General features: G+C 56.8%; 2 protein-coding genes across 2 annotated transcripts; both read left to right on the plus strand.

The window, feature by feature from the left end:
• The first annotated feature begins 5,052 nt into the window (after window positions 1–5,052).
• CCDC6 (coiled-coil domain containing 6) lies at window positions 5,053–50,627 on the plus strand. The gene is made up of 9 exons (XM_074297047.1): window positions 5,053–5,545; window positions 24,920–25,069; window positions 28,994–29,122; window positions 33,588–33,691; window positions 34,315–34,475; window positions 36,041–36,197; window positions 37,388–37,488; window positions 44,705–44,829; window positions 46,145–50,627. Exons 1-9 carry the CDS (start codon window positions 5,201–5,203, stop codon window positions 46,334–46,336), a joined length of 1,464 nt encoding a protein of 487 aa, XP_074153148.1. The 5' UTR covers window positions 5,053–5,200; the 3' UTR covers window positions 46,337–50,627.
• LOC141557487 (uncharacterized) lies at window positions 42,440–44,695 on the plus strand. The gene is made up of 5 exons (XM_074293223.1): window positions 42,440–42,457; window positions 42,722–42,944; window positions 43,003–43,274; window positions 43,354–43,447; window positions 43,484–44,695. Exons 1-5 carry the CDS (start codon window positions 42,440–42,442, stop codon window positions 44,263–44,265), a joined length of 1,389 nt encoding a protein of 462 aa, XP_074149324.1. The 3' UTR covers window positions 44,266–44,695.
• Window positions 50,628–68,651: the final 18,024 nt, after the last annotated feature.

Genomic DNA, 68,651 nt, shown 5'->3' on the forward strand with positions numbered 1-68,651 from the left:
TTCTCTATGTTGAAGAAATCCACTTCCATCAGAATGCATCCTCATACAGTATCATTGTTGAAGTGTATAATGATCTTCTGGTTCTGCTCATTTCACTCAGCATCAGTTGATTTAAGTCTCTCCAGGCCTCTCTGTATTCCTCCTGCTGGTCATTTCTTACCGAGCAATAATATTCCATAACCTTCATATACCACAATTTACCCAACCATTCTCCAACTGATGGACATCCATTCAACTTCCAGTTTCTGCCCCTACAAGGAGAGGGAGCTGGCAGTGTCCAGGGCGTCCTGTTTAAGACTCGAGTGCCTGGTTGAGGCCTCTGAGAGAGACCCCGGAATCCCGCAGGATGAGCCCGCTCCTTAGGAGAGTGGTAACCCTACAAAAGCCGCACGGCTGGGATCATATCCAGCACCAGAGGCCGGGCCCGGGGCCCCCAGCGCTCCCGGTTACCCCGTTTCCTTCCGAGCGGCCGGGCTCGCCCCCTTCCCCTTCCCCGGGCTGCTCCCCCTCTCCCCTCCCCTCCCCCCGCTCGGGTGGGAGCGGTAGGTGAGCCGCACCCGGTGGTTCATTTATGGCTGTTACAATTACTGAGCCTCGCAGCTGCCCCGTTATTTAGTCTTTATTCCCGTTTTCCTGAGGAGGCGCCGGCCCTGGGGTCATGGAGTGGATCAGTAGCAGACCCGGACCGGCCGGCAGCCGCTCCTTACACCGGGGCGCAGCGGGGCCGCCGGGATCCTCGGGGGGAGGGACACCCCAAGGGCCTCCTCCTTCCTCGGGGCCCCGGGAAAGCCAAGGAGGTTCTGGGGAGAGCGCCCTCTTACGGCCCGGGCTCTCAGGGGCCTCTGTTAGCGACCCCCGAGTGGGGAGAAACGGCCTGTGGCAAAGGGGGTCGCGTGGGCAAGGAGCAGAGAGTGCGGCCCGCCTCGGCAACCCCAGTGAAAGCCCCATGGGGGGGTCTCCTGGGGCCCATCCCCCCTCCCCCCCAGCAGGGAAACCACAGCGGGACCGGAGCTGGTCCCCTCCCAGCTCCCCAGGTCTCAGCTGGGATTACCCCCTGGAAAAGCCGGGCCCGACCCCGGGGACTTCCCGCCGGAGCGCCGGGCCCCGTCCCCCCAACCCCTCCCCCCCCCCCCGGGCCCGCCGCGGGCCGCGCTTCCAGCTGCGGATGCCGGGCCGCCCGGTGTGAGAGGGCCGCCCGGCTGTTCTGTCGGGAGAGAAAGAGAGGGGGAGAGACACAGAAAGGCCGAGACAGAGAGAACCTGAGAGAAAGGAAGAGGAAGGGAGAGACAGCGAGGGGCGGGGGGAGCGGGAGGGAGGCAGCGCCGGGAGCCGGCTCAGGCTCAGCCACAATGAGGCCGGCCGGAGGGGGCGCTCCGCTCGGCGGCGCTGGAGCCCCCCAGGGGCAAGGAACCTCTGGCTCCCCTCCTGGGCCGGGGCAGCGTCCCTCCGGCCCGGGCCGCCGCTGGGCTCCAGAACCCCCCAAGCTAACGAGCCCGGCTCCCGGGTCCCAGAGCCAAGCCGCGCGGGGAATGACCGGCGCTGGTTCCGAGCCCCAGGGGGCAGGCCCAGCGAGGGAAGGGGGGGAGGGGGCGGAGGAGGGCGGCGGACCCGCCCCCGGCACAGGTGCTGCTGAGCTGGCTGGCCCGCCCCGCCGCCGGGCCACGTGGGAGCTCGTAAATTCTCCGGCCCTGCCCCGTGAAAGGCCCGCGAGCGGGCGGGGGAGGGGCGGGGGGAAGGCTTCCTTTGCTATTGGCACTTCGGAGCTGTCTGCTGCGAGCCGCCATCTTGGTGCGAGGTGATGTCATTTAGAACATTCTCCGGGCTGTGGAGCTTATTGTTAGACCTCGTTTTCCGTCCTGCCGTGAACAGTGGGGCCTGAGGAGGGGCAGGGAGTCTGGGGGAGTGAGAGGTGCACCCCCCCTTAAATATGTAACAGAGAGAGAGACAGAGACAGAGAGAGAGAGAGATAGCAAAGGAGAGGGAGAGATAGAGACAGACAGAGACAGAGAGAGACAGAGAGAGAGAGACAGAGAGAGATAGCAAAGGAGAGGGAGAGATAGAGACAGACAGAGACAGAGAGAGACAGAGACACAGAGAGAGAGACAGAGAGAGATAGCAAAGGAGAGAGAGACAGAGAGAGAGAGATAGCAAAGGAGAGGGAGAGATAAGAGACAGAGACCGAGCTAGAGACGCGCACAGCAACCAGGGAGAAGGAAACGAGACGGAGACAGAGCCTAAGGAGAACACCCAGAGGAGGAGAAAAGACAAGGCGGGTCAGGCAGGCAGCGGAGACGGTCTGAACCTGCCTGGGTGACGCTCCTGCCCCTACGGCTGCCAGAACGGAGGACACCTGGGAGCCGGGTCTGGGGCCGCATTTGGGAGGCAGAGCTCCTTTGGGAGGAAACCTCCTAACCTGTGTCTAGTCCCTCCTCCCTCCTGGTAGAATAGAAGCTTCTTGAGGGCAGGGATATTCTTTTTTTAATCTTAGCCTCCCTAATGCTTACTTTTTACATAATAGCTTAGAGCCCTAACTCTAGAGTGGGAGGGGACTTTAGAAGCCATTGAGTCCAATCCCCTTTTTCACAGATGAGGAAGCTGAGGCTCAGTGGGGTTAAGTGACTTGCCCAGAATCACACAACCAGAAAACATCTGTGGCGGAATTAGAACTCGGGTATTCTGACCCCAAATCTAATTGGCTCCATCACATTGCACATTTACAGGCTAGGAACACGGTAGCAACTTGTTTGTTGAATTAGGTAACAGTTGGTTTTCCATCCAGGCCCGGAACTCCAAAGAGGAAAGATGGTTTTAGACAAGACAGGGCGACCTCAGGAGCGCTTCAGGGAGAAGACCGGAGGCAGCCGGGCAGGGGAGGCGGGTTCCGTGATCCGGCCGCCTCCCTACAGACTTGCGGAATGCCGGGCTCTCCTCTCTCCCCACCTAAAGCATATTCACACTGTGTATATTCTAATCTGCCTCTTTTCTCTGGTGGGCTTGCCCTTTGGATGAAAGGGTTTATTCACTATGTGTAACGACCTTTTGCGTAATCTACACTTGGCGGGAAGGAGGACAAAGTAAATGTGAATAATCTCGGGATAATCTATGTATTTTATATATAACATTGGACAGATATACACACACTACGTGTATGCTATAATGTAGGCCCTTTAGTTCAAATAAATCTCCCCAGACCGTGGCACGGGCTTCCACAAAGAGTCACCTCAGAAAGTATTTGTTGTTACATTGCACTCCCGGGGACAGCACAGTGCCCAGCAATGGATGGACAGGCGTTTTATTGTGTCAGGTGCTGCGTGCTTCTGGATTAAATGCACGCGCGCGTGTAATTCTGTAATCTGCACTCAAATAAAAGCTCCTTGAGGCTACGGCTGTTTCACTTCTGCCGGCCGGCGATCCTCCTTACTGTGCCTGCCTCCTCCGGTGAAACGGGCGTGTCCTCGGACAAGCCAATGGAGACAAAGCGGGGGTCAGACTCTGGGGCTCGGGATCAAGGACCAGGCCCGTGCTGGGTAGGATTGGTGCCTTCCAGAACGTTCCAAGCTTCAGATTATCAGGAGACAGCCAGATCTGCCCTAGTTGAGAACACTTCTTACCCATAATTCTGCTCTCTGCTCTAGTTAAACAAGGGCTGGGAACTCTCATGGTCTTTGTGTCCCCGGTCCGGAGCAGGCGCTTGGTTAGTGCTTCCTTAATAAAAAGCATCCCGTGTGTGACTTATTTTACGGTAGAATGGCAGCTCCTGGAAGCCAGCATGTTTCATTTGTCTTTGTTTCCAGTACTGGGGCGGAGGCTGGTGCGTTGTGACTGCCTAACGAGATGTTATCATGTACACACACAGGTACACACGCACGTGCACACAGGTACACACATGTATGCGCACACGCATACACATACACACGCACACACAGAGGTACACACGCGCATACATGTACACACACACACCACACACGCACACATACACAGAGGTACACACATGTACATGCACACACATAGGTACACACGCACACACATGCACACGCACGCGCACACACACGTACACTCACGCACACATGCGCACACACGTGTGCTTCCATAGACACACAGTGCCTATCCGAGTATGTGTGCATAACTAAACCTGTGCACATATAAAGGAACACTTATAGATGATGTGCACGCACACATACATTCACACAAATATCGCACGTACAGTACGTGCACACGTCGTTTATAAACACATGCGAGCTCTGTGCGCACGCGCACACACACACACACACACACACACACACACACACACACGGCCCCCATGTCCCAGGGCGCTTTAAACGAAACAGAGCGTTAGGACTCAGCAGTTTGAAGCTGCCCGCAGGGGACACAGCCGGCACAATGTGCACTTCCACACTCACGTGTGAACGTTTTCCGCACACGTACAAGCCCTCGCACACCCCTGCACACGTACAGGCCCCGAGATTTCTGGGACTGGCTCGGGCCACGTAGAAGATCACCGTGACACAAGTGGCCCCGTTCGCTCGTGGCCGGGGCAGTTTCTGCCTGTCTTTCCACAAAGGGCCGGCCGGCCGGTACACCATAAGTGCTTAATAAATGCTTCTTCGCTGGCTTGTGTTTGCCGTATTTCAGTAAGTCCCTACAGAGGTGCCGTAGTAGACCTCAATTACAGTGCAATACACTGGAGCTGGGGGTGCGGCGGCCAGTCCCGGGCTCGGCTCCTCCCCCTTTCTCTCCTCCCTCTCTCCCCCCTCCCCTCCTCTCCTCTCCCAGCTCCTAGTTCCCTTCCTTTCCTCCTCTCACTACTCTTCCCCTCCTCCTCCTCCTCCTCCTCCTCCTCCTCCTCCTCTCCCTTTTCCTTTCTCTTCCCCGCCCTTTCCGAGCAGGCGCGTGCGCACGCACGTTCGGCCCCGCCCCAGGCCCCGCCCCCGCCGTGCCGCGGGGGCGGGCCGGGCTCGGGAGGGGCGTGCCCGGGGGCGTGCCCCGCCCCGGGGGGCGTGCCCGCGGCCGCTGTAATTCTCGGCGAGCCCGGGCGAGGTCTCTGTTCGCAGGCCCCGCCGGTCCCGGGCCCCGCGCGCTCCGCTCCGCTCTTTCTCCTCGGCCGCCGCCGAGCGTGCGCCCGGTCCGGCCCGGCCCCGCTCCCGCGGCGCCTCCTCGTGCTCGCCGCCCGCTCCCGTCTCCGCCGCGCCCGCCGCGGGCCATGGCCGACAGCGCCAGCGAGAGCGACACGGACGGCGCGGGCGGCCCGGGGGGCGGCGGGCCCGGCGGGCCGGGGGGCGGCGGCGGCGGCGTGCAGCCGTCGTGCTCCCCGGGCGCGGGCGGCGGCGGCGGCGGCGGGGGCGCGGGCGGCGGGGCCGGGCCCGGCGGCGGCGGGAAGCCGGGCGGCATTGTCATCTCGCCGTTCCGCCTGGAGGAGCTCACCAACCGGCTGGCGTCGCTGCAGCAGGAGAACAAGGTGCTCAAGATCGAGCTGGAGACGTACAAGCTCAAGTGCAAGGCGCTGCAGGAGGAGAACCGGGACCTGCGCAAGGCCAGCGTCACCATCGTGAGTGGGGCCGCGGGGGGAGGGGCGCCCGGGGCCGGCGCCCCGGGAGGAGCCCGGCCGGAGCGCTGCGGCCCCGGCGGCTCGCGGGAAGGCGTGGTTCGGGTGCCCGGGCCGGGGGGGAGGGGCCTGGCTGGCGCGGGGCTGCCCAGGGGGGGGGGCGGGAAGCCCCGAAGCTCTCCGGCCCTGGGGATGCTGGAGAAGGGAGGGGGAGGGAGGCGCCCTGGTGCCACCCGGCGGGGGGCGCTCCCGGCCGGGCACAGCCCGTGCGGCCTCCCCGGCCTGGGCAGTGCCCCGAGCCCCTCACTCCGCGCCGGGAAAGCAGCCCCCGCCCCTTTAACGGGCTCTCCGGCCCTCCCCACAGCCTTCCAGCTGGCCGGCGGGGACGCGGCACGGACGGCCCCACGCGGGCCGGGGCCCCGGGCTGGGAGGGGGAACTGGAAAATCTGGCGGCGGAGCCCGGGCCGGGAGAGGGGCAGGGACTGCTCTGGCCCTGGCTTTTGGGGAGTGTGTGAGGGGGCGGCCGGCCGAGCTGTCAGAATCCAGACTTTGTACCCAGATGTCACCGGGCGAGGCGGGAGGGAGGAGGCGCTGCAGGGAGCTCCCGGGCGGCCCCTCCAGGCCCGGGAACTGCCCCGCGAGCCTCTCCCGCACCCGGTGCCAGGGGCACGGCCGGAGCCAGCGCCTCCCCGAGCGGGTGTGCCCTGGGCAGACACGTGTGTATGTGTGTGTCCGACACGTGTGTGCGCTTCCTGGCGGGGAAACTCCCCTGTGTGGCCCCGGGCGCGGGGGTCAGGAAGAGGTTACTGGGTCTGGCGGGGTCACCCCGCGCTCTGGGGCAGGGCCTTCCCCACCGGGGCTGCGCCTCCTCCAGCCTGGCCTTCAGGCCCGGGCCCCCTTAAAGGGGCGGCTGCCCGGACGAGGGGCCTCAGGTGCAGCCCTCGTCCCTCGCAGGGAAGCGTTTGGAGGCCCGGGCCAGGCTGGCAGCGGCTCTGGGCGGCTCGGGGCTGCTTCTGAAGCCCGGCCTCTGCTCCAGGGCTTGGGAGCTGCAGGAAGCCGAGAAGGCGCTCACTGGGAGATCTGGTTGGAGGCTTGGTCTGGGCCCAAGAAAGCCACCGTTTTTCCAACTTTTCCACACTTGGGAGAGTGGCAGGAGCCGTAGGGAACGGGAATGTGCCTGGGATGGGCTCCCGGCCCTGCGTGGAGGGGAGGAGCCGCCTAGGAAAGGCTCTGCGGGCTGATGGGAAGCAGGCCCCCAGTGCAGGCCCTGCCGGGGCAGGCCGGGGATGGAAAGAGGAAAGGCCGGGGCTCCTGCTTCCCAGAATGTTGTGGCCTTGGGAAACCAGGCTTCCGAATGGCTCCGGCAGAAGTTTCCTCCCCGCTGTGGTGGAGGCCTAGGGACTTTTGAGTTTCAGGGAGGTTGGGGGGAGGGCGGACATCTGACAGCCTCACGCGGGCTCGCTTCCCCGGCCAAGTGAGCTTTGGGGTCCTCCAGCGTGTTCTGTGATGCTGGAGGGGCCCTGGAGGCCGGCTGGGCCGGCTCCGTTAGAGATGAGAGCTTGAGCCGCCGCGGAGGAACGTGCAGCCCCACGGGCCGAAGCAGCAGATGCATCATTGAACTCAGGTGCTCCGCGGAGCTCTGCACGTGGGAGCCCAGCACACTCGGCGTCCCTTGATGGGAAAGCCCAGGAAATGATGCTCCCGGCCGGCTCGGACGGTTTTAGGGCTGGGGGGCCCTTAGAGGGCGTCGAGGAAACAGCCTTGTGTGGGGGGAGCCACTCAACCTCAGTCCCGGTGCCAGCGGGGGCCGCATCTCACTCCAATCTCACCCCCCCTCTTGTGAAAGACAAGTCTCAGTAGTTTCTCTGCTACTGGCTCCTCCCCCCTCCCCTTCCCACCCGAAAAAGAGGATGAGCAATAAAAGTAATAGGATCAGAGGGGCCTTCCAGGGTGCGGCTCAGCAGGGAGCTCCATCCTGCCCAAGGGCACACGTCAGGCGGGGTGGCAGGTGCCCACTGGAAGCCTCGCGGAGGCCGCCCGAGGAATCGTCCCTCAGCTGTGCTGCCGGTGAGGAGCCTTTCGGGCTTTAACCCCTCCTTGGAAGATGCCTTCGGGATTGTTTGCTCTCTCTTGTTCACCTAGATCAGCTGTGAGTCATTGCGGGTTTGAGGAGTGAAGAGTGTGAAGAGGGCTTCCCGGATTCCCATTACAGAGCACAGGGACGGCAGACTGAAAACCTGAGGCCCGTCAGGCCGCTGAGGACCTCCAGAGCCAGGGCTCTTCCCACCAGGCCCCCTGCCTCCCCCTCCTCGAACCTTTCTAGAAGGCCCCGGATTGAAGAGCAGGCCTCCTTCTGGCTGGCTCAGTTAAGCAAGTCAAGAGGTCGGGCCCTGTCATTGGGGTGTTTCCTGGGTCCAGTTCTGACCAGTGACCTTTGAAAGCACGCTTGCTCATAGGAGTCCGTGTTGTCAGAGTGCCGTGGGAGGAAGGTGAGAGAGATCTCGGGGGAGAAATCAGAAATCAGTCTCGTTTTATGAGTCTTTATTTGCCAGACTCCAGTGCACCCCAAACCTCAGGATGGCCAGTCTGATCCGAGACGGGTCCGGTGGCCCCATGACCTTGGCGCTCCTTGTTAGTTTTGGGGAGGAAGAGTTGGGGAGGTGTCCACTTGTGAGCTGTTTATCCAGGAAGGCAGACAGGGCTGAGAGTGAGCTCAATGGACATGCCTTTATTTGGGGGGGAACGATCCTCTGCCTTCACAACTCCTTTGGATACGTAAGGAAGAAGAAAGTAAATCGTAACATGAGCAACTGGTAGGTGATGGCCAAAGTTTCTGCCGTCAGACACCGTGTCTTGCTCAGAGCCGGGCTTCCAGGTTCTCTAACTTAACAGACATTTACCAAGTTCTTCCTTCATTCCTTTGTGGGAATATTGAAATGAGGGGAGGAGACAGGGCTTCAGGGCCTGTGTGTCCCCGGGGCCCAGCCTGGCTTAGCTAGCCTGGAGCCCAAGGCCCCTGGACCCATTTTAGGGAGTCTGTGAACTTGAAGAGAGGAACAAATGACCTGATTTTCTCTAATGTCTAACTGAAAACGAGCATTTCTTTAATTACAAATTAAAGAGAAACAAAAGAACTGTTCTTCTTCCGAGATGGGCTCTGTGCTTGCCCCGAGGAGTCCACGATACAAAAGCTGAGCACCCTGGCGAGCCGTGATTATTTCATTCTTGATATTTCTATTCCCAGGGCCCAGCTCTGGCTTCATAAATATTTTATTTGTTTATTTTTTAAATTGAAAGTCACTGGACAAGGATGAGAAAACAGAACGATGTAGGCCCTTCTGAGATGAGGGGGGAGAAGGCGGGGGAGAAGATGGGGAGGGAGCACCTGCTTGAGTTCTAGCTGCCGTGCTCCAGCTCCAGGGAGATGGCTGGAGGACGACGAGGAGGAGGAAAAGCCTGCTCCTGGAGGTGGGCGGCCCCGTTTCAGCAAGTGGAGATGGGGAGGAAGAAGGGTTTTAGGCCAGGCCAGCAGGAGGAGGCTGTAGGTGGGCTTGGAGGGCAGCCAGTGGTTGGCTTCGGATGGAACACAGGTCACGATGGGAAGTCGTGTGAATAAGGTGGCACAGGAGGGTTATTCTTAATGTGTGGATAGTATTTCATCGCTTGTAGTCTTTCACACGATCAGGAATCTCAGTTCCCTGCGGATAATTGACAGACTCCTTCAGCTTTTGCTTCTAATTCAAGAAAGAACAATTTAAAATTGGTTTTGAAATTTTTTTCAGCCTGCTTCTATTGTATAATATGTATAATACGTTGCATGTATCATGGGGCCTTTTTTGGTGAGTGGTACAGGCTCTCATGGAGAGAGCCGGTGATGGGACGCCCATTGCCCTGGCAGTCACCTCAGGCTGGGCTCCGATGCCGCTGATGACTACAGAACAGCTTCTTGTTAAAAAGCCTTCTTCCAGGCAGCCTTGCTCATCACGGGGCTCACAAGCTTCCTTCACAGACTAGTCCACTGAGGGGATGAGCTTTAGTTAGCCCGGGTCCCAGGAGCGCCTCCTTTTCTCCCTCGGCCCACTGAGTCCGTCTCCAGCTTAGGGCCTCCCCTGAGCGGCTCCTTGGGAGTTAGAAGAGAGATTCCTCCAGGCCTCGAAGGAGGGAGCATTTATTTAGTGTTTGGCCTCCCGAGTGGTCTTTGTCCCCTTGGAAGGGTGCTCTGTGGGGCCACAAGGGGTCTGCCACAGTTGTCCAAACTTGGTAACGCTTTCCATTGACCCCATGTGCCGGGGAAGGGGCGGAGGGGCTTTCCCAAATGTCTGCAGGCCCAATTTCCATTTGGTCAAAGAGAGCTGAATATTGAGTCAGAGAATACTGGCGGTGTGGGCGCTGCCACGCTCTGGGTGACAGAGCCAGTCGTTAGCCTGATTGTGCCCCCTTCTGTGACATGAAGGCTGCTCAGGCCCCTGATCGGGGTTCTCCAGCTGCTTTGGCCTGGAGCCCTCAGACAGCCTGGGGAAGCTGGGAGCCTGCCCCAGATACTGCTTTTAAATGCACACTGAGGATCACAAGGGAACCAAAGCTAGTGAAAAGTGGCCCCTTGCCCCCTCCTCCTGGCCCCCAGCTTAAGGGCCCCCCGCTTTAGGTCCGCTGCCCTCGAAGCCTCTCCTGAAAGGGTATGTCTTTTCAGAAGCCCCTTCCTACTCTCTTAAAATCTTTTATTTCATTTTATTTTTCCGTGGTTTTTACCATGGTTTTATCTATGTAGGAACTCCCAGGTTAGAAAAGCCCCTTCACTAGGGCAGATCGGCCCCTGGGCAGGTGTTACCTGGGACCCCTAGAGATTAAGTGACTTGTCCAGGAGCCCACAGCCCTGTCTCAGAGACTGGCATGGAACAGGCTCCTGGCTTCTGGGCCACTGCTCTTGCTAGAAAGGGGTGGTTCAGGGGCCAGGGCCCGTGGGATGTGGAACGGGGGGGCGGGGGGGGAAGCGCAGCTTCCCTTTCCAAGTATTGGCATCAGTGGTTCAGAAAGAAAGTGGTTGGTTTTGTCCTGCTTAGGCCCGGAGGGCAGAAGGCGGGCACTGGGTGGCACCTTGCCTGGGGGTAAAGGAGTGTTTCTTTATGAGGAGAGCTACTCTGGAGGGAAAGGGGAAGGGGATGTTTTGGGAGCTAACAGGCTCCCTGAGCGAGGAAAGCTGGAGGCACCCGCTCGGCTTGGAAAAGGCCTAGCCCCTGAAGCGCTCCAGCCCTGCAGGCTCTGTGGAGCGCCTCCTCCCCGAGGGATCAAGCTCCCCTTGCCCGGCACTGACAGGGGTCCTGGGCCGCCCAGCTCTCTGTGACCCCTCTGGGGGGGGTTCTTGGCAAAGGTCCTGCCCTTTCCCTCGCCAGCTCATTTTAAAGATGAGAAAACTGAGGCAGGCAGGGTGAAGGGGCTTGGCCTGGTCACCCAGCCAGCAGCCGGTCCTGGGTGGATCAGGGGAGATGAGCAGGATACACTGTATCCTTTTGGGGATTCCCTTCTCTCCCGGCTGGCCCTCCCCTGAGAGGTTACTTTGTAGCAGCACCTGGGGATACATCCCAGAAGCCCTTGGGCGCCAGTCCCTAGTTCTTTGCTGCCTCTCCTTGTTCTGTGGGTTTTCGAGGCAGGAGAGATGCTGGATACAGCATGAGAATATTGGGAGGCGGCTGCCCCCCCCCCCAGCCTTCTGTGCCCCGGGGTGTTGTTTGGGGCCCACCCCGGGGGCTTTCCAAACAGGGGGCCCTTTGGAGTGGCCGACTCGGGAGAGCTGCTGTAGGTCCCGCTGGAGTCCCCCTCATCTCGGCAGGTCCCGCCTGACGCCGGCCCCCAAACGCTGCCGAGTGATCGCTGTGGTCCCCGCCGGCAGCACCAAATAAGAGGCAGAGCCGCCCGGTTGAGATCCTAGGCAGGGCCCTGAAGTCTTCTCGTCTGCAAAGGGAGAGGCCGGGACCCCGGGCCCAGTAGGGGATCTGTCGGGTTTGGAGACGACTCGCCCCTCGGGAGTGGGACGGGCTCCACGCCTGCGGGGGGGCAGCAGGAGGTGTCCGGGTTCTGACTGGGGAGCGTGTGCGGGTGGGAGGAGGGGGGCATCGGGGACTGTGGCGCTTTTGTTTTCAGCCCATCACAGCGTAGGGGAGAGTGCCACCATTAAGTGTTGGGCAGGGTCAGCCTTTGAGGTTCCCCCACCGGAGCGGGGAGCGCTCTGGCTCGCCTCTTACCTTGTTCCTTCTGTCTCAGCCCCCGGCCGGCCCGGCCCGCCAGGTTACTGGCGGACTGTAAGCCCCGTGTCCTTGGCCCTCAGGGCGGGATGCCCCACGTTGTGCAGGCCCGGCTCATTCCCCATGGCCTGGAGTTGCTGGCTTTATAGTCCTGGATCTGTGGCTGGAGGGGAGCTTCCCGGGCCTCGGCTAAGAGGAGCCGCTCCCCTCTGTGGCTCCCACTCTGCCTTGGGCCGAGCAGAAGGGAGCCGTCCTGCTGCCTCCTCTTCTTTCATGACCGCTTCTCTCCTTGGACACCCCGGCCTCCTTCTGGCCTCAGTGCGTTTGCCTTTCTCTTCTGGCCTCCCCTACCCTGCCCCCTCCTCCTGTGCGGGGCCTTGGTGGCTCACTAGTGGGTAGGTTGTGGGCCAGAGAGGGTTTTGCCGCTGCAGGGCCCCGGGACCTTTTTGGCGCTGGAGGCTCAGAGCCCGGGCCCTCCAGCGGTGAGTCCGGCATTGGACTTGGACAGGAGGCCGGCCTGCCTCCTCGGAAGGGACCCAGCGACGGCTCCTGGGCAGGCCGACTCTCATACTTGTGCGAGAGGGCCATCCCTCAGCCGGGTGAGATTGGGCTGGCACAGACGGAGTGGAGCGCCCGGTGGGCCCCCCCCCCAAAGCATTGCTTGTGATGTTTTAATTTAACCAAAAGTAATGCTGAAGGCTGGTGGCTCCTGCGAGGGAGCGGCCATTTGTGCCCCTCTGGTGCCAATTGCCTTTGGGGATGGGCCCAGGGCACTAAATACTCAGCAGCTCCTGTGGGAGAAGCGAGCGGGCTCATAAATTTCCGGGAGAAAGTGCCCATGCAGCCTCGTTCCTTCTCTCCAAGGGAAGGAGGTGACGATGGATGTCATGTTTCCATGCCGCCCTGCCTCCCAAAGGCCCGTCCGGGTCGGCAGAAGTAATCTGCTTAAGAGGCACGAGGGCGTCCGGGGACACGGAGATCACACGCAGGGGAGCGACGCGCCGAGCGCCCGACTTCTCAGCCAGGCCCTGGCCCCGGCCGCTGGCTTTCTATAGAAGCAAAGGTCAGGAGGGAGGAGAGCCTGGGCCAGGGGGAGGGGGGATTTGTGGTGGGGAGAAGTGGGCGGCCCTCGGCTTCTCTCTGAGGGTTAGAGAGGGTCAGGACGTGGCTCCTTCTAGTTCCTCCACCTGAGGAGACTCGGGGTCGGCGTTGGGAGGTGAGGCCGCCAGCTTCCTAACAGAGCGGTGTGCAAGTGGTTAAGCTGGGATTTAAAACATCGCCACGACGTCCCGCCAAATTACAACTGTTAGTCCCTCGAGACTTCTTTTCTGTCGCCCCGAAGACGGGCCTTAATTTGTGCCCAGAGTCACGACAAGCTGTGCGCTCAGTAGCCTTTTGTTTTGGTGTTTGCTCCAGACTCCTGTTGCCGGTCTGTGGGGAGCTCCCAGGGGGGAGTTTGCTTCGTGGGCACCCGGACCCCGGGGCCCTTGGGAGCTGTGCCACCACAGGGCCAAGTGGGGGGAGGGACGAGGTGATTTGGCAGAGCCGGCCGGCCCTGAAGGCCGCTAGCCCGGGGTCAGGGCTGCCTCTGGCCCGCGCTGGCCGGATGGCCCTGCCTTCTCGCAGAGGGACTGGGGAGCATCTCTGCCCTTTGCCTTGCGCACAGTCAGCTCTTCCCCCCGTAGCTCTGACTGTCTTCCTTCCACGCCCTCTCCCTCCGTCTCTCAAAGATGCAGCTCGGGAGCCAGGCTCGACCTGACCAGGTGCTCTCGGGGTGGACTCCTCCTGTCAGGCCCGTCTCCCGCCTGGGCTCTCTCGGCCCAGACTCTCCTGTGGGTCCCATAAGCTCCGGGGTGCGGGAAGTTCCGCCAGCTCTCTGGGGCCTCCTTGGCGCGCCCACACGGATGCCTCCCCAAAGCGAGTGCTCCACAGCTGGGAGCCAGCCTCTGAGAAAAGCTGACCTTTCCCAAGCAGGGGCGGGACTGGGGGCACAGACGCTGTGGGCACACTTGCTGGGCCCGGCCCGCTCTAATTTCCCTCGCGCCTCTGGTCCATCTGATACCGGCCCCTCCTATCAGGTGGCTGTCGCCCCAGATGGGACAGCGCTGAGTCAGCAGTTCGCTGGAGTGGGGGGGCCTGGGGGAAAGGGAGCCGGTAACCCAAGCCCTCAGTGCCCGGGTTCCTTTCTCCGCCTGGCCCGGGGCCTGTGAGGCTCGCTCCTGATGCCCACGTGGCAGCTGCAGGCGGGGGCGTCTGTGGGGAGAGCCTGCTTTGGGGAGCCATCGGTCAGGAGGCAGGAGGGAGCTCCGAAGGTGGGCGGCCTCCTCGGGGCATGGGGAGGAGCTCGGCCCCAGAGGTCACCCAGGGCACGGAGCTGCAAACCCATCCCGGTCACAGCTCTGGCCGAGCTGCTCAGCCGTGCTACAGCCCAGAACCGGCGGGGAATCTTGGCCCAGGAGGAGGGCCCCTGAGCCCGTATGCTGCCTCGGGGGCCTGCTAGCCACCCGCACTTCAGTTTCCTCGTCTGTCAGGGGGGACGCTGAGGACACCCACCTTTCGGGGTGATGGGGAGGAGCAGCGTGAGGACGCTCGCCCTCCTGGCTTTTGCTCATCTGGGGCCCGGCTCCTTTCGGCCCCGGGGTAGAGCTGGCGGATTCTTGCGGTGCCAGGCGGCTCGCCCGGCAGGCCCCCGGCTCCCTGCCCCGCAGAGTGAGCACCCCTGTGAGCTGCGCGTGGGCGACGGGCCCACGTCTCCCCTTGGCTTGGAGATTCTGTTCCTTCCTTGCAGTGCATTTCTCCCTCCCCAGGACTGGGACAATCAGGAACAAAGTGACCGCCCCGGACGGAGCCACGTGCCCGCCCCAAGCTTCCATTCTGGCCTCAGAGCCCTGGAGAACCTCCAGCGACCCTGACCATAACGTGGGTCCCGTGACCCTCCCTCTGGCTCATTGTTCTCTCAGTCCTGAACGGGGCCTGCACCAAGCGCCCATTCTGGGGGAAACAGTCGTGCGCGGGTCGGATACTTCCACGTGGGGCAGCTGGAAGGCACTGGCCCTCCAGGGTCACTGTCCCCTCCCCCTAAACACACTCACACCCGTGCACACCCTCGGGTCCGTTCCCACACGTCAGACACACGCACATGCTCGCCTTCTCACCCTCACCAGGCCTGGCCCCGAGCGGGCACCCCCACTTTCCCTCCCCCGGGCTCCTCCCATGCCTGCTTTTGTCCTCCCAGAGCTTGGCCGTGGCCCATGGTGAGGGGGGGAAGGAGAGAAGGGGGAAAGTGATGTCATTTTCCACTCATGTCTGACTCTCTGTGACGGAGACACCGTGGGGCGTGGCCGTTTCCTCCTCCAGCCTATGTGGCAGATGAGGAAACGGAGGCAGACGAGGGAAGGGACTTGTCCAGGGTCACACAGCCAGGAGGCACTGGGGCCCAGAGCCGGGCTTGAAACACGGGAAACCGAGGCGGTCGTCGGCCTCCTGGGGGTCTCACGCCCCCCCAGGCAGGCGCTGGGCGCCACAGGCTCTTCTGCCGGGTGAGTTGGCTAAATGGCGCCCCTTCTTGTGCACATCCCTCTCGCCTCAGGAGCCGTGACGACAGATCCTTCACCGTGGGACGCTGAAGCTCCCGTGTCCTCCCGGCCAGGGGGTTATTTCTCTAACGAAGGTTTAAAAAAACCCGGCTGTAATTTAACCCTCAGCTTCACAACTGTGGCTGCTAAAGTGGACAGCTCGTTGGGGAGCTTGCCCGGCCTCCTTCTGTCCTTCCGGGTCTCACTGAAGCCCATTAAGGCCCGGGCGTGATTTGCTGAGAGCAGACACCGGACAAAACTCGGGTTCGAGAGCCTGGTCATGGCCTGTTAGCCGCAGGTTCTGCCCGTCCTAGTGACCCCAAAGCAGAGGAAAGTTACGGGGCCTGGCTGGGCCTGCCAGCACCGGCAGCTTCCGGGACCTGGTCCAGTTGGGCCCGGTGGAATCTTCCCTTGGCAAGGCCTCGTTCTGGTGGTGGGGCCGCAGTGAGGCACAAGACCTGGGCTGTGGGGGGCTTTAGAAGCCCCCTGACTGTTGGCCTCCCGCGAGCCCCGTGACCCCGGGCAGGGCGGCCCTTGCCGAGAGAGTCCGATTTGTCCAGATTGGGAATTTTTTTCCTTAGGAGTCCCAGAAAGCCGAGCAGCTGCGGCTCCTTTACTCACTTAGCAAACATTCACAAAGAGCATTTCCAGTCTCTGAGGTAACAGCTCTGGCCCCCGCTGGCCCGGCCCCGAGCCTCGACTGACCCATCGGTGACCTGGGAAACCTTCCCTACTCGGAGGGCCTTCTGCCCGTCACTTCTCCAGTGAAGACTGGGGAGGGGTCCAGCGTTCCCTCCCCCCCCCCGCCTCCTTCAGTCACTGCAGTGGGGGGGTGGGAGACCCACACCGTCCTTCAGGAAGCGAGGCTGCCCACGGGGGGATTCACGACGGGACCTTCCTCCCTGGCCCTGTCCGAGGCAGAGGGACGCTGCTCGTGCTTTCCCAGGCAGAGTGAGGCGGCCATCAGAGCGCAGCGGGGAGAGGGCACGGCCTTGTCCTGAGGCGCAGAGAAGGGTCCCTCCCCGCCGTGGTCTTCACGAGGAGTGAGAGGAGGAGCGCCAGTTCCTGCTCACCTCGTGGGGGCGTTTTCTCCTGGAGCTTTCAGTGTCCTCTCGGGGCAGCTCCCAGGCTCGGGCAGGGTTTGCTCAGGGTCCCGTCAGTCAGCCGCCGGCCCCCGCGCAGCTTCCACCCTAGGCGGGAACGCTGTGGAAACTGCCCGACGGGGACCGGGGGAGCTGAGGCGGTCGGGTAGGGCAGCGTTCATCTTGGAAGTCCTTCCTGGGCGCAGGCCTCTCCGGGGCCCTGTGGGGTGGGTGCCCCAGCCTTAGGGAGGCTCTGGCCGGCCCACGCAGTTGTGGAGGCCTCATGTCGTCCCTGCCCCGGGGCGGGCTGGGCGCGAGTGGGCTGAAGCCGCCTTGCAGAGGAGTTCTCGATGGAGGCCGGGGTGGTGGGAATGGAAACTTCTCACGGGCAGGGGCCCGGGCATCCGCCCACCAGTGTGCAGGGGCTCCTTCATCCGCGTCCTTGCTCTCCTCGGGGTGACGGAGTCGGCGCCGGCCCGTGCTGTGTGTAAGCGCGCTCTCGGAGGGCCTTGGAGCCCCGGCTCACGGGCGGGCGTTCACTTGGGGAGCCGCCTTCTGGCTGGCCGAGGTGATTGACCAATGGTGACTTGTGGTCTTTAAAAGCGTCCATGTGCTCAGTTCGAAGTGCTGGGCTCTGAGGGCCCCTCGGAAGGTGAGTTTTGACTCCACCGTTTGCCAGAAGGCACGTCTTGGATTTGGGGAGGATGTCGGCTCGTTGGCGTTCCCATGTCTAAAAGGCCGGCCTGGGGGAGGAACTTTCTGGTTAACACACAGCCTCCCTCCAGCCTCCCCAGGCAGCCTCCCTCTGGCCGGGTCCTCTCCCTCCGAGGAGTGCAGGCCGTGGGCCGCTTGCTTTTGCTGAGGATGGGCCAGAATGAAGGTCCTGTTTACCCTGGAGCTTCTGCATCCCACAGGCTGCGAGGGGCAGCACATGAGCAGAAGGGACACGCCTGAGGAGCCCCCGCTCCCCAGGGACCTTACATGGCGGGGGGTCCCCTGCAGGAATAGAGCGTGTAAACAAGCAAGCGGGAGCCAGAGCAATTAGTTCTAAGGAGTCCCTGGCTTCTCAGGCAGCGGGCCACCACTCTGGGGAGGGGTCCGCTGTTCAGAGGGAGCTCCTTGGGGGCAGGAGTCGGCTGTTTCCAGCGCGGGCACGGGGCCTGGCGCTCTTGGGGGAGTGGTCCCAGCAGTGGACGGTTCCCCGGGGAGCTGGGAGCGTGCTCCCGGAGGCCTCCTCGTTGGCCGGGCCACCGAGCCTGCCCTCGCCCACCGTCGCTTCGTTGGCTGTTTGCTGCCCCTCGCCGTCCCTCCGCCGCCCTCGCAGCTTCCTCGGAGACGAGGACGTAGTCTGGGTTAAAATTCACGGTTCCTTCTTCCTGAAATGATCCGGTTCGGGTAGTTCCTCAGCCTGCCCTTAGTTATCTCAGGGCCTGAGCGTCCTCATATGCAAAACGTGCTCTGGGTGGCCCCGGGTTCCCCCAGATCAGGGCAGTTTGGCTCTCTCTGGACCTCTTGCTGTTTATTCCAGCCCCAGTCTGCCCCTAGGGCCGCTGGGCAGCAGAAGGACCAGCGGCCTTCCGGCCTCCTCTCCGGCCTCCCCTTGTAATCTCGCAGCCCTGCTGGCATCCCTGGTCCCCAGCCTTTCCCTGGCTTGCCTTTTGTTTTTCACAGATTTAGTGTCCCCCCCCCCATGTTCTCCCCCCTCCCGTGTTCTCCCCCCCATGTTCTCCCCCCCTCCCGTGTTCTCCCCCCATGTTCTCCCCCCTCCCGTGTTCTCCCCCCCATGTTCTCCCCCCTCCCGTGTTCTCCCCCCCAAGGTTCTTCCCCCCATGTTCTCCCCCCTCCTGTGTTCTCCCCCCCATGTTCTCCCCCCTCCCGTGTTCTTCCCCCCCGTGTTCTCCCCCCCCAAGGTTCTTCCCCCCATGTTCTCCCCCCTCCCGTGTTCTCCCCCCCATGTTCTCCCCCCTCCCGTGTTCTCCCCCCCAAGGTTCTTCCCCCCCATGTTCTCCCCCCTCCTGTGTTCTCCCCCCCATGTTCTCCCCCCTCCCGTGTTCTTCCCCCCCGTGTTCTCCCCCCCCAAGGTTCTTCCCCCCCATGTTCTCCCCCCTCCCGTGTTCTCCCCCCCATGTTCTCCCCCCTCCCGTGTTCTCCCCCCCAAGGTTCTTCCCCCCCCCATGTTCTCCCCCCTCCCGTGTTCTCCCCCCCAAGGTTCTTCCCCCCCCCATGTTCTCCCCCCTCCTGTGTTCTCCCCCCCCATGTTCTCCCCCCTCCCATGTTCTCCCCCCCCCAAGGTTCTTCCCCCCCATGTTCTTCCCCCCCCTCCCGTGTTCTCCCCCCCCCAAGGTTCTTCCCCCCCATGTTCTCCCCCCCCTCCCGTGTTCTCCTCCCCCCACTTCGCTGTCCCGTTGCCTCGGCTCACGCAGGCTCCTGGGCCATGGGGCCACGTGCACTCTCTCGCTGACTGGCTGCTCACTCTGGGCCTCTGTTTCCTTCTGGATGAAACGAGGGCTTGGGGTTACCACTAAGAACCCCATTAGGGCTTCCGGGCTAATCCAGACGGGAAGTTGGCGGGCGTGTGGAGGTTCACTTAAGGAATGCATTTTGCAGGCCCAGGACGATGTCCCGGGACCCCCGCGTTGCGAAGGTGCGAGTCGTGCTTCGGGGTCTGTGAGACTGGGGAGGGGCTGCTTCTGTCCTGGGAATCCCCCGGTGGAGCTGCTCGAGGCTCCAGGCGAGGCCGGGCCCGGAGCGGAGGGCCAGCAGGCTGGGGCGTCGAGACCTGCAGATCACGGCTGCCCTTTTGGGACACTTGAAGCCTCTCCAGGCTGGCCGGAGTCACTCGACAAGGCTTTGAGCTCACCCCCCTTTGCACACTCCGGGGCTCCCCATTCCTGGAGTGGGGCCCCATCCTTCCATGGGGCTTCTTTCAGGTGTGGGAGGGGTGTGGGCTGGGGAGGATGGAGCAGGGTGGGAGGGGCGCCCGGGCAAGTCACGGACCTCTGGGGGGGGGGGTAGAGCCCCTTCTCCCTCCCCCTTGTGCTGGCTCTGTGTGGCCGGGTGGTTTGGCCCAGGAGGCCTCCTTGGGAGTGGTGCTGGCTCCTCAGTGCCCGGGGTTGCACAGTCGGACCCCCATGGAGGCGCACTCTGGTTCTCCGAAGAGCGAGCCGGAGGGACTGGGGCAGGTTCGTGGGGAGCCCCTGGCTCGTGGGGAGGCTTTGCTCCTGGACCAAGGCTGGCGCCCACCCCTGAACCCCATGGGGCATGGGGGCATGTTTAAAGCGGGGGGGGGCCAGCGGCAAAAACTTTAAAAGGAGAGGTGCTTAACCAGGATCCCTTAACTTCATTTTTTGGCAATTCTATTTTAATATAATTGCTTTCCTTTAAAATGCAGTTTTATTTGGTACACATCGAGAACATTCTGTACAAACGCTTAAGTGACCCGTGGTACAAAATGGGTGAAGGCCCCCCCACTTTGGAGTGTTTGGGGTCAGACACAATCCGTAGGAGCCCCTCAGAAAAGCAGGAGTGATTCGGGGGGCGCTGCTGTGCCCACCTGCCTCCGCTCCGAGCAGGAGGCCCGAGAGCTGCCAAGTAGAGACTGGGGGGGAAATAGGGAATTTCAGCTAGCAGTGACGATCCTCCTGACCCGTTCGGGGGCCAGTCCCACTGGCGTGAACTTGTTTCAGGGGCTCGCTGTCCGTGTCACGTCCAGCATGGGAAAATGGAGGCAGGAGGCGGTCTGGCGTTTGCCCTCGTGCTCTTTGGGCTGGGACCCAGGAGGTGCTACTGGGAGCTTGGGGAGAGGGATGCAGGTCCGGAAGAGCGAGCGTGGATAAAAGGAAGTCCTCCGGACGGCGGCCCCTGCTCACGGGCAGGTCTCCGGGTCCTGCGGATTCTTGCTCTCGTTTGTTCCTCGGATCCGTCCAGGACTTCTTCAGCAGGCGGCCAAGCCTGGCTAAGCTGGGCCCTCCCAGCCCCGTCCTCGGGGAGCTACGTTCTCGGGGAGCAGCCTCCGGCCCCTCCCCGTGTGGCCGTCGGGGCGGCATGCGGGGGCCTAATCGGACTAAGCCGTGGGCCCGGCCTGTATCGTGCCCTGCGGCCGAGGCTGGGAGCAGCGTGACTGACAGCCGGCCCCAGCCCCTCTGAGCAAAAGGTGGCGCGCCGTCACTGGGACGGTGCGGTCACTCAGCAGGCGGCCCCCGGCCTCCCTCCTCTGCCTCTTGCGACACTGTCGCACCTGGGGAGGGAGGACCCCGTCTGCAGAACTCCTGGGCACCCCCAGACTCCCAGCTGGCACAGGGGCAGCCAGGCGGCAGTTTGGAAAGACGTAGGGATCGCCACCGAGGCCCCGCTGCCCCGGCCCTGAGCTCCCAGTGGCTTTGTTCGGGAGAGCTCGTAAGGGGCAGCTACCCGCTGGGACCGGAGCCTCGGCTTCCCGACACCTTTGGCGGCTGGTGGGACCTTGGCCAAGGCCACTCGGCTCCCTGGGCCTCAGTTCCCCGCTTTGTAAAATGGGGGGTGAGCAGAGAGAGCCAGCCAGGGGCTTGGAGGGATATTGGTCATTAGGGAGGCGGCCCACGTTACCGAGCCTTGCTGCTGAGAAAACTTGGTGTCTTCTTCCTGACCTGAGCTCCCTAGAGAAAGGGGGGGCGGCCTGTCCCCCCAGCGCAGCCCCACCTGCCAGTCACTGCAGCCTCAGCTCCGCCCCGAATGAGGATGGCGGCCATGGCTCCCGTCCCCGGCCTCGCCCGCCCGGACCTCCTCTCCGCCCGGCCTTTCTCCCAGAGGCTCCGGCGGCCGCTGCCCTCTCCGTTGTTAAGTGATCTTGCTCAGTTTCCACACCTGTAAGTTGGGGGGGGGGGTTGAACCCTGGCCTCCGAGGTCCAGATTTAAATCTGTGATTGAGAGAGCTGGAATTTGCTCGTCCGCTGGCTCCCCGCTCCCTGTTGGGAGAACTACTACTGATTATCGTGTTATCGAAAAACCGCCCTCGTCGATGGCTGTCCAGCCGCTCGCTCCCCTGGAGGCGGCCCAGGGTCGTAGCCGGAGGGCTGGATGGCAGACAGAGGACAGAGACAAAGCCTCGCCCTGTTCCTCAGGAGAGAGTCTCTGGGGAGCCCGGCTGAGGGGGAGAGTCACGGCGAGGGGCCGGCCCGGGCGGCCACCAGACCCTTCTGTGGGGAAGAGCCGGAGCCCCGGGAGCGCATTGAAGACAGAGGGGCTCTGAGAGGGAGCGTGGCCGGCTGCCGGAAGCACCGGGCCCGAGTTAGGAAGGCCGCTTCAAGGCTTCTGGAGCCTCTGGGCCAGTCCTGCGGCCTGCCGGCCCAGCTGGGTCAGGGAAGGGAGCTTCCCTCCCTCCTGACCCAGAACCCTCAGTGGGGCTCGGGCGGAGGCCGGCCTGCGAGGCCACAGAGACTCCCTTCGCTCAGTTGTTTCTGGGTCAGTGAAACCGTAGCCTCGGCTCGTGGCCGGGGAGAAACCCAGCTGATCGGCCAGTGCGGGCCGTGCCGGGAGCGTGCGCTCGTGTGATCCCCCTGACCATGTGGGCAGCTAAATGGTGCTTTATCCCCGTTTTACTTCCCAAAACCCCGAGGCTCCCAAGGGAAGGGACAGGACCCGACTGGTCAGTCGGCCAGTTAAGGAGCCCCGGGCTTCCTGCTGGGCGTGTCCGGGGAGGCTCCAAAAGTCCTCCCCTCCGGGAGCTTCCCATTTCCCAGAGTGGGCACACAGACTGGGCGGGAACCAATGGGTGATCATCGGAGGGAAGGCCTTGGCCCTCCGGAGGCCCGGGGATGGCTTCTCAGAGAAAAGGGGCCTCCGAGAGGCGGCGGGAGGATGCACAGAGGAGGACCGTGAGGGGGTGGGGGGGGCTGGCAATGCCGGATTGCAAAGGCCAGGCTAAGCACGTGGAGGATTCAGTCTGGGGTCCTGGAGGGAGCCCCCCTGGAGGGGGAGACCGCAGGGCAGGGCTGGCTTCCGGAAGGACTGGAGGCAGGGAGACCCACCGGTGGCTGCTGTGTGAGGCCTTTGCACTCGGGCTTCTTTGGCTGTAGAGCCCCTTTGCGTGGCCTTCATTCTGCCCCAGCCCAGGCCGTGCTCTTGGACGGTTTGGGGGGAATGGAGAGAGGAAGGTCCAGAGAAGCCAGATCTCAGACTGGAAGCCCAGGCCAGGAACTCAGTGCGAGGTTATGCTCGTGTCCTGTTCGGTGAAGAGACCCCGAGGCTCACTTGGAAGCTGGAGAAGACGTTGGGCCGCCCCATTCGTTCACAGCGACTCAGGCGGGCTCTGGAAGTGACTGGTCATTGTCCGGCTGCTGGGGGAGGCGACTCCCTGACTCCTGGAGGAGACGGGACTGGAGGGGGGGGAATGGATCCCTGAGCAGCCATCAAGCACCCCCTTGCGCCCCTGTGTTTGAAGAGCGCCTGGGAAGGAGGGGGCCTCGTTCTGCTGATCAAGCCCTGGGAGCAGAGCCAGCAGCGAGGGGCGCTCGTTCAGCAGGGAGGGCGGAGGCTCGAGGTCCGCACGGGCCCTTCCCGGGAGAGCTCCCCGAAGGGCCGCCAGCCACTTGCGGGGGGGTTGGCCCGTGCTGGCAGTTTTCAGACGGGGGCTCTCGGCCTAGGAACCTTGGGATGGGATGAAGGCTGTTCCTGGTCGTCCTCGGAGACCTGAGCTCGGATCTGTTTTCCTCCTGATCCTACTTCATCTCCCTCCGTGATCATCCCCGATGTCCTGAGATCTGTAGTCGTCGGCGCGTGGGAATAAAAAAGATAACAAAACGTTCCTGCCTTTAGAGAGCGTTTAGGGCGGCGGGGCCCGGGGCAGAGGGGACATCAAGTGAGAAGTGGAGCCCTTGGCTCGGGAGGGGCCTCGGACCCGTGACGTTTGGGAGGAGGGTTTGGGAGGAGGCTCGGAGGAGGCTCGGGATGGGGAGCGGCCTGCAGAGGGCCGCCGCGGGGCTGGGACGTTTGTGGGGACGGAGATCGCAGAACTCTTGGTGCTGTGGGAACGTAGGTGGTTCAGGCTGGAGAAGAGAAGTCTGGCGCTGGTGCCATGCTGGTTCTGGTGCCATGCTGGTGCTAGCAGCAGCGAGACGAGAGAAGGGTCTCTGTTTGAAGGCCGCAGCCTGGAGCAGGATGTGGACTTGTACTGCTCGACCCCAGAGGCAGGCCTAGGAGCGGTGGGGGAGCCGAGGCGGGGTCGGAGAGAACCCGAGCCGGGACTGAGGCCCTTTCAGTCGCCGGCCCCGAGACCCTCGGTGCCCCTGGTTCTCTGAATGACCCGAGTCTGTATCTGGTCTACAAGTCAGGGTGTCCCCTCCCCCACCGGCCTGTTCTCTAGGGGAGGCTGTGGTGTTCCTGAGTAACTAAGGGAAGTGGTGCTGGAGGTGAGAACCGGAGGGGGAGTGCTCAGGCCAGGGGGGGGGGGGGCTCCGGATGCACTTTCCCGAGGACCCTCGGGGCTCCTGAGGGCACCCGCTGCGGGCCTGGCATTAACACCGCGCGTGGCAGCTGGAGTACGAACGTTTCATCGGGGCTAGTGCGTGCACGTCCGCCACTGCAGGGTCGGGCTGCGGCCGGGCTGCGAGGCGCTTCCGAAGCCCCTGCACTTGACTAGAAACGCTGATGTTTGGAGCGACGACTGATTTCCAGATTAGATGGGGGCACGGGGCTGGGGGGGGTGGACTACTAATGAACAGTGAGAAAATCAAAGTCCTGCTAACGTAAAGAAGCTAATAAGTGATTGGGGCGGGCCGCCGGCCTCTTCCTTCTCGGGTCTTCCTTCAGTGTGACAGGCCGTGGGGCTGCCGGGGAGGCGGGGCGCCCGGGCTGTCACCAGCGCTGTCCTGTCTGTGGAGCCCGCGTCTGTTTTGGTTATTTTTTAGTTAGGAAGTTTGAAATGTTTTCATAAAGCTCAGAAGGCAATCCTACGCAAACTGTGGCTCTCTTTTAGGGACAGTAACATAGCCTGGATTTATGTAATTATTGTTCTTATTCCAGAGGCCGGGGTTCAGTGACTCGCCCGGGGCCACACAGCCGGCAGTGTTCAGTGTCTGAGGGAGGATTTGAACTCGGGCCCTCCTGACTTCAGGGCTGGGGCTCTCCACTGCGCCCCCTAGTGGCCCCTGTAATCTATATTTACCATGAGTATTTTTCAGGGCGAATGTGCTAAGGGGGATTGGTAGAAGGACTTTTCTCCCCGGGGGGACGTGTCCTTGCACTGAAGTGAATGGGGCAGTAAGGAGGAACTGGGTTATAGACGCGGGACTCGGGGTGAGGTGGGGGCCCGGATTTGCCGAGGAGCCCCTGCCGTTTTCCCGACTCGTGGGGGGGGGGGCCTTTGCCCGGCACCGCTGGCCCTTCGCAGCCCCCGGGGGTGAGCAGGAGCCAGCGACACCGACATTCCCATGAGACGCCCCCCCCCCCCCCTTTCCTTTGGCAGGTTTCCGGCTCCTTTACCCTCCGTCTCCTTTTGTTTTCCAGCAAGCCAGGGCCGAGCAGGAGGAGGAGTTCATCAGCAACACGTTGTTCAAGAAGATTCAGGCCTTGCAGAAGGAGAAGGAGACACTCGCCGTGAACTACGAGAAGGAGGAGGAGTTCCTCACCAATGAGCTCTCCAGAAAACTGATGCAGGTAAAGCGGCCTTCCTCAGTCCAGCTGAAGGGGGGGGGGAGGAGGGGGAGAGGGAGGAGGGGGAGAGGGAGGAGCGGAGGAGGGGGAGGCTCCCTCAAGGTCCAGATGACTCGGGTGAAACCGCCAGAGCGTGTGGCGCTCCTGCTGTAGTTCAGGGGCCTCTGTGTCGCCATGGAAGTGTGCAAGGGTCAGTAGGCGGGTCCCGTGCCTTGGCTTGGCGAGCCTGCTCCCCCCCCCATGCCGGCTCTCTGTCGGATGGCGCGTTCCCAGCCGCCCTCTCCGCAGCGGCAGAAAACCAGCGGCGCGTGGAAGGTACCGTGTCCTAAGGAAGGCTGGTGATTCAGGGCGGCCGGCCCAAGGCAGGGATGGAGAAGGTCTGGAGGCAGGCAGAGGAGCGGGTGCAGAGCGGAGCGGACCGCCCGGAGAAGCCGTCAGAGCAGGAACGGAGGCAAGGAGGAGGAAAAGCCGAGTTTTTCCTTAATGGGGAAAACCACAGCCTGACAGGGAATGCCACAAAAGGGATCGTGCCCGCAGAGGACGGCGAACCCCACGCTCTCGCCACGCGCCGGAGAGGAAGCCAAGGGGACTCGGGGGAGGCTCTGGCTTCTGTCTCTATGACGCCTGAGATTTGCTCCTGGCCGTGGAGCTCAGGAACCGGCCACTTCTCTCCTCTGGTCCTCCCAGTTCCTCTGGGTTTCAAGAATGTCCGAGGAACGTCTGGCTGCACCTCTGAAAGCGTCATGGCCGAGCCCCCCATTGTGCACACGGGGACGACCAAGGGCAACCGAGCCAGAGGAACTCTGGGAAGAGTGCAGCCAGGGGACCAGGCCACAGAGGACCTGGTGTCGGAGCACCAGCACTAGAGGACCACGCGCTGGAGGATCTGGTGATGAGGACCTGGGGTCCTCCCCTGGGGTCCTCCCCTGGGGCTGCTTTGTGGGCAGCCTCCTCTCCCTTCCTCAGTTTCCTGGATGGGGCCTCTCCTCTCTGGCTCCCCCCTCTGGCCATGAACAGGCCCTGCAGTCCGGCTGCAGAGGACTGCTGGAGCGCCCCCTGGGCAGCAGGCGGCCCCTTTATAAGGGGCTCCTTCTCACGGCTCCCCCTGAAGGCCCTTCCTGCCCCTCCTGTGCTGAGGAGTGGAGGCCGGCTCTGCCTCCGGGCTGCTCTGCCCGGCCGTCGCCCCCCTCCGAGGGAAGGAGTTGGGAGATCGTTCTTCCCGTCCCCGTGCCCCCCGGGGGTGCGTGCTGCCGGAGCTTGATGAGCACGGCCAGGAGGGGGGGTCAGACGGTTGGGGGGGCAGTCAGGCCGGCTCCCCGGGCACCTCTCCCCGGCCGTCTGCACCAGCCGGGCCGACTTTCCCGATGTGACCCGGGCTGCTCGTTGCCCTGCTCGGAGCCGCTCCGCTCAAGAACCAGAAGAGACCCTGGGATGTGGTTGAAGATGCTTCCTGCCATTCTCCCATCAGGGAAACTGAGGCAGAGGGTCAGCCAGCATGTATTAAGTGCCTGCTGTGTGCCTGACAGAAGCAGAGGTACAAGGACAATCGGTGCCCCGAGGAGCTCTCCTGAGCCAGAGTGGCCTGAGGTGGGGGTCAAGTGCCAGCCGGAGGCGGGAGGCCGGGCCCCAGAAGATCCTGCCTCGGACTCTTGCTGCCTGAAGCCTCTGCCCTCATCGCAGCCTTTGCAGGCCCTTTTGCCTAGAATGCTGGGAACATGCATTTATTTGGCACCCACGGTGTGCCAGGTGTCCTGTATACAAAGAAGGGAATGGAGCAGCTGCTGCCCTCCCTGAGCTTCCCTTCTCTCGGGGAGTCGGAGAAGGCTCGAGGGCAGCTCCAGCGGCTGTGCGGGGAGGGGGGCTCAGGAAGTGGCCCCGAAGCCGAGCTTGGAAGAAGAATCCTAGAGGCGCCGGCCGCAGGGGCCCCGGAGTGTGCCCAGATCCCGAGGACAGGCCGCCCGGGCCCATTGGCTCAGCACAGAGGGCAGCGGTCTGTGGAGAGGAGGCTCACTGCCGTGCTGGGAAGAGCTTTGGATGCCAGGAAGAGGAGCCGGCTACGGAGGGGACTTGGGGCAGGCCTGAGGGAGGAGGCTGGGCTGAAGGTCACCCAGGCAGAACTTACGCCCACGTCCCTCCCTTCCCACCATCCGCCGAGCCTTTTGTGGGCACCGGCTCTGTCCCGAGGGGCCGCGTCGCCCCCTGGTGCTCCTGTGCGTGCAGAGCGGGCCCCGGCTGCCCTCATGCCCCCGAGTGGTTTTCAGTTTGAACTCTCAGAATTTGGTCAGCGAGCGCGAGGCGGGCGGTTCTGGCGCACGGACGCGCTGGTGACGGCTGTTGGGAGATGTGCGTTGTTACGTGGCTGCACGGCCTTCGACCTCCTGGGAGCACTCGGCTCTGAGAGACCCGAAGGAGAGGTCACGGAGTCGGAGCTGCCCTTTCCAGGGCTGGGAGACCGGAGCTTGCCCAGATCCGCCGCGCTCCGGCTGCTCGCTTAGTCGCTGCCCTCTCTGAAATGGGCTCGGGGCGCCCGGTCAGGAAGCACCTGGGGGGGGGGTGACGCTTCCTTCTGACGTTCGCATCTCGTGTAAACTCACTGTGTGAGTCTAAAACCCAGCCAGGGCCCGGCCCTGATCGGGGGCTGGCCACGCGGGAGGCGTCTGCTCGAAGACCCAGGCCCTGGGGACACCTGGGTGGATTCTCCGGGACCTCGTGGGCTGGACTGTACCCCCTCCCCCCATCCCCCGTGCAGCTCCCGGCCCTTGGTGACTCGTAATCTCGGACCCGTGCCAGACTCATCGGGGTCCCGTGGCCAGGGAGGCAGGGCCTTGCTGCCTGAGCCGCTGACACTCCAAGCTTCAAGGGGCCGCACGTGGAAACGAGGGGACGGCGAAGGGCCGGCCGCCGCTGGAAAGGCCTCCGTGACTGGACGAGTTCAAGGCAGGGGTCCTGTGGTTTCCCCATGTGGGAGGTCCGCAGCTTGCATTAAATGACACTCGCTTTATTTTTGGGAAGCGCCTTGTGAGAGAAGGGCTGCTTGCCAGGGCCTGGCAGAGGAGTCGGGGCCCTCAGTAACCCCCGTGGGGGGTCGTGAAGGGGCCCGATTATATTCAGGCGCAGTTATCAGAACGTTTCAAAGACACGCTTACGGGTGGCGGGCGAGGAGGCCCCGGGAGCCTCTGAGAGGGCCGTGGCTCTTGGGTTCCAGTCTCGAGACCCGTGGGAGCGAATAGACTGGGCCTTTCTCCTGCCCGCGCTCTGGGCAAAGATCTCGCAGACCCAACATGGTGGGTAATTTCTCCCCCCTCCCCCCAGCCCTGCTGGATGGCCTCCCCCTTGCTCGTCTCCCCTCCACTTGGGTGAGCTCTAGTCTGGGTGTTCCGTGCCTTAGGGCCGGCCTACAGAGCCACTGGCAGGATGTGGAGGAGCCCTCCTGAGGTTCAGCCCCACGTGCTGGGATGCTGGGCCTTCTCCCACTTCGGGCCGTGCTGACCTGGCCCAGAGGAGAAGCGAGGGGCGAGGCCGGGCCTCCCGAAGGCTGCTTCAGCCTCCTCCCTGGCAGAGAGGTTTTAATAGGTCAATGACCCAGAACAGTTTAGGGTTTTGAGGTTAAAAATTTTTTTAAAATAAGCTTTTTATTGTCAAAACACACACAGAGATAATTTTCGGCACTCCCCCCTGCAAAACCTCGAGTCCCCCATTTTTCTCCCTGCTTCCCCCTGAGCCCCTTCCCCCACAGCAAGTGATCCAGGACTTTAAGCATGGCTGTGTTGAGTGATGCGCTCCCTTAGGACCTGGATCCACAACGAGGGGCTGGGGGCTGAGTGGGGGCCGAGGGAGTCCTGGGGACGGGGGTGGGGTGGGGGTGTGCAGGGCCGGGCTCCCTGCCTCGTATCTCACGGCTGCCGCCCTTTGCTTTTCCTTGTTCAGCTGCAGCACGAGAAGGCAGAGCTGGAGCAGCACCTGGAGCAGGAGCAGGAGTTCCAGGTCAATAAACTGATGAAGAAAATCAAGAAGCTGGAGAACGACACCATCTCGAAGCAGCTCACGCTGGAGCAGGTAGGCCTCCCGGGCCGCCCGGGCCCCATTGCTCCTCCCTTAGGGAGCCTCCCGGGCCCCGAGCGCGGCCTGGGAAACCGCCGCGAGGCCGGGGCCCCGAGCGCATCCCGGGAAGCCGCCGCGAGGCCGGGGCCCCGAGCGCGTCCCGGGAAACCGCCGCGAGGCCGGGGCCCCGAGCGCGTCCCGGGAAACCGCCGCGAGGCCGGGGCCCCGAGCGCGTCCCGGGAAACCGCCGCGAGGCTGGGGCCCCGAGCCCGGCCCGGGAAACCGCCGCGAGGCCGGGGCCCCGAGCGCGTCCCGGGAAACCGCCGCGAGGCCGGGGCCCCGAGCGCGTCCCGGGAAACCGCCGCGAGGCTGGGGCCCCGAGCCCGGCCCGGGAAACCGCCGCGAGGCCGGGGCCCCGAGCGCGTCCCGGGAAACCGCCGCGAGGCTGGGGCCCCGAGCCCGGCCCGGGAAGCCGCCACGAGGCCGGGAAGCCGCCACGAGGCCGGGGCCCCGAGCCCGGCCCGGGAAGCCGCCGCGAGGCCGGCCGTTTTCATGAAGGGTGGAAGGTCTTTGTCCCCAGGGGCGCCTCAGAACGAGGAGCTCCCCGTGACCAAGGGCCGCGGGTCCCAGCTGGCCACGCCGCCTCGGGCAGATTTCTGAAACTCGGGGCCGTGGCGGGCTCCCGCGAGCCTTCTCTTCAGTTGCTGTTACGCTTAGTACTAAAGGCCAGTGGGAAAAGTCATCCTAGTGCAGAGGCAGGAGAGCGCTGGGTCTGGAAAGGCCTGGATTCAAGTTCTCCCCGACCCATGGTGCGACTCCTGCACTCTGCTCTTCTCAGCCTCAGTTTCCTCGTCAGTGAAATGGGGCTAATAACAGCCCCTCCTCCCCAGGGCAGCTTTGAGGCCTTCGTGTCCCACAGGTGCACACTGTCATCGTCATCGGCCCTCTGCTCCATCGCCTCGCTTTGCAGAGTCAGAAGCTGGGGCACAAAAGCACCCATGTGCACCTGTTGGAAGCTCCCGGTGGGCACGGGATGCTCCCCAGGGGCTTTTCCCATGGCCACAGGTGGGGACCAGGTTTCAGCTTTCCAGATCAGAGGTGGAGCAGCTGGTGACCCGGGGAGACGTCCTGAGGGGCGGTTTCCAGGTCGCCCCCTGTTCTGCCTCCGTCCTCCCTGGCAGGCCCCTCCACCATGTCCCACCAGCCCATTCTGACCGTATTGGGGGGCATTATCATTGAGTCTGCCTCAGGCAGGGCCCGGATAGCTTCCTCTGGCCAGGGAGGTCCTAAATGGAGGCTGCTACTTGTGGGTCCGGATTAGGAATGGGCTCGACCCCGGATCGGACCAGCCGGCTCCTGCACAGCATCCGGAATCGCTGGATTCCACACACCTCGGAGGAGGAGTTGGGGGGAGCCACCGTTGTCAGGTCCCCCGGTGGCAAAGAGCTTCCCAGGATTCCCCCTTCTGTCGAGAGGGCTGCTTAAATTTGCATCCGAAGGATCTGGGTTTTTTTTTAGTGAAGCAGAAGCTCAGTGTATTTACCACATGACAACATACCCCCTCCCCCCCAAACCCCCAAACCCCACACCTGATCCTGGAAGATTCAAAGTAGAATCAAGCTCAGGGGCTGCTGGGCCAATCTGTGCTGAGGCGGAGCCTTTCTCTGCAGCGCACCCAGCGAGTGCTCGTTCAGGGTAATTCACCCATTTCATTTTAATTTTTTAAAATGGAATTGGAACCACCGAAAGAGAGGGAGGGAGGGAGGGAGATGGCGAGAGGGAGGAAGGAGCAATTGTCTTTGTTGCTGCTGCTTCCTGCCCCTGCAGCCTCTCTTGGTCCCTGACTTACAGTATTTACAACATTCAACCCGGGGAGGCCCCTGGGGCCAGAGAGAGGGGGCTCCCTGAGGACCCGCAAAGGGAACTCTTGTGCCTTAGCTCCTTTCTAAAACCCCCGAGGCCGCCTTTTTGCCTCAGAGCACACTTTGGGCCATGGGGGTCTTCCTTGGGCTTGGCGGGATGGCGCCCTCTGCCCCGCCTCGCAGGGGGCCCTGCCCCAGCTTTTGCCCCCCAGCAATCACTGGGGCTGGAATGGGCTGAGGGAGGAGCGGTCCTTGAGATGTCAGAATGGCCTGAGACGGCGTTGGGCAGGGGCAGCCGGGGGGGGGGGTCCCTGACCTCCGAGGGGGCCCTGGAAGGTTCTTTCCGTTCGGCTGGCTTTACATCGGGGGTTGGGGCCCGAGCTTGTGAGGCGAAGTGACAGATGCGGGAGGTGCAGGGCGCCAGGCCGGGCTCCTTGCTTGGCCCTCGCTCGCTTGGCTGGTGTCTCCCACGGCGCTTCTTGCCCTGAGCCATTGTGGCTGCTGGGGGCACCAGCCTAGGCCCCACTGGGCATCTTTTGGTCGTCCCGTGCATTTAGGGTGGCTCGTTTTTTCGGGTCTGTGATGGCCCCAGTTTAAGGAACTCCCAGTGTGGAACCTCCTCTGCACAGACTCCATAGGCTTTTTTTGTTTTTAATTAATCAATTTTATATTATAAGCATTATTAATTGCAAAAATAATTTTATATTATAAACATACACATAATAAATACAATATATATTATATTGTATTAAAGATTTTTATTTACAAAGCCTATGCATGGGTCATCTTTCCAACACTGACCCTTGCAAAACCTCTGTTCCACATTATCCCCTCCTTCCCCCCATCCCTCCCCCCATCCCTCCCCTAGATGGCAGGTAGTCCCACACATGTTAAACACGTTGAAATCCATGTTAGATCCAATATACGCACAAGTATTTATATAGTTATCCTGCTGCAAAAGAAAAATCGCATCAAGAAGGAAAAAACTGAGAAGGAAAAGCAATGCCAAGAAAACAAAAGAACGGAGCGGGGAGGATGCCGCTTGGCCCACCCTCGGCTCCCACCGTCCCCTCTGGGGGTGGCCGGCTCTCTCCGTCGCTGCACAGGTGGATCCGGTCTGACCCGTCTTGGCGCTGGGGCCGCGTCCCTCAGAATTGGTGGTGACTCTGGCTTTACCAGACCGTTTCTTGGAGCACCTGGAGGTGGAGGGATTTGTCCGAGACGCGGAGCTGAGGCCCCTTGGAGCCCGCTCTGTCCCTGCCAACCCAGGGGAGCCCCTGGAGTCACAGCCGAGGCCCCCGGGGGCTTGGCCAACCGCCCGGCGACGGTTCCGAGTCCCGCTGGACTCGTGTTCCCCCGCGCCGCTGTAATCCGGCTCTTGCGCCACCCCCCATCAGCACTCTCCGGGCCCTTTCTCAGAGCGAGCTTTTTAAACGGCTGAAGCAGGAGGCTTCATTCTAGCCAGAGGTTAGCGGGGAATTGTTTTCCCCACGTTCATAGAGACCGGCCCCCCGAAGTCGGCGTTGATCCTGTAGAAGGGCCTGACCTCGGGAGTGAATACTGTGTGTGTGCGCGCACGTGTGTGTGTGTGCGTTTTCTCTGATTTTATTTATTTTGTTAGCTATTTCCCAATTGTATTAACAATTTTAGGCTCATTTAAAATCCCAATTCCTGATTCTCTCCTCCCCCACCCCTTGTGAAGACGAGCAGGGGTGGGGTAGCGCACACTGGGGAAGTCTGGCAAACACGTGTCCCTGTCAGCAAAGCTCCTTAGGGCCCTCAGCATCTCTGGGCTGGACAGGCCTGGCCCAGCGTGGGAGGGCGAGGGGGCCCTGAGTGTGAGAGTATGATTGTACAAAGTGATAACCTGGGCCGGCTTCCCCTCAAGGCTTCTGTTTGTCCCATGGAGGTCTTCCTGGCAGCCCCCGGGGCTTCTAGGCTCCTAGCTGGGAAAGTCTGGCCCTCGGGAGCTGCCCAGGCCCCTGCTTAGCCCATTTTCTCATCTGTGCAATGGGGACAACGGCGTCTGCTCCCTTTGTTGTCGTCCCTGTGAGGCTCATCCCCGGGCTAGAAGCAGCCTCGCTTCTTGGTGCCTTTTAGTTTGTGTCGGATTCTGTCATTTCCAAGGGCGCGGATCGGCTCGGTCACCGGGGGTCGATGGCCCGCCCATCCCAGCCGGCACTGATGGGGTCCGTCTCCTGGGGTCGCCCGTCCCTGCCCCCGAGTCTTCCTGATGCTGTCTGCCCTTCACAGCAGGGGCCCTCAGGCTGGGAGATAGGAAGTGGGATCCCCTTTTCGTGGTCCTGTGGGGGCGGGACTTGAATCCGGGTCTTTCTGCTCCTGGACCAGTCCGCTGTCCCTGCCCCGGAGAGCCCGACTGATGTCCAGAGGACACCGAGTTCTGGCCTTTTTGGCAGACAAGGCCCACGCGGCGTCCGCGGCCTGGCTGGGGAAAGCCGCTGTCCCGAGAGTTGAATGGCGTGGGGGGAGGGGGAATATTCCTATCGCAGGTAATAATTAGGACGGGTCAGTGTTTGAGGGCCTCGCGCAGAGCTCCTGGGGGCTGCCGGAGTCCGTGCCCTTGCGCTCTCATTCCCGCTGTCTTCCTCTTCCTTCAGCTGCGGCGGGAGAAGATTGACCTCGAAAACACATTGGAGCAAGAGCAGGAGGCGCTGGTCAATCGTCTCTGGAAGAGGATGGACAAACTGGAGGCTGAGAAACGGTGGGTGTGGGCCACAGCGCGGGGGAGGGGGCAGGGCCTGCTTTTGATCCCACGGCCCCTGTAGGGGCGCCTGCCTGGGAGGCCCCTGGACCTTTCCCAGAGAGCTCAGGCTCCTCGCCCCACTTGGCTTGGTCGGGGAAGGGCTGCCATCTTTGCAGGTCCCCAGGCTCCCGTCTTCAGCTCCTCCCTCACAAGCTACTGCCCCTCAGCCCCTGCGTCCAGCCAAGGGAAAGCTCTCGCCCGGTCTCTGTGCTCCCTTCCTGTGGCCTTCTCCTGGGCTCTTGCGCCCCCTCCTCATTGATCCTCCACTTCTGGTCCCTCCCCTTAAAACCATCTTCCACGTAGTGAATAAAACGATCCTCCCCAAAGATCTGCTCTAGAAAAAGCAGGTGGTGTCCCTCGGCTCGGACAAAGCGGAAGGAGAGCAGGGTCTGAGAGAGGAAGGCGGGGCTCTGGCTTGCTAGGCCCTGGGCCTGGGGGAGCGGACCTGGAGGACGCTGGGGGGAGGGGACCTGCCCCTGCCGCTGCGGGCAGGCTGCCACTTAGGCCCGCTGTGCCAGCTCCTGCGCCTGCACACGCCGTCTGAGAAGGTGCCTTCACCCTGGCTTTGGTTTCCCGTGCAGAATCTTGCAGGAGAAACTGGACCAGCCCGTCTCGGCTCCCCCGTCGCCCCGGGACATCTCCATGGAGATCGACTCCCCGGAAAACATGATGCGGCACATCCGGTTTTTAAAGAACGAGGTGGAGAGATTGAAGAAGCAGCTGCGGGCCGCCCAGCTACAGCGTAAGCATCTCCTCCGGGCCCCGGGCCCGCCTGCGTCCTCCTGGGCTGGGGGCCCGGGTTAGAGTCCACAGGGCCCCTGGGCTTCCCACTCCAGGCTGAGCTTGGTTCTTGGCGGCTTTTAGGCTCCTCTTTCCCGGCTGGGAGGCCCCTGGGCCAGCCTTGCTTCCTGACCTCAGCCTCCCTGGCCCGCTCGCAGAGCCGCAGGACCGTCTCTTTCTGTGGTCCATGAGCCTGGCAGGGCAAGGACCACCCGTGGACTCTGCTCGTCCTGTGGCGGTCCGTGGTGCTGGGGGAGTCGCGTCCCTTTCCATTCGGGGACCCAGCTTAGCCAGCCTCTTCCCACTGTTGCCACAGGGTGCGGCACCCTCACCGTGAGGAGCGCAGAGCGGGCGGGCGGGCTTGATGTGGCAGCTGATGGCTTAGCCAGCCCTTTCCCGAAGCGCCACCCCAGGACCCACGGGAGGCTGGGAGCCCCTGGGGTCCGTGACCAGCAGACGAGAGGCCCGAGAGGCCGGGCTGCCCCTGGCGGAGCCCCCTTGTTCTGGGGAGGAGCTCCCCGATGAGTCCAGCAGAGGGTGGGCCCCGGGCCTGATCACAAGCAGGGCCGGCCCTCAGGAGATTCCTGGGGATGATCCGAGAGGGCCCGCCGGGGAGCCGGAGTCCCAGGGTGACAGCGTCGGCCCGTAGCGCTGGTGGAGGCCCAGCACAGTGGTGGGCAGTTAGGACCACGCTGCCGGGCTTTAGTGGCTGGTGGGAGGGAGACCGGGGCCAGGTCAGCCACCGACAGGATGCTGTGGCCCCCCCTGGGGAGGGGGAGGGGAGGAGGAGGGGCGTGTCCCGGCGGTGCCATGGACACAAAGGTGACTGACAGGCGCTGTACAGGGGAGCCGCAGCCCAGGGAGGGCAGAGGCTGAGGGGGTCGGGGAAGATACTCAAGAGGGCCGTGACAGGGGACATTCTCCATGCAAGGTCTGGGGCTCCCCCATCCTCCGAGGAGGCGCCGAGGCCGGGGCCCCGGGCTCCTGGGGGCTCCTCTCTGCTCGGCTTTGCTGTGGGCACCGTGTGGGGGCGCTGCAGCGCGTCCAGGGAACGGGGTCCCCTCGGGGGAACCCCGACTTCCCCCCCATTGAGTGGCGATTCAAGTCGACCCTCCAACGCCGCGTGCTTCCTGACTTCCTTTTCAGTCACTGTTTTCTTTCTCCTTCTCTAGCCGGTCCCCCCTCCACTAAAAGCAGGTTCTGGAGGGGGGGGGGGGGGAGGCCGTTGGGGTCACATGGCCAGGCAGGGTTGGTGTCCCAGGTGGGATTTGGACCCTCCCGGCCTCAGGCCGGCCTCTCTCCTCTGCGGTCGGGCTGCCCCAAAGCTGGGGCTCTCAGGCTGCGCTTGGGGAGCGAGCGCCCTCCTTGGTAACCCCATGGCGTCCGCGGCTCCCAGACCTCCGCGGGGCTCAGGAGGGGCCGAGGAAGGGGCGTGGTCCCGGCCGCCCCCCCCCCCGTGCCCCCCAGGCCCGCAGTGGGTCCCCGCCCCTGCCCCCTCGAGCTGACCCGATGCCGCCGCCCTTTCAGACTCGGAGAAGATGGCCCAGTATTTGGAGGAGGAGCGCCACATGCGGGAAGAGAACCTGAGGCTGCAGAGGAAGCTCCAGCGCGAGATGGAGCGGAGGGAGGCCCTGTGCCGGCAGCTCTCGGAGAGCGAGTCCAGCTTGGAGATGGACGACGAAAGGTGGGCACGCGGCGCGGTCCTGCGTCCGGCTGGGGCCCGGCCTCCCCGCACGAGACGCCGCCCTCCCCCTCCGGACAAAGCAGGGGGCCACGTGGGCTGGGGGGGGGCGTCCACAGGGGCCCCTTTGTGCTCGGTCAGGGCCGCAGCTGCCATTCAGAGCCCCGCCTCCTCATGGAAACGTGTCCAGGAGCACTGTCAGCCCCCGGGCCCCGGGCGGGAGCAGTCCTCAGACCCCGAGGGGCAGGGGCGGTCCTGAAGGTCTCGGGCAAAGGTCAGGCGGTCATGTAGACAGCATTAATTAGCAGCCTGCTGGATACCGGGCCCACGTGGAGGCTGCCCATGTATACAGTCTTGTCACAAGGAACTTTGCCCACAGGATGGGCAGCCAGGAGCCTCAAAGGAGATGCAGAAGTGAGTGCTGGGGAGGAGAGGGGGGCAGGGAGCGGGAAAATGAGATGCCCCCCACCACACGTGACAGCGCCATTCAGAAGCCCTTGCCCTGGTGGGCCTGTGCCCTCCGTGACGAGTGCCTGGTGCAGTGAGCGAGCTTCAGCCGGGAGAGAGCTCGCCCTCCCTCGGGTCAGGCCGTCCTGCCTCTGACCTCTGACCCCTCAGTCCGGCAGACCCTCGTGGGCCGTTTACAAAGGCAGCAGGTCGCTGCCCACACTGTCTTTCTCAGGGATGCCCGCGACTTCTGCGGCCGGGCGGTCTGCCTTTCCGTAAAGCAGCCGTCCGGGCTCGGCTCGGCCGGCGGCTCGCAGACCCGTGGGGACCGCCGGATGGCCGTGGGCCTCCCTGACGGGTGCCGCTGGAGGAGCTGCCCTCGCTCTGTCCGACTGGGCAGAGGCGCCGCTCCTTGCCAGGCGGGCAGTCCCCGTGCTCAGAGAGCTCCTGGATAAGCGAGTTCCTGCCGTTGTCAGCCCTATCAGAGCTTAGAGCAGACGAGAACCGCCTTCCCCCAGAGAAGCTGCCCCTGGGCCCTGAGCCGCTCGGGCCGAGTCTCCGTGCTCGCGTCCCCGGCATGGAGTTCGTGCCGCACGTTTTCAGGGAGACGTGTTCTCGGATAACGACCCCGCTCTGTGGCCGCGGGCTCAGGGAGCGGCTCTCCCAGCCTGGGCCCGGGGCTTCCGGCGGGGTTTCGTGCCGGGGTTCTCGGGGGCCTCTGACCGCCGCCTCCGCTTCTCTTGCAGGTATTTTAACGAGATGTCTGCCCAAGGCCTACGACCTCGCACTGTGTCCAGCCCGATCCCTTACACGCCTTCTCCCAGCTCCAGCAGGCCCATCTCACCGGGTGAGTGTCTCCCGTCTCTCGGCCATCACGCTGGCGGGCCAGGCGCGCGGGGGTGCCGGGGGGAGCGGGCCAGGCGCGCGGGGGTGCCGGTGGGAGCGGGCCAGGCGCGCGGGGGTGCCGGTGGGAGCGGGCCAGGCGCGCGGGGGTGCCGGTGGGAGCGGGCCCCGGGCCGGCCGCAGGAGCCCCACGGGGGTTGGGCGGGGAGAAGGCCCGGCTGAAGCGTCACCCTCGCGGCCGCCTCGGTGCGCGTCCATCACACCCGGCATCCCGGCAAGATGGCAGCCCTGAGCCGCCTGCCCTTGCCCTAGAGAAACTGGCCAGGACCCCGGGAGCACCCCAGAAACCCCCTCCGGGGGCCCGGGGGCTGAGCTGGAGGCCTTGAAGGCCGCTTCCGGCCTTGGGATTTTGTGAATTATCTCCGAGAACAGTTTCCAGACCCCCCGGGACACAGGGCGGCACTGGAGGGAGAGCGAGCTTCGTGGGGTCCGGCAGTCAGTCAGCAAGCGCTCCCTGAGCACCGAGCAGGGCCGGGCAAGGGACTCCGGAGAGTCCGGGAGCCGGCCAGGGCGTCCGGCCTGCTGCGGGGGCCTGGTTCCTTGGGCGCCAGAGCGGAGGAAAGTCGGCTCGCTCTCCCCGTGCTGAGTGCACAGGCTGCCCCCAGCGTCCACCCGGGGGCGTCCTCCAGCCTCCCTGCTTTCCCTCCTGGGAGCCCAGGGCAGTGGCCTGAGGCGGGGCCAGCAGGCTCTGGGGTGCTGGGCTGTAGCTGCCTGAAGCCGCTCTCCATGAACGAGGCAGGGCTCCTTGATTAGCTCGGCCAGCGAGGGTGCGCCCGTTGTGGGAGGAAGATATGGGCGGGCCACAGGGGGAGGAAGTTTGGGCAAGGACAGCTCCCTGTCCCCTCGGAGCTTCCAGAAATCCTGGGGTGCTCTGCGACAGTGCTCTGCGATGGTGCTCCACAACTGCTCCGTGACAGTGTTCTGTAGTGCTCCTCAACAGCTCCATGACAGTGCTCCATAACAGCTCCATAACAGCTCCGTGACAGTGCTCCATAACATCTCCGTGACAGTGCTCCATAACATCTCCGTGACAGTGCTCCATAACAGCTCCGTGACAGTGCTCCATAACAGCTCCGTGACAGTGCTCCATAACAGCTCCGTGACAGTGCTTCACAACAGCTCCACGATGGCATTCCACAATAGCGCTCTACACTGGTGCTCCACAACAGTGTTCCACAATAGTGCTCCACCGTGGCTCCACGATGGCGCTCCGTAATAGCTCTGCAGCAGTGCTCCACGACGGTGCTCCACCACGGCTCCATGATGGCTGGCTGAGTTCTGACAGGCCAGGCCCCTCCACAGGGCCCCTCGAAGGCTGGCTGCCAGGCCTTCCTACAGCCAGTTGAGTTCTGAGGATAGAATGGGAACGGCAAGAACGTGGCTGGAGTCCTGGTGCCGGCCCTGCAGGGTGCTGCGAGGAGGAGAGATAGATGGTCCCTGTGGCCCGTCTGCCATGGGCACAGTCCCAGGGTCCTTTGGGGCAGCAGCAAAGCGGATGGAAATGCCTTTTCTTTTGGGTCGAGGCTGCCGGAAATTCATTGCTGCACAGAGCCATCTGAACCTGGACAAGGCCAGGAGGAGGGCCGGAGGCCCGGCCGTCCGTCCCATCAGGGTCTGTGGGGACGTGGGCGGGGAAGCTGCCTCCTGCCCCGGAGGCCTTGCTCCGAAGCGGGGCTGGCCGGCCTGCCCTAACAGCAGCAGCTGGGGGGGATCGCTGGGGGAGACGGCAGCCAGCACTGTCGGGCGCTCTGACCTGCCTGGTGGGGGCCGCCTCCTGGTGCCTGAGCTTCCGGGGGGCTGCTGGGACAGTCAGGTCAAGCGTACAAGCTGGGGGGTCATACTCGGGGGAATTTTTATCTAAGCAGTTATTTGATGCGGTGGATTCTGAGATGGATGATCTGTGAAAACGTGGGTGGGAAACACGGCTCTGATTTGTTAGTCCCCATGTTGGCGGCCTGGTTCGGGGCCGGATCAGAGGGCTGCGTACCCGGCTCTGTTAGAGTGACCGTTCTGAGCTTCACTGGCTCATCCTCGTTAGGGGGTCGGGCTCAGAGGCCTCCGAGACCCCTTTCTGCCGACAGCCAGAGAGCCGCCGTTCATTATGTCTTAATATGGGCCCGATGAGTTGCCTCAAAGATTCTGTGTTGCTTTAAAAAAATACTTCCAATCATACCTGCCGTGCAAATAAGGTTTTCCCCCAGATTTCTTTCCATTCCTTCTCACACTTGTTATTCTGAGATTGCGTTATATTATTCCTTTGCATGAAGTACCACGATTTATTGAACTATTCCTCTCTCATTTTTTAATATTCATTTTATTTTATCTTATTGTTTGTTTTTTATTTATTTGTTATGTTTATTTTTTCATTTATTATATTTATTTAGTTTTATTTTATTTTATTTTATTGGAAGTATAAAATCAATTTATTTCAGCTCCAAATAATTTTGCTTTGAAAACTTTGGAGCCGACAGCTCTCCCTGTTGTGGTAATGTTCTCGCTAAACCTATTTTACCTCAAGTTCGACGGCATCTAAATTATTTTCATCAACTTGATGAGAGAAGTGCTACCGGGAAGTGGTTTTAGTTTGCTTCTCTTGGCTTAATCATTAACTTAAGCATCCTTTCAAATGATGATTTTTTGCTTCTTAACAAACCGCTCTGTTCCTCACTTGGCTAACTAACATCACGGGCCGCAGGTTGTCTCTGACCTCCTGGGAAGTTTTCTGGAGTGGGAGACTTTGTTTTTTACTTTTGGATCTCTAGGGTCCGGCATAGTGCCCAGCACACGGGCCGTGCTTAATCAATGGGCCTTGATTGATTAGGCAAGACCATTACGAGGCACAGACGTCTGACTGCCAGACTTTAAAACGGCCACAAAACTCTGAGATAGGACAAAAAAACAAAAATCATCTTAATGGAGACGCGGCTCATATGATGGAGGCGCGGGTCATATGATGGAGACACGGCTCGGTATGATGGAGGCGCGGCTCGGTGTGATGGAGACACGGCTCATATGATGGAGGCGTGGCTCAGTGTGATGGAGACACGGCTCATATGATGGAGGCGTGGCTCATTGTGATGGAGACACGGCTCATATGATGGAGGCGCGGCTCGGTGTGATGGAGACACGGCTCATATGATGGAGGCGTGGCTCGATGTGATAGAGACGCGGCTCAGTGTGATGGAGACGCGGCTCGGTGTGATGGAGGCGCGGCTCGGTGTGATGGAGGCGCGGCTCGGTGTGATGGAGGCGCGGCTCGGTGTGATGGAGACACGGCTCATATGATGGAGGCGTGGCTCGATGTGATGGAGGCGCGGCTCGGTGTGATGGAGGCGCGGCTCGGTGTGATGGAGGCGCGGCTCGGTGTGATGGAGGCGCGGCTCGGTATGATGGAGACGCGGCTCATATGATGGAGGCGTGGCTCGTCGCGGCTTGGCGTGACGGAGACACAGCTAATCAGAATAATATACAAATAGTCCCACCAAAGCTAATAACTAATAATGAGGATACTGATAGCGCTCAAACATTAAGGTTTGCAAAGTGATTCACAGATAAGACACAAGATTTCAATGTCTGGTATACCTGGAGAAAACAAAAACTGGGAAAAGGATTATTTACCCAAAGAACTTGGGAAATCTTAACAATTTGCTAAGAAATGGACTCCAGCAAGGTAATAGATTCAACCAAAACAGGGACATGTTTCAGTGACTTTTTCTATTCAGCAAACAGTAGGAATTTTCCATGAGTAAGATAAGTATTTGATTTACATTAAAAACAATTTTGTTACAAGAAATAAATCCATTTGAGGGGCAGCCAGGTGGCGCAGTGGATAGAGCACCAGCCCTGAAGTCAGGAGGAGCCGAGTTCAAATCTGGCCTCAGTCACTTAACACTTCCGGCTGTGTGACCCTGGGCAAGTCACTGAACCCCAATTGCCTCAGCAAAATAAAAGAAATAAATCCATTTGAAAAAAAAAGCAGCATACTGGTCAAAAAAATGTGGCGAATGCTAGATTTAAACTCAAAAAGCAGAAACGACGTCCGAACTGGAGTTGCCTTTTAGTGGAGGATTGTTAGAAAAACTGGGCTTTTGTTTTAAGGACATTGGACATCGAGTGGATCGCGTTTTTCTTATTGTTTTGTTTTGTTTGTTGGAGGCAAACACCTTGTAAGTGCTTTCATTGGCTTTCGGACTCCTGGGACTCTTCCCCAATCTCCTCTTTCTGGCCCCCTCCCCCCCCCCAGGGAGAACTCCCGCTCTCACTCACCAGTCTTTCTGGCTCAGTTCTCTTTATTGGAGAGGTGACTATTGATCCTGTGTGTGTGTGTGTGTCTGTGTCTGTGTGTGTGTCTGTCTGTGTGTCTGTGTGTCTGTGTGTCTGTGTCTGTGTGTGTGTGTGTGTGTGTGTGTCTGTGTGTGTGTGTGTCTGCGCGCACGCGCACCTGTGGGACATCCCGATTAGAACGTTCAGCGGCCGTTGTGTCTGTGAGACTGGAGCTCAGAAGAGACCCTGAGGCTGCTTGAGCTGAAAATCATTTTCCCAGCGGTGTCGCCAAGGCAGTGGAGGGCCGCAGACAAGCCTCGGGGGTACCGCCGGTTAGGGTGACTTCTCCCTCGTGTCCCTGCCGAGGGTCCTCCCAGCTCCGGGGCCGGTGCTCCCTCGGCTGCGCGCCCCGGACCCCCACAGCTCCCTTCAGTATTCTTCAGGCTGAAGATCCAGTGCCTTTTTCGGGCCTCCTGGCAGCTCGTTACCACTGTCTGTTACACGTCGGGGTCATCGCCTCCTTAACCTTTTTCTCAGCATCACCTAAAGTCATCGTAGACATTTTAGCTCCCACGTTGCTTTGTAGACGCATACTTGTGGTCTGCTAAGACCAGCAGATTGTCTGTGCAGCCATGCACGTGTTTTTCTATGTGAGAAGTTTTCTGATTCTTAAGTGGAAGGCTTTGCGTTTCCTATTAAATTTCACTTCCCCAGTTTAGCCCGGCGTTCCGGGCTGCTCTCAGCTCTTGGATCCCTGGCATTCTTGTCTGTAACGGGCAGAGTGCGCTCGTTTCCAAAGGAGAGTATTGATTGGAGGCTGACAGTGGCACTGGAGCCCTTAGGGGCACCCCTGACCTGGGCACGCCAGGTCCGAGCTCCAGCTTTGTTCTGGACGGCCTCCGGGGTGCCCTCAGGAGTCTGATCCTCCCCAGGAGGTGGAGCTGAGGCCTTGGAAGGAGGCGCCAGGGCCCCGGGGTCCCTCTGGCGGAAGGGCCTTTGTCCGTAGTGAGAAGAGGCTTCGGGGGCAGAGTCTGGACGCTGTGTCCTCTTCAGTCCCACGCCGTGACCCGGCCCTCTGGGCCGTGCCTGCAAGCGCTCAGGTCGGGCCGGCCCCTCCTACTCCTCCATGTGTCGTAGGTAACCAGACCCCAGGAGAGAAGGTTCTTGCGCAGCCTTAGGGCGTCTCACTGCGCAGGTGAGCTTCTCAGCGCCCTCGTGCGGTTAGAAACCAAGAGGGAAGGCAGAAGTGGGCCCAGCGCGGAGAGCTCCACACGCCTGGGAGCCCGTGCCCCAGAGCCTCAGACCTCACCCGTCCGGTCCCCGGCCTGGCGCCGGCCGTCGCCCAAGGAGGACAGGGCCTGGGAGCACCCGGGCCGAGGCAGACCGTCTGACCGTCACAGGAATTCACAGCTTGAACCTGGTTATGGAGGAGCCTCCGACTCGTCCTGGGGTCAGCGGAGAGTTCTGGTGACTCCTTTGGGGAAAACTCAATGGTGCTCCGCACGAGAGCAAGTCCCCCATCTCCTCCAGGCGCTCTGTGTGACAGCGAGTCCCCTGTCCCTGCCAGGTGCTCCCCGAGAGAGTGAGTCCCCCATCCCCACCAGGTGCTCCCCGTGAGAGTGAGTCCCCATCCCCACCAGGTGCTCCCCATGAGAGTGAGTCTCCATCCCCACCAGGTGCTCCCCGTGAGAGTGAGTCCCCATCCCCACCAGGTGCTCCCCGTGAGAGTGAGTCCCCATCCCCACCAGGTGCTCCCCGTGAGAGTGAGTCCCCATCCCCACCAGGTGCTCCCCGTGAGAGTGAGTCCCCATCCCCACCAGGTGCTCCCCGTGAGAGTGAGTCCCCATCCCCACCAGGTGCTCCCCTTGAGAGTGAGTCCCCATCCCCACCAGGTGCTCCCCGTGAGAGTGAGTCCCCATCCCCACCAGGTGCTCCCCTTGAGAGTGAGTCCCCATCCCCACCAGGTGCTCCCCGTGAGAGTGAGTCCCCATCCCCACCAGGTGCTCCCCTTGAGAGTGAGTCCCCATCCCCACCAGGTGCTCCCCGTGAGAGTGAGTCCCCATCCCCACCAGGTGCTCCCCGTGAGAGTGAGTCCCCATCCCCACCAGGTGCTCCCCGTGAGAGTGAGTCCCCATCCCCACCAGGTGCTCCCCGAGAGAGTGAGTCCCCATCCCCACCAGGTGCTCCCCGAGAGAGTGAGTCCCCATCCCCACCAGGTGCTCCCCGAGAGAGTGAGTCCCCATCCCCACCAGGTGCTCCCCGAGAGAGTGAGTCCCCATCCCCACCAGGTGCTCCCCAAGAGAGTGAGTCCCCATCCCCACCAGGTGCTCCCCGTGAGAGTGAGTCCCCATCCCCACCAGGTGCTCCCCGAGAGAGTGAGTCCCCATCCCCACCAGGTGCTCCCCGTGAGAGTGAGTCTCCCTCGTCCCTAAGTGGTGACTTGTCCCTGTTGCTCTGACATGGGTTCAGGTGAACCAAGAAGGAAGAGGAGGATCATGGTGGCCGCTGTCCTGTCGGGTGTTTTATGGGTTTTTTCCTTTTAGCCTCCCCTTGATCCTCATGACCGCTTCCTTCTGGAATTCCCTCTGGGGGTGGAGTTTCCGGCGCCCCTCAGCCCCAGGAGTGGATTCCGCGTGTTCCCCGCCGGCCGCTTCCTGGGGCCGATCCTGCCTCCCACACGGCTGCCAGCCTTTCTCCCTTTGCTCCTCTCAGTTCTCCGGCCTTGGCGCCGGCCCCGTGTCCGCCAGGTCCCTCCTCCTCGGTCGCCTTCCCGCTTTCCCTCCCCTGGCGTTCTCGCACTTGGCCCCTGGGCTCTGGCGGGTGACGGGGGCCTGCGCCTCGAGGGCCGGCTGAGCGGCGCCCGGGATGACGCCCGTGCCCTTTGTGTTTCGTCTCAGGTCTGTCGTACACGAGTCACACGGTCGGCTTCACGCCCCCGACGTCGCTGACCCGAGCCGGAATGTCTTACTACAACTCCCCCGGACTCCACGTGCAGCACATGGGAGCCTCCCACGGGATCACAGTGAGTACCCGGCCTGATGGGCCTTTTGGGGCTCCTTCTGCCTCCTCTAACCGGCCGTCTTCAACGTCCCCTCCACGCATCCTCGGAGTCCAATTTTTTCCAAAAAGCATGATTCCCAGGAAGCCGTTGATAAGCAGTCAGAAAGAGGCCGTGCTTCCTCCCCTGGGGCTGGGCCCCCCATGCGCCCTCCCCTCTGCTCCAGGCTGTGCCTCCCTCAGGTCAGAGGGCGGCTCCCGGGGCATCTCGCTCCCCTCGCTCCCGTGGCAGCCGCGCCTCTGAGCGGCCTCCGGAGCCAGGACTGTTTGCCAGGCCCCTGTCAGTGCTCCGGTCCTGGCCCCCGCTTTGTGCTGGCTCCCACAGCTTGGATCAGGAGGGACTTGGGAGGCCGGGCCCCCGCCCCCCCTCTGCAGGCGCGGCAGCTAGCCCAGGGAGGCCAGCCTGCAGGGTCGCAGCAGACGAGAACCAGAGCCAGCATTCGCATCCGGGATCCAGCCCCCCAGCTCTGCTCTGTGCAGTTCAGGAAACGCTGGCTTTCTTGACCGAGTTGTGGCAGAGCTGGGTCAGGGGACATGGGGGCGCGAGCCGGAAGCGGGGGTGGGGGGCGGAGGCAGGACCAGGCCCACTGCTGCTTCTCTAGATTTACTGTAGGGAATCGGTGCTTTCTTGTCCCCAACCCAACGTCTGCGACTTTTCTCTCATTCTCCAGAAAAATGAGTTTTCTCATTAAATCTAAGTCTAATCTCCTCTGAAACCGGGCCGGGAGGTTGCCATCAGCTCCCGACTGACCGCGCCTGAGACGTGCAGGCGGGATGGCCGGGCCCCTTCTGGCTTAGACCAGGAGTGGCTGTGAGGAGCTGGGGGAGTGGGGCCGGCTCACCTCTTGCCGTCCCGTGATGGCCCGGGGGGGCCTCAGAGAGTCAGCCCCCGCCGGCTTCCCCAACGGGGCCTTAAGGCCCTTGAGGTTCTTAGCTAGCGCCCTGCGCCCCGGCGCTTTTCTGGCTGGGTGTTGGTCCTGGAGCTGAGGAGCCTCGGGGCTGCCCCGCGCTGTGTTTGGGCCACGGCCCCTGCCTCTCTGGGCCAGAATCAGCGGCTCTCCCGAGCCAGCGGCCCTCGTGGTCACATCTCCGTCACCGTCACTCCTGCCTTGGGCCGACTTTAAGAACGCCCTCAGGGAGTCTGGAGAAGAGCTGTGGGGGCCCCCCACGGGAGGGAAGAGCACCCCCCGCGCCTGCCCAGACCGTCACTAAGCGCCCGACTCGGGACGTCCCACAGTTCCCCTCCCGGCTAATCTGGATTTTTGTTCTCCATTCCGCAGAGGCCTTCACCCCGGAGAAGCAACAGTCCGGACAAATTTAAGCGCCCCACGCCTCCGCCATCTCCGAACACACAGACTCCCGTCCAGCCTCCTCCGCCTCCGCCCCCACCCCCCATGCAGGCCTCCCTCCCGTCCGCCACCTCGCCGCCCGCCTCCTCGCCACATCCGGTGCACCCCCCCCCACAGCCCTAGTGCATGCGCTCCAGCAGGTGGGCTGTGCCGAAGGTGGGAGAGGAGACGAAGCCGTTTACGAAGAGCCGGAGGCCGCCCGGCGCCCGGCGGTCTGACTTCTTGGCTCCGGGGGTCTCGACTTCCCTCTTAATGGTGTTGTAAATGTCTGTCCAAAACGCAGCCAGCTTTGTGGGTCTATGACACTAACCCTAGAACAACCTTTCTCCATCAGTGTTTACTTGAATCTACATGTAGTCTCTCTTCTGGCTGGAACATTCGCTCCTCCGTGTCTGGTGACTTGGTGACGCGCCGTTTGCTCAGCTCTAGAGCGCTTTCTTTTTCCTCCTGGCTTTTAGGTTGGTAAAATAAAAGGGAGACCCTCGGTCTTCGCTCCCCACCCTTGGCCCTAGCATAAAGATGGCGGCCTCTTCGGCCCGCCTCCTGCGAGCAGCTGCGAGGACGTGGGTGGCCAGGACGCGCCCGCGCTGGGCCTCGGTCAGGCTCCCCGAGTGCATTCCCGCCTGCCACCGCGCTTCTCTCCTGACACGCTGTCCTCAGCCAGTGCATACGACATAGTATTGGGTAATTGTCACAGAGTATAAGATTCCTGGGGCTCTAGGAGGGCCATTTCCTTATTGTCCACACCCACCTCCCACCAGTTCTGCACCCGTCACCCCTCCCCCACACGACTTGGGGGCCAGGTCAGAGATGCTGCCCGATGTGGCGCCCGGGGGGGGGGCCCTAGGGGGCGACCATGGAGAGCTCCGGCGTCCCTTCTACCCCTACACCATGAGCCCCCGCCCCGCCCCCCAAGCGATTCCCTCAAACACACTTGGAACAAGATTTTCAAGAAGCAAAGTCCTCCTTAGAGACCCCGAATGAGAAGAAGTGTTGTAGGAACGTCAGCCTAGATGCCAGAGGTACCGTTTTGTGGGTAGAGAAGATGCGAGTGAGGGAGCGCACCCCAAGGCGCCGAGAGCCCCCGGACAGGCCCTGGCGCGCTGAGCGCGTGTCGGGAAGGGCCCCCGAGGCCGGTCCCTCAGACCGGCCTCGGGGGCGCCGTGAGCGATTTGGCTTCATGACTCCCTGAGACGGAAGGCGAGGCTCTCTTCCCTCATTCTAGCGAAATGCTCCTTCTGGTTCGGCAACAATTTCTGTTTTTGTACTTTGATAGTGAAGTGATCTTCCTTCCCCGCCTGTGTTGCATATTTCGATATGCTGTGGACAAAACCTTACTAGAGAATGTATATTTTATGATGAGAATGTGTATCTATTCTGTTGGATATAATCAAAGAACTGAAAAATAATTTATCGGTTTTTTTTTTTTTAAGAATTCATGTTTTGTGACCGAACCATCTCGAATGCCCCCCTTTTATTGAACACATGCCTAAAAAAGGAACCTTGTAGATATTAAATATTGTGCAGTCATGTCAACTTTCATTTTTGCCTTTGAATACCTATTTAAAAATCGAAAGAAAATGACTGGATTAGAGCGCTCGACGAGTAAACTCGAGAAAGCTGACAACCACCGTAGGGTGTTTCTCCCCTCCCTGTTTCCAAGCCAAAAGAAACAAACGTGGCTCTGGCTTCGAAGCATTTCAGAAAAAATCGTGCGTGTGTGTGCGCATGTGTGTGTGTGTGTGTGTGTGCGTGCGTGTGTGTGTGCGTGTGTGTGCACGTGTGTGTGCGTGTGTGTGTGTGCGTGTGTGTGAGTGTGTGTGCGTGTGTGTGAGTGTGTGCGTGTGTGTGTGAGTGTGTGCGTGTGTGTGTGCGTGTGTGTGCGTGTGTGAGTGTGTGTGTGAGTGTGTGCGTGCGTGTGTGAGTGTGTGTGAGTGTGTGCGTGCATGTGTGTGTGCGTGTGTGTGCGTGTGTGAGTGTGTGTGCGTGTGTGTGTGCATGTGTGCGTGTGTGTGTGCACGTGTGCGTGCATGTGTGCGCGTGTGCGTGCGTGTATGTCTGTGTGTGCGTGCGTGTATGTCTGTGTGTGCGTGCGTGTGTGTGCGTGTGTGCGTGCATGTGTGTGTGCGTGCGTGTGCGTGTGTGTGTGCGCGTGTGTGTGTGCTGTATCCCTTTGATATTTAATAATGTGGGTGTGTCCTACATCGTCATTGTGTTTTCTTAAAACGACAATGTCAAGAAAGATCACGCGAATCAAGTGACCAAGTTTCCATAAAGGTTCCCGGCAGCCCCAGGGCCGACTGCTCGGTGCGCTCTCCGCTCCGCTGTGGGAAACTCCCCTGTGGGTCGCACCGCCTTCCCTCCCGCGGTGATTGAAGCATGAGTGAGAGCGCGTGGCGTGTGCCCCGGGGGTTCCCCGAGATGGACTTAGGTAAAGCGTAGGCGCCCCCTCTGAAACGTCTCCTCCCAGAACATAAGTGGCAGCACTGCTAGGGAGCGGAGCTTGCTTTTAAGAAAGCCTGATTGCCCTGCTCTCCGTTCCCCGGAAAGTTGGTTTACTCCAGTGAGAGAAAAGGCAGAGCCTCGCAGGAGAATGGATGGGATGGACAGATGGTATAGAATGAGAAGTTTCACGAGGAAATGAATTACAGGCAGAAGCCTTCAGAAATAGATTTCTAAGAAAGCAAACTGCCACTTTGCTCCGGAGCCGAAAACTAGAATTTTTCACCATAAATGTAGCCGGCTCCTCCTTCCCTAACACTGTGTGTGCAGTCCCTGTAGGACTACCCCTGCTGATGGTGGGTGACGTAGCGAGCTCACGAGGCACCCTGACCCCCTTGTGTCACGTCCCGGTCAGCCCTGCAGCTTCGCCACTGACCATCCCGAGTTGGTTGGGCCCACCGCACCTCGTGGGATCGAGCCAGGGACGAGAAGAAAACTTCCTGTCCCGTCCCTGCTCGCGGCCTCGTTTCCCCCTCGGACAAAAGGTCTGAGCTGCTGCTTTTCCTGGGTGCCCTGCGCTCAGCTGCAGAGCAAGTTTTCCCAGGCCAGCCTCGCCACTTGTCGCCCCGAGAGCGCAGCCACCGCCCCTAGGTGACCGTGCTTTTGCAGATGGCAGAGACGTGGCCTGGGAGGCGTCAGGGTCCTGCCCGGCCTCCCTTTGCAGAGCCCCGACGGCGTGGCAGAAGGTAGAAATTCTCCTGGGTTTTCGTGCCCTTTCCCCTCCTGTCAAGTTTGAGTTTTAAAGCGACGAGCTCAGAAGCTCACGGAGTGTGTGTGGGACCGAATGTGACTTGGGCGCCAAGTGCGCCCCCGCGATTGGCCATTCTTCAGGAGGACCAAAAGTCTCGGCGGCGATTCTCGCCAAGTGCCGTACGACTGAAGGGGTTAGAGGTTCCGTGTGGCGCCTTCCCCTGCCCCCAGGACAGATAGGGGACTCCCCAGAAGCCTTGCTAGGAAAGGAAGCCTCGGACACCGGGACAGAAGAAAAATAGCTTGGGCTTCGAGATCTCATTCATTCTGCTAGTGGCACAGAAGTCTCTGTGGCCTGCTCTTCTGGCCGTAGTCGTCTTGTCGTGAGGTCTACCAAAGAAGTACGTGGCAAAGTGATCGTTTTTTCCAAATGATAGTGAGCCAGTCTCTGAAGCTGCTACGTGAGTTCCATGCTCGAGAGCCATTATAACAAAGTAAGGGAGCTGTTTTTCTATGATTTTCCTTTTTCTTTCTTTTTCTTTCTTTTTTCTTTTTTTCCTTTTTTACAACAAACGAAACTCCACACACAGCTGTCGGCCTGAAGTCACGGGGAGCGTTTCCCCAAGTGCTTGGCAGATCTCGTAGCGACGACTCGCTGCCAAGTCCGGACCGCCTCATGTTAGGGGAGGGAGAGTCTCCGCTGCTCTTAAGGGTGGGGGAGCTGTGTGTGCGTGCACGTGTCTGTGTGTCTGCGTGTTCATTCATGCCTTAACTCTGGTTACTGCTCAGATTTAGTTCTCAACTTAGTCTGCCCTGTCGACTAGTTTGTATCGGGCTTCTCGATCTGAACTTCATCCTGGCCAAACCGCTCCCCTCCCCCAACAAAAAGTTTCTGCAACAGCAACCGTAGAACCGTTTCCTCAGAATCTTATTTAATCAGGTCAGCCCCAAGTCTGGGACTTAAGTCATATAAAAGTGACCCGGAAGAGAGCGTGTCTTCTCGCCTTGGCCTCTCAGTGCCCATGTCCATGACTCACCGTGGTTTGGCCCTGCAGCTTGAGTAGATGTGGAGATGCAGCGGCAATCTTGATATTCTTGCTTGGCCAGAGTTTAGAGAGATGTAAGACTTCCAATTAATGTCTTTTTTGCTTCTTTGTGTGGATTAGTCTTTGATACATGTGCTGAATCAGAAACCTGAATAAAGATAATTTTTTAAAATGGATCACTGAAGCCTTCAACCATCTTTCTGATCTCGAGGTCTGTCCGTTCATCGTATTTCTCGTTGGAAATTAAAAGTTCCCAGAGACGGTGAATAATCCAAGGTAAGCTACGTCCCTGCGCCACAATAGGCTTCTCCAAGTGTTGAAATAACTTGGGAGCTTCTCCCCTTCCTGCTCTGAATTCAGGAGTTTCTTTTATTTGAGTAAGGGAGCACTTCTGTCCATTCAACAAGTATTAGGAGTTTGCTGTCTCAGGTGACCTTTAAGGACTTCTCAGTGTGTTGGGGAGATACATAAGCACAGCCATGGAAGTAGAGGAGAGAGGTGAGAGAGGAAGGAATCCTAGCTGGGGAAGATCAGGAGAGGCTTTTGGAGGAGGTGGCGCTGTAAATGGCTAATGAGCAAAGGGGCTAAAGGCTAGAGTGACGAGAGGAGGTGAAAATGACAGGTAAGTCGTTCACATCTTGAGCTAAGCTTTCAAAGAAGTATCGGAATATTTCAGTGGATTTTTTTTTTTTTGTTTTGTTGTTTATTTTTGTTTTTTTGCTGTCCCAAGGAAGTTTCCTTTTATTTAGTTCAAGAATAATTTTCATTTTTTTTCATGACTTAAAATAGATTGATTTTGGGGGGTTATCAAATATCCTAATAAGTCTCCAAGGGAAAGTAGTTTGTGGTCTGTATCTCTTGAAAACGCTAGAGGTCCATTAATTTAAAAAAAAAAAAAAAAAAAAAAAGATTTAGATAATTTTGAACATAATTGGTTTTCTTGGTAATACTACGTGTTGTATGCATTTAAAAAACATCCCCAAAAAGGGTCCAAAAACTTCTACTGACTGCCAAAAAGTGAGAGAGGCAAGGTCTGTGACAGAAAAGACTGAGTCCCCTATCTGTACCGCCCCAGAATCTTAAGGTCACCTCGGGTACCACACTGGGTAGTACCACCTTGTAAGGGACTTGTCCTTGTGGAGAGTTTTAATTGTTCAGATACTGGTTACATTAAACCTGAATTTGCCCCTTTCCAACTTCTATCCGTTGTTCCTGGTTCTGGCCTCTGGGGTCCAGCAGAACAGGGCTGGTTCCTTTTCTCCATGATAGTTCTTAAATATCTGAAGCTGCTGTCCTGTTCCTGCTAAGTTTTCTCAAGAGTAAGCAAAGTTGGCTTCTTTTATTGATCCACTTTGAGGCTCTTCACAACCCTGTTGCCCCCTGGACACTGCCCGGTTATCAGCGACTTTCCTAAAACATGCTGCCCACAATCGAGCGCGGTCTTCCATGTGTGGGCTGCCCCAGTCAGGGAGCCGCCCAGCCTTGCGCCATCACTTTATTTCTGGAAATTGCCTCATCTTGAAGCCCCTATGGCTGCCATATCACATAGTTGACTGACGTAGCTTTTGAAGCCCACCGATCTTTGCAGCCAAATTTTTGTTCGGCCATGACTCCTTCCACTTGAGTTTTCTGAAAAATGACGAGTTCAAGATGGCTGACTGTACACTTGATGAATTTTAGAGCGACGCCGTGTCCTACCAATCAACACTTCCTCCTGATTGCCCCCTCCGGTATGATAGCTATCCATTCTATCTTTGTGCCATCTACAGATTTGATAGACACCTGTGCCTTCACCTGGGTCACCTAGGAAAATAATTAAATAGCCCCGGAGCACACCCATCTCCAGAGCATCCTCCCAAACTGGCAAGCATTCATGACCTCTCCTTTTCAACCAGTTCAAAATTTACTTATTTGTGCTACCTCTCGCACTACCTCTCCCACCTTGTCTCATCAAGTGCTTTGCAGAAATTTAAGGATTCCAACATTTATCCAGTGCAGTGATGACACTTTAAAAAGTCATAGGATCATAGATAATAGTGATATCTAGTGTTTAGGTAGCGCGTCAGCCATATTGAACCCATGTAGGAGAGCTTTATGGGCCTCCCTGCTTAGCAGGTGTGACGAGGATGAGGGTCCTTCTGAGGAGGCCACACTGGGAGAGGCCCATGGGCAGCCAGCGACGTCACTGCAGAAGTGCCCTTTGTGAACAGACCAGGGAGGAAATGGGTTTTGCTTGACATATATACATAGGCCTATATATCTATATATCTTTGTTACAATTTACTTTTCTTTTTCTCCAACAAAGTTGTGGGGCAAACAGATTTCTGTTAATTTTTTAAAAACTAAAACTAAAGACAAAGAAAACTGGAGAATTGGGTCCCAATTGACTGACATTAGCTTCAGGATCTGCCATTTCACAGGCTTTGGAGATGCGGATAACTTTCTTAGAAAACAAGTGAACTCTGACCCCTGCCCTCAGGGTCTGTGTGTCATAGAAATGTTCAAAGCACAGAGGACTTACAGGCCCGGCTCTCAGGAACTCATGCAAGATGGACCCAGAGTCAGCGTTTGGCAGCCGATTAAACTTCTGGCTCTTCCTTCCTCGGTGACCCCAGTGTCTGACTTCCCCTCTGCCTCCACCACTGTTCTCATACAGAATGCTTCAGCACACGTATCTCAGATGCCTTCCTTTCCCACTCCTCCAGTCTCCCATTACCTCAGAGGTCGTACCGTGCTGTCTTGCAGATCACTGACAAGTGAGAAATTCTTTTATCCTTTCTTACTGTCCCTACCCCTGTTCTTTACTCTCACCATGACCTACAGTCCCTCCATCCCCCAAGTCATCATCGTCTCTTCATTGGTACACACACTTCCCTTCCCTCGCTCAACCCCTTGGGGAATCGGTTCAGATCGAGACCGTCCTTAATACACGAATCCCTTGCCCCTCTGTCCTATATCAGATCAAAACTTGCCAAACCCAAGTCTCGGATTGATCCCACCGTCCATCGCCCTCACACTCAACGTTCAACTGAGCGGAGCAGGGAAAAAACCCACCGAATTGTGCTGACGGGGTTTACTAAAAACTTACCCCACTTGGCCCTCGCAGTCCAAGTCATTCCTTCCACAGCTCTCTAATTGACTGACTGATGCTGATGCGTCGGGAAATGAGGAGAACCAGTGGAACAATGGATGTAATTACAACAATATGAAGAAAAACAAGTTGGAAAGACTTGGGAACACTGGTCGATGCAATGACCAGTCACAGTTCTAAAAGCATTCATGATATCAGCCTCTTGACAGAGAGATGATGGACTCAAGATGCAGAATAAGACACATTTTCAGATTTGGCCAGTCTGGGGATTTGTTTTACTTAATTATGCTTTCCTTTTTCTTTTCTTTTCTTTCTTTCTTTCTCTTTCTTTCTTTTTCTTCCTTCCTTCCTTCCTTCCTTCCTTCCTTCCTTCCTTCCTTCCTTCCTTCCTTCCTTCCTTCCTTCCTTCCTTCCTTCCTTCCTTCCTTCCTTCCTTCTCTCCCTTCCTTCCTTCCTTCTCTCCCTTCCTTCCTTCCTTCCTTCTCTCCCTTCCTTCCTTCCTTCCTTCCTTCCTTCCTTCCTTCCTTCCTTCCTTCCTTCCTTCCTTCCTTCCTTCCTTCCTTCCTTCCTTCCTTCCTTCCTTCCTTCCTTCCTTCCTTCCTTCCTTCCTTCCTTCCTTCCTTCCTTCCTTCCTTCCTTCCTTCCTTCTCTCCCTTCCTTCCTTCCTTCCTTCTCTCCCTTCCTTCCTTCCTTCCTTCCTTCCTTCCTTCCTTCCTTCTCTCCCTTCCTTCCTTCCTTCCTTCCTTCCTTCCTTCCTTCCTTCCTTCCTTCCTTCCTTCCTTCCTTCCTTCCTTCCTTCCTTCCTTCCTTCCTTCCTTCCTTCCTTCCTTCCTTCCTTCTCTCCCTTCCTTCCTTCCTTCCTTCTGTCCCTTCCTTCCTTCCTTCCTTCCTTCCTTCCTTCCTTCCTTCCTTCCTTCCTTCCTTCCTTCCTTCCTTCCTTCTCTCCCTTCCTTCCTTCCTTCTCTCCCTTCCTTCCTTCCTTCCTTCCTTCCTTCCTTCCTTCCTTCCTTCCTTCCTTCCTTCCTTCCTTCCTTCCTTCCTTCCTTCCTTCCTTCCTTCCTTCTCTCCCTTCCTTCCTTCCTTCCTTCCTTCCTTCCTTCCTTCCTTCCTTCCTTCCTTCCTTCCTTCCTTCCTTCCTTCCTTCCTTCCTTCCTTCCTTCCTTCCTTCCTTCCTTCCTTCCTTCCTTCCTTCCTTCCTTCCTTCCTTTTCCTCCCCCTCTTCCCCCCAATGGTGGGAAGAAGGCAGGGAACTTGGCATAAGAAAGGAAAAAATATAGGAAGATCATGGAAGCAGCTTTTTTTTTTTTTTTTTAATTTTTCTAATGCATAGAAGGAAGATCTTAAAATATGGCAGAGAAGCAGGATAGCCTTGAAACCTATAAGTTGAATTTATTACATATTTTTAAAAGAAAGGCTATTCATGTCAAGTCAACAAACATTTATTAAGCACCTACTATGGCCAGGTAATTTTACTACATGCAGAGGTTACAAAGAAAGGCAAAAATTATTTCTGTTGTTGAAGAGCTCACAATTGAATGGAGGGAGACAGCATGCAAACTACCGTGAACAAAAAGGCTACAGAGAAAAATAATTGGAGGTAATCAGAGGGAAGGTGCTAAGATTAAGAAGGATGGGTAAAGGTTTCATGCCAAGTAATATTACATAATGGAAAACTACAGGTTTTACACAATCCTTGTTTTCTGTATATGAAAATGCCCACTTACTGGGTTTTTTGTATTTCAGAATAAAAATTATTGAAATTTAAAAAAAAAATTGACTATAGATGTGTAATAATAATTCTTAGCTGACATTTATAAAACATTTAAAGGTTTGTTAAAACACTTTAAAAGTTCTAATTTGGTAATCCTCTAACAGAGGGCTATGAATATCTCCATTTTATAGATAATGAAATTGGTCGAGAGGCCAGGTGACTTTTTCCAGTATTACGCAGCTAGCGAATATCTGAGGCAAGATTTGAACTCCGTTCTTTCTGACTCCAAATCTGTTGTTGTAGCCAATAAACTCCCTAATTTCTGTGTGAGAATATTAAATATATCTACTGAAGTGTGGTAGGAAGTGAGCTCCTTGATGGGGGATTGTAGAATGGTTTTTGTTTTTTGTATAGCCAGTACAACATTAGACTAGGACATGACCTGTAAAGGATTATTCAATTTAAATACATGTTGTGTGTGTGTGTGTGTGTGTGTGTGTGTGTGTAGGAGAGAGAGAGTGCTCCTTCAAAGCAGGAGCTCTTAATACAGTGTGTGTGTGTGTGTGTGTGTGTGTAGGAGAGAGAGAGAGTGCTCCTTCAAAGCAGGAGCTCTTAATACATTGTGTGTGTGTGTGTGTGTGTGTGTGTGTGTAGGAGAGAGAGAGTGCTCCTTCAAAGCAGGAGCTCTTAATACAGTGTGTGTGTGTGTGTGTGTGTGTGTGTGTGTGTGTGTGTGTGTAGGAGAGAGAGAGTGCTCCTTCAAAGCAGGAGCTCTTAATACATTGTGTGTGTGTGTGTGTGTGTGTGTGTAGGAGAGAGAGAGTGCTCCTTCAAAGCAGGAGCTCTTAATACATTGTGTGTGTGTGTGTGTGTAGGAGAGAGAGAGTGCTCCTTCAGAGCAGGAGCTCTTAATACATTGTGTGTGTGTGTGTGTGGGGGGGGGGGCTCTTTTAAAGTTTTGCCTTTGTCTATAGCCTGAGCCTAGCACAGTGTGGGAAAACTGTAGACATATAATAAATTTCTGTTGATTTTATAGTGAGAGAGATAGGGATAGAGACGGGCCCCTCTCTGTGTATCTGCATTTGCTGATGTTTATGGTGGAATGTAAGCATTTGGCCAGGGGCCTGTTTGGGTTTTGTACAGCTCCCACCCAGCACAGGAGCTCATACTTAGTAAGCGCTTAATGTTTGCTTGAATCACCAGAGTTCTAGTTGCCATGGGGAGGAACTCTCCGTCCTAAATCGGGAAGCACTGCAGCAGTTCATAATTAGGTCTTGTCTCAGGTAAAAGCCAAACTTCCCCCAAAATCTCTAATTCAAGTTTTAGTTTTGATTTTGGGCGAGTGCCGTGGCCGAGATCAACAAAGCAGACATGAGCCCTCTGACGAATGTGGCATTTGTACTAATTAAAAGCTGCCTGTGGAGCTGAAAGTAGTTAGGTTAATGAGGAGTGATTTCCCTCTCCCTTCCCTCAGCTACGGAACTACTCGAGCCAAAGTTGACCTACCTAGAACGTCCACCGTGTTCTGTATCAGATCTTAGAACTCAGAGTCCTTTTGTCTTGTTCTTTGTTCTGAGGGCTGCCCACAGAACAAACTCCTCACAGACTGCCAGTCTGCTTGATCTGGGCGGTCCTTGGGAGCTGGTCTTGGGAGAATGCTCCCAGGAGGTTCTAGAGCTTGCATTTATTCCACAATCAAAGCCTTTGAGACCTAGAATCGGCTCCATGCCATAATGAGTCATCAGGAAAAAGATGGTCATAGGCTGCTCGCTGACCCCCAAAACCAAACCCTGACCATTCTCCTGGGATCGTTAAACCACCAGTCCTGCACGTGCTCACTCTCCAAAGATTTGCAGGTACCCACAGTACCCAACTCAGCCCAGTTGTGGGGCTACAATGAGATAAGAATCTGCAAAGCGCTTTGCTTTTAAGAGCTGTATAGTCTCCTTTCTCCACCTCCTTGGTTATCTCCTTAGAGAGATTGGAGATTTCCCCAGATTTAGGCTTTTTCCAATCGTATTGCCTGTGCTTTACGCTCTGCGTGGAGGCTGGAGAGTCGCTTTTGACGGGGCTTTTGTCCTCTATCTGAGAAGGATTTCAGGCGAGATCAGCTGAGCCCGGGAAGCTGCCGCTCTCCATCTGTGGTTGCCAGGTAAATAGCAGAAGAGAGTCCAGAATCGGGGAGCCAGCGATGGAGCTTCGGAGTGCCGGAGGCTGCTCTTGGCCGGGGCCGCTTTCCCACTGGCAGCTTTGCCATACAAGGGCATAAAGGAGTTTTGTCTTCTTCACAAAGAACTTGATGGCATCTGGAGAGAAGTTCAAGGTCTCTAACACAACTAAGAGGGAATAAGCATCTTGGGGGGAGGGGGCAGCCTTTGTAGTGACTTCATCTCCATGCCAGGACAGCAGCCTGACTCTCCCAGACGCGTTTTCTGTTGTGCCAGCTGGGCTTCTCTTCTGTTAACTTGAAGCCCTGTGGGCGAGATGATGGGCAGAACTTTTTTCCCCACTGATTTTGGTGGGAGAAGGGGCTGTCCGTGTATGAGTGTGTCCGGCCTCCTTGTTCATTCGCTCAGCCACACAAAATTAGGTAAATGTTTGCTGCCCTCCAGGTAAAAAGCAGCGTGCTGGAGTGGACGGGTAGCGTGGTAGACTCCCTCATGCACACTCTGGCTGTGTGATCTTGGACAAGTCCCTTAATTTCTCAGTTCTCCAGGCAATTGAGATCAGATCTGCCTGGGGAAGAAAATGCAAACACTGTTTTAATTTTGCCTCTTAACTAAATAACAGATCTGTACCAAAAAGAATTTAAATCAATTCCCATGGAAATCTTGAAAATGAAATTCATAGCCGCAAGGAAGTCAGATAAAGGCTGAGGCATTAAGAAATCACCAGTCCAATCAAAAAGCAGGAGATACTGGCCTAAGTGCTGGGGAAACAAACCATCCCACGTCCCACACCCCAAATGGAACAAAAATCTTGCTTTAAACCTTCAGCAGGCAATCAGTAGGTGAACTTTTCTTTAGTCATAAAAGGCCACCTTGAGACAATGACTGAAAAGAAATTTGTTATTGATTTGTTTCTTCAGAACTACAGAACTCGGGGCTCTGCCAGCCTCTATTTATTTTAAATTCTGAACTTAAATACCAAACTCTTATTTACATTCATAGTTAGGGTAAATATGTATTTTCCTCCATCATTTTACACACACACACACACACACACACACACACACACACACATTTTTGCTGCCAGCCCCTCTTTACACAGAAGAAGGTATATACTATTCTTTCCCCGCTTTCTTTTCTGTCTTCATTTAAGATAACCAAAACAAGCTAACTTCCTGGCTTTACAGAGAAGGAAACTGAGGCCAGAGAGACTAAGTATTTATTCAAGGTCACTCAGGTGCTCTCACCAGCAGCCTTGTTCCCATGGGGTCCTCTCTTTATGTCTTCTGCTAGTAGGATGAACATTTCACCAGAGTGGGGGTCACCTTAGTGTCTTGGATTAGTATCCCAAGGCTTGACATAGTGAGCACTTTAAAAATGTTCTATCTATAACGTGTCCGTCCATCGGTTCTCTCTCTCGTATGTTCCTTGCCAATTATCATTACCCACAGTTATTAAGTACCTACTATGCGCCGGACACTGTGCCTAGTCCTAGGAATATGAGGAAAGGGACAAGACAATCCCTGCTTTCAACGAGCTCACGGACTAATAGGGCGGGAAGAAGAACATGCAGATACAGACAAGATCTATGCAGGGTGAATTGAGAGAATCGGGAAGGAAAGTGGGGAGTATTAAGGGGATCAAGAAAGGCTTCTTGCAGAAAAGGGAATTTGATCTGAAGCTTGAAAGAAGTCAGGGAAACCAGGGCAGCTAGGGGGCGCAGTGGAAGTCAGGAGGACCCGAGTTCAAATCTGGCCTCAGACACTTAACACTTCCTGGCTGTGTGACCCTGGGCAAGTCACTTAACCCCAGCCTCAGGGGAAAAAAAAGTCAGGGAAACCTAGAGGCCGAGATGAGGAAGGAGAGACCAGGGATGGGAGATGACCCAATGGCAGAGCTGGAAGACGGGGCTAGTGTGCAGGGAAAATCTGAGGTCAGGGAATCAGGGAGTATATGAGGGAGTTAGGCAGAAGAAGGCTGGAAAGGTAGGAAGGATTCAGGTGATGAAAGACTTGGACTCAGACAAAGCTGGAGCCAGGGAGCAGCATGGTTAGCCCCGTGCTTCAGGGGAGATCATTTTGGCCGAAGAATGGAGATGCCCTAGAGAGGGGAGAAGCTTGAGGCCATAGTGGTCCAAAGGTGAGATGATGAAGCTCTGCACCAGGTGGGCGCAGTGTGCAAGAAATACTCCAGAGATAAAAGTCAACAGGCCTCTGCAACAGGTGGGATATGGGAGCCAGGGGATGTTGATAGTGAGGAGCCAATGACGCCATCTCGGTTGCTTGCCCGGATGACTGGGGAAATGGGGAGGTTCTCAGGGGGAATGAAGAAGTTTGGAGGGGGGGGGGAGTCAGATTCTGGACATGACGAGTTTAAGGTAAGTTGGACATGAGTAGAGATTAGGAAGGTGGACAAAGTCCCCCCTCCCTTCGACAGCCAGTGACTCAGTGACTGCCCTTTGGTGCCCTGTCACATTGCAACACAAGCCACTGGGACTTCCACTTCTTTTGACTCTTGGGGCAGGTAGATGGTACAGTGGATGGAGCGCCAGGCCTGGGGTCAAAAGACCTTTCTGTGAGTTCAGATCCAGCCTCTGTAGCCTGTTTCTTGGCAGCAATACTGGAGTAATTTGCTATTTCCTTCTCCAGCTCATTTTACAAGTGGAGAAACTGAGGTAAACAGGGTTAACTGATTTACCTGGGGTTACACAATTAGTCAGCATTTAAGGCTGAATTTGAATTCAGTCTTTCAGACTCTAGGCTCAATATACTATCTACTGGGTCACTCAGTGTCCATATAAATAATATAATCATGTAAATAGAAATAATAGCTAGCATTTGTGTAGTCCCTACTTTGTGCCAAAGACTGCAAATATTCCTTCATTTGATCTTCATAACAATCCTGGAAGGTAGGTGTTGTTATCATCCCCATTCTACAGATAAGAAACTGAGGCAAATAGCATGTGGCTTGCCCAAGGTCACACAGCTGAGTTTTGATTTGAACTCATCTTCACTCTGACCCAGTGTTCTATCCAACAGATGTCTCTTTAAACATAAGTAATAAATATAAATAAACATCGACAATTATTGTCTACTTAGTTCAAAGGAGTGATGGGATTTGCCTCGGTGATGAACTGACCGCACAGATAAAATTGCCAGCCCAGGAGGCTTCGCTAAATCCAGTTTATGACTCTTACGGTGTTTGCTCTGTGGCCGCCATCCTACGATAAAGGCCTCTGGAAGCCCAAGAGCTGCCTAGTCCCAACGGGCAGGTCTGCCAGTCACTTCTCTAAAGCTGGAGCTTGAAGCCAAGGGCTGCTGTGGTGGTGGTGTGCTCCTAATCCCTCCTGCTGAACCACTGTCCCCTCTGTCCCGCTCGTTCCAGTTCAGCTGCCCTGCTAATGGAAGGGGACTGGGGAGGGCGGCCCATTACCCGCCGGGAGGTCCACGTCCATTGTCAGTGGAAGGGTAGCTTCTAGCTTGGCCTAAATCTGCTCGGAGAAGCTGCTAGCTGGGAGTGGGAGGTTGTCATAGTCCTGGGAGTGCGGCCTTTATAGGCCTGGCCCACGAGGCAGTGAAACGTTTCTCCAGATTCGGAGATTCCTAAAGCTCCGCACTGGAATAAATGCTGATGCGAGAAAAGCCAAGAACTTGTTAGATTTTGTTTTCTTTTTAAAAAATAAGCATTGTGGATACTTTGGGTTTTATTCTTAATCCTGGGTTTGTTAGGATCTTATAACAATAATAATGATAATAAAAAATAGTAATAAAAGCTAAGAACTTGTTAGATTTTGTTTTCTTTTTAAATAATGAGCACTAAGGACTTTTTGGGTTTTATTCATGATCCTGGGTTTATTAGGATCTTATAACAATAATAATGATAAAAAATAATAATAAAAGCTAAGAACTTGTTAAGTTTCTTCTTTTTAAAAAATGAGCACGAAGGACTTTTTGGGTTTTATTCATGATCCTAGGTTTGTTAGGATCTTATAACAATAATAATGATAAAAAATAATAAAAGCTAAGAACTTGTTAGATTTTTTAAAATGAGCCCGATGGATACTTTGGGTTTTATTCATAATCCTGGATTTTTTAGAATTTTAATACAATGATGATGATAATAATAGCATTTATATAGCACCTACTATATGCCAAGCACCATATAAATATTATCTTGTCTTTTCCTTATAACTCCGGAAAGGAAATGCTATTATTGGCCCCATTTCTTCATAAAAAATAGTTTTCTCATAAAAAGTGTCATTCCTAATATCAGTCTAAAAAGATTAAAAAATAATATAAAAAAACTTGGCAAAAAGAAACTGAATTTGATATCTGCACCTCAGTTTAGGTCTTTTCACTGCTTTATTAATTGTGTGACCCCCCCTTGAGCAAGAGAGTTTGCCCCTCTGAGCCTCAGTTTTCTCATCTGTAAAATGGCAGGGTTGAACTCTGCTTTCTAAGACTCCTTCCGGGTCTGACTCTACGTGCTTCGATGAGCACCTGCTGTATGTAGTTCCTGGAGATACAAAAAGGAAACTCTTAAGAAACATAGTCTATCACATAATAGATCAGATTGCTTACTGTCTTTGAGAGGAATTTAGAACTCAGAATCTTACAAAAACAAATGAAATGAAAATGGAAAAGGATGAAAACTATCTTTAAATGTAATTGAAAAAATAAAATACTATTGAGGAAAATAAAAAGAAACATAGTCTATAAGGAACATCATCTATAAGGAACATAGTCTATAAGGAACATCGTCTATAAGGAACATAGTCTATAAGGAACATCGTCTATGAGGAACATCGTCTATGAGGAACATAATCTATAAGGAACACAGTCTATAAGGAACATAGTCTATAAGGAACATAGTCTATAAGGAACATAGTCTATAAGGAACACAGTCTATAAGGAACATAGTCTATAAGGAACATAGTCTATAAGGAACACAGTCTATAAGGAACACAGTCTATAAGGAACATCGTCTATAAGGAACACAGTCTATAAGGAACATAGTCTATAAGGAACATAGTCTATAAGGAACACAGTCTATAAGGAACATAGTCTATAAGGAACATAGTCTATAAGGAACACAGTCTATAAGGAACATCGTCTATAAGGAACATAGTCTATAAGGAACATAGTCTATAAGGAACACAGTCTATAAGGAACATAGTCTATAAGGAACATAGTCTATAAGGAACACAGTCTATAAGGAACATAGTCTATAAGGAACATAGTCTATAAGGAACACAGTCTATAAGGAACACAGTCTATAAGGAACATCGTCTATGAGGAACATCGTCTATGAGGAACATAATCTATAAGGAACATCATCTATAAGGAACACAGTCTATAAGGAACATAGTCTATAAGGAACATAGTCTATAAGGAACATCGTCTATAAGGAACATCGTCTATAAGGAACATCGTCTATGAGGAACATCGTCTATGAGGAACATAATCTATAAGGAACACAGTCTATAAGGAACATAGTCTATAAGGAACATCATCTATAAGGAACACAGTCTATAAGGAACATAGTCTATAAGGAACATAGTCTATAAGGAACATCGTCTATAAGGAACATCGTCTATGAGGAACATCGTCTATGAGGAACATCGTCTATGAGGAACATAATCTATAAGGAACACAGTCTATAAGGAACATCGTCTATAAGGAACATCATCTATAAGGAACACAGTCTATAAGGAACATAGTCTATAAGGAACATAGTCTATAAGGAACATCGTCTATAAGGAACATCGTCTATGAGGAACATCGTCTATGAGGAACATCGTCTATGAGGAACATAATCTATAAGGAACACAGTCTATAAGGAACATAGTCTATAAGGAACACAGTCTATAAGGAACACAGTCTATAAGGAACATCGTCTATGAGGAACATAATCTATAAGGAACATCATCTATAAGGAACACAGTCTATAAGGAACATAGTCTATAAGGAACATAGTCTATAAGGAACATCGTCTATAAGGAACATCGTCTATAAGGAACATCGTCTATGAGGAACATCGTCTATGAGGAACATAATCTATAAGGAACACAGTCTATAAGGAACATAGTCTATAAGGAACATCATCTATAAGGAACACAGTCTATAAGGAACATAGTCTATAAGGAACATCGTCTATAAGGAACATCGTCTATAAGGAACATCGTCTATGAGGAACATCGTCTATGAGGAACATCGTCTATGAGGAACATAATCTATAAGGAACACAGTCTATAAGGAACATCGTCTATAAGGAACATCGTCTATAAGGAACATAATCTATAAGGAACACAGTCTATAAGGAACACAGTCTATAAGGAACATAGTCTATAAGGAACATTGTCTATAAGGAACACAGTCTATGAGGAACATCGTCTATAAGCAACATCGTCTATAAGGAACACAGTCTATAAAGAACATCGTCCATAAGGAACATCGTCTATAAGGAACATCGTCTATGAGGAACATCGTCTATGAGGAACATAATCTATAAGGAACACAGTCTATAAGGAACATAGTCTATAAGGAACATCATCTATAAGGAACACAGTCTATAAGGAACATAGTCTATAAGGAACATAGTCTATAAGGAACATCGTCTATAAGGAACATCGTCTATGAGGAACATCGTCTATGAGGAACATCGTCTATGAGGAACATAATCTATAAGGAACACAGTCTATAAGGAACATCGTCTATAAGGAACATCATCTATAAGGAACACAGTCTATAAGGAACATAGTCTATAAGGAACATAGTCTATAAGGAACATCGTCTATAAGGAACATCGTCTATGAGGAACATCGTCTATGAGGAACATCGTCTATGAGGAACATAATCTATAAGGAACACAGTCTATAAGGAACATAGTCTATAAGGAACACAGTCTATAAGGAACACAGTCTATAAGGAACATCGTCTATGAGGAACATCGTCTATGAGGAACATAATCTATAAGGAACATCATCTATAAGGAACACAGTCTATAAGGAACATAGTCTATAAGGAACATAGTCTATAAGGAACATCGTCTATAAGGAACATCGTCTATAAGGAACATCGTCTATGAGGAACATCGTCTATGAGGAACATAATCTATAAGGAACACAGTCTATAAGGAACATAGTCTATAAGGAACATCATCTATAAGGAACACAGTCTATAAGGAACATAGTCTATAAGGAACATCGTCTATAAGGAACATCGTCTATAAGGAACATCGTCTATGAGGAACATCGTCTATGAGGAACATAATCTATAAGGAACACAGTCTATAAGGAACATCGTCTATAAGGAACATCGTCTATAAGGAACATAATCTATAAGGAACACAGTCTATAAGGAACACAGTCTATAAGGAACATAGTCTATAAGGAACATTGTCTATAAGGAACACAGTCTATGAGGAACATCGTCTATAAGCAACATCGTCTATAAGGAACATAGTCTATAAAGAACATCGTCCATAAGGAACATCGTCCATAAGGAACGTCGTCTATGAGGAACATCGTCTATGAGGAACATCGTCTATGAGGTGTGCGACACGGATGCTGGGTGAGGAAATGCAGTCGGTTTCAGGTCATTTCGCAGGAAAGAACAGTCACAAGCTCCTGAGAGAGACGGCAGAGCCTTTCCTATTCCCGATTATCCTCAGGTAAAATGAAAGGGTTGGAACAAGAAGCCTCAAATTTGCTTCCAATTTTTTGGACCGGTTTTTGGCTTCTCCTGGGGAGTCACAGTGGGTTGTCATTAACTGAGTCAGCATCCTGACAAAGTTCCCCAGGCTCTGGTGATGGGGTTCAAGACGTCCAGCAAGAGCTTTGGATGCTACATGTGGTCAGTTTCTCTGTCACACACACAGCCGCCAATCTCTCTCCTAATGACCCACCGACGACTCCACTCCCGGGGGACGGGAAGTCAAGTTTCCGGAGAAGCGCCACTCCTGAACGGAAGGTCTTAATTGGCTCCATGATGTTGCCATGGTGACCTTCTGCTTGGATGAGCCGCCGCCAGAAGCCAGTCTCTCCTCTGATGAAGTCCTGCCTGTGAACACATCCTCTGCCCTTCCACCAGCCACGTGCCAGCCGCGGTTCCGGGCCACTGCTGGGATGGAGCGGCCAGGGAGAACCAGGGGCAGTGTGGCCCAACCAGGCAGCCCGTGCTAGCCAGAGGGGTCTGTGTGTGTGGGGGGGGCTCACTCTTGGGCGGCCTGCACAGTCACCTCGCCCCGCCTCCATTTCTCATAATGGATGGAAGAGGAGCAAGCATTTACGTGGCACCTGCATGCGTCCAGCACTGGCTAAGCCTTTACAAAGAGCGTCCATTTAATTCCGTGCCAAACCTGTGACTCGGGGGCTTGGATTGCCCCCATTTTACAGACGGAGACAAAGACTAAATGACTTGTCTAGGAAGTGACTGAGGTTGAATTTAAACTCAAATTTCCCTCAGCAAGTGCAAAAATCAGAGCTTATTTTCTTGATATCTAGACTTAAGAAAGTGATAGAAAAAAGGTGACATCTTAGTGTGTCTTTCAGAAATTTGATGGTTAAACATTGACCAGCACTCTGCTTTTAACGATAGCACCGGCACCGATCTTCCTGTGACTCCTTCCAAAGATCTTCTGTGGATTTTTATTGGGTTTCATTAAGGTTCTGGTTTTTTTTTTCATCCCCATCCCCATCTGCCCTTTACTTTTCCCACCCCCACCTTTGCCAATAAAGCCCTCCCTTTTAACAGTCATGTCTAGATTTTAAAAACTGCACCCACCCATTGTGCTTGGATGTCGCTCCTTACTTGCAGTCCTCCTCCAAGCCAGTAAGAGGTGCCTCATCATCAGTCTTGCACTTTGATGAGATTCCTCAAGTCTTACACAATTATTGTCTCAACAAATTATGCAATTTGAGTATATTTTTCTTCTGCTGGATTTTCATCTCACTGACCCTGGGGTTCCCTCAAGGCTCTCCCAGCCTTCACTTGGGGAGCCCCACTTGGGGAATTTTAATTATTTTTAATTATCATCTCCATGAAGATGAGTCTCAGATGTACTCATACGATCCTAGTCTCCTGATCTTCAGTCTCACTCCCCAGTTTCCTATTAGACCCCGTCCGATAGATGAACAAAAGAGATCGGCCAAAATCGAACCCATTATCTCTCCCCCACTCCCTCCCTTCTTCCTAACTTCTGGACCGTCGCCGAGAGCACCACCGTTCTCGTCACTTGGGCTTCCCACCTTGGAGCGTCCCAGTTCCTCACTGGCTTTTCCTGCCCTCATTCCTCCAGTGACCAAACGCCGTCCTTTTACCTTCTCTCCTCTCCCTTTTCTCCTCTGGCACAGCCGCCGACGTCACTTCGAGCCCAGCTCCTGCTGCTGGGTCTCCTGCCTCACATCCGTTCAGCTGTCTTACGTGACCTTCCTAAACACAGGTCTGATTACACCCCCTCCTAGCCAGAAACTACTCAGTAAACGTCCCTGGCTCCCTCCTGCCCCCAGAATCAAACATCAAATCCTTTATTTGGCTTTTAGAGTTTCAGAAGAATGGCCTTTTCTTTCCGGGCTTCATATATGGTATTCTCTCCTGACCAGTGACGCTGGATAAAATGTAAAGCCATGTCTGGGTACCGACCTCTGTAAGGGCGCAGGCCTTGCTGTTTCTAGTCCATGACACTGGACATTTCTCTGCTTGTTGCCCATACTTGGGCCCTCTTCTTCCTTCTGACTGCCCCCTAGCTCCCTTCAGGGCTTAGCTAAATTCTCATCTTCAAGGAGAAGGCTTCCACAGAGTCCTTAATCTTAGTGCCTTCCGGCTGAGATCTCCAGTTTCTCCTGTATTTAGCTTGTTTGCACATGGTTGTTTTCCCTGGGTCTCCCCGTGAGACCCCGAGCCCCTCAAGGGGAGGGTCTGGTCTGGTTGTTTCATTGTTTTGTTTTTGCTTCTGTTGCTTAGCACAGTGCCTGGCACATCATTGGCACTTAACGTAGTTGATTAGGCTAGATGATTGGCCATTTTGCCCCAAGAAATGACAAGAGGGATGTTTTAAGAAAAACCTGGGAAGATTTACCTTGAGCCAGAGAGAAAGGAGTGGAAGCAGGAGAACAATTTATATAGATCATCGAGACAATATTGTCAAAACAAACAACTTTGGTAGACCTAAGAATTCTGATTATGGCAAATTAAGTATTTCCTAAAATTATTTCCTAAAATTTCTTAAAATTAAGTATTTCATGTGCTTTGGTAAGCTTCAGCCCTGAAATGACCACTCATGGTCCCGGAGGAAGATGCTGATAAGGAAACCCACCACCCGTCTCCTGGCAGAGCCGCCGGGCGGCCGACTGAGACACGGTTTTGGACTCAGCCAATTGGGAACTTGTCTTGTTTGCCATGTACACTTGTCATACTGGCTTTTTCTTTTTCTTTTGGTGGAAAGAGGTGGATGGAAAGAATTTACAAGATTTTTATTAGCGAAAAACAATTTAAAGTGGAAAAAGCCCCAAGTTGTTTTTTTTTTTTTTTTTTTCACATTGCTGTTGTCAAGGTAGAGCTGGTTGTCCTAGTCCTGCTAGTTTATTTTGTATTCATTTGCAGACCCATGTCTGTCCTCCAGCTCAGTGTTTCATCTACCGATCTATATCCCTCTCATTTTGTCTTCCTCTTGATGGTCATCATGAACACTCAACATCCAGCACAGCCCACTCCCTAACAGGGCCACGCCTGCCTCCTCCGGTCCTGATTTCCCGGCCTGATTCTTCATCCCTGTCTGCTTCTGGTGGTCTCGGACCCCTCGGACTCCTGGAATCTGGCGAAAAAACTCTGCCTCTAACTTAAGCTCGCTCTCTTGGGTGAGCAAGGCCTGGATTCAGACCCCTGCCCTGCCCCCAGGAGGGTCTTGTCCCCGGTCTTGCTTAATCACCAGCCCTTGTCTGGGAAGGATCAGACAAACTATGTCAAACATTTCTCTTATAGCAGGTGTTTGCAGAGTCTGACATTTTTTGCTGTTCAATTTTAGAATTCTCCTTTTTTTTCGCTCTCTCTATCCTTTCTGTCTCTGTTTTTGTCTCTTTCTGCCTGCCTTTCAGTCTTTGTTTCTCTGTTTCTCTCTCTATCTTTCTGTCTTTGTCTTTGTTTCTGTTTGTCTCTTTTTCTTTGTCTCTGTCTATCTTTCTGTCTCTGTCTCTTGTCTTTTTTTCTGTCTCTGTTTTGTCTTTGTCTCTGAC

The sequence above is a fragment of the Sminthopsis crassicaudata genome, chromosome 2 (assembly GCF_048593235.1).
Source record: "Sminthopsis crassicaudata isolate SCR6 chromosome 2, ASM4859323v1, whole genome shotgun sequence".
Classification (NCBI taxonomy): domain Eukaryota; kingdom Metazoa; phylum Chordata; class Mammalia; order Dasyuromorphia; family Dasyuridae; genus Sminthopsis; species Sminthopsis crassicaudata.

Excerpts from the sequence above, each read along its gene's own strand:
- CCDC6 (XM_074297047.1), top strand. The coding sequence starts at position 5,201 with ATGGCCGACAGCGCCAGCGAGAGCGACACGGACGGCGCGGGCGGCCCG. Across the intron at positions 25,070-28,993 it reads TCTCCAGAAAACTGATGCAG|CTGCAGCACGAGAAGGCAGA; the intron begins GTAAAGCGGCCT and ends TTCCTTGTTCAG. Across the intron at positions 37,489-44,704 it reads CAGCAGGCCCATCTCACCGG|GTCTGTCGTACACGAGTCAC; the intron begins GTGAGTGTCTCC and ends GTTTCGTCTCAG.
- LOC141557487 (XM_074293223.1), top strand. Across the intron at positions 42,945-43,002 it reads TACTCCTCCATGTGTCGTAG|GTGAGCTTCTCAGCGCCCTC; the intron begins GTAACCAGACCC and ends CTCACTGCGCAG. Across the intron at positions 43,275-43,353 it reads GGGGTCAGCGGAGAGTTCTG|CGAGTCCCCTGTCCCTGCCA; the intron begins GTGACTCCTTTG and ends TCTGTGTGACAG.